This window comes from Salvia splendens, chromosome 10 (assembly GCF_004379255.2).
Source record: "Salvia splendens isolate huo1 chromosome 10, SspV2, whole genome shotgun sequence".
NCBI lineage: Eukaryota > Viridiplantae > Streptophyta > Magnoliopsida > Lamiales > Lamiaceae > Salvia > Salvia splendens.
The window spans coordinates 10,178,972-10,239,919 of NC_056041.1; the positions used below are offsets into that span (position 1 = coordinate 10,178,972).

The 60,948-nt window shown below is 40.4% G+C and overlaps 8 protein-coding genes and 1 long non-coding RNA gene across 10 annotated transcripts; 3 read left to right on the plus strand and 6 right to left on the minus strand.

Moving 5' to 3' along the window:
- The first annotated feature begins 8,742 nt into the window (after window positions 1-8,742).
- Window positions 8,743-12,008, plus strand: LOC121752490 (leucine aminopeptidase 2, chloroplastic-like). The gene is made up of 9 exons (XM_042147594.1): window positions 8,743-8,935; window positions 9,238-9,652; window positions 9,821-10,015; window positions 10,128-10,353; window positions 10,446-10,572; window positions 10,671-10,844; window positions 11,120-11,180; window positions 11,360-11,547; window positions 11,684-12,008. Exons 1-9 carry the CDS (start codon window positions 8,870-8,872, stop codon window positions 11,810-11,812), a joined length of 1,581 nt encoding a protein of 526 aa, XP_042003528.1. The 5' UTR covers window positions 8,743-8,869; the 3' UTR covers window positions 11,813-12,008.
- Window positions 12,009-12,522: 514 nt separating this feature from the next.
- Window positions 12,523-15,062, plus strand: LOC121750496. The gene is made up of 7 exons (XM_042145033.1): window positions 12,523-12,825; window positions 12,984-13,025; window positions 13,309-13,391; window positions 13,473-13,574; window positions 13,665-13,878; window positions 14,401-14,495; window positions 14,665-15,062. Exons 1-6 carry the CDS (start codon window positions 12,684-12,686, stop codon window positions 14,424-14,426), a joined length of 609 nt encoding a protein of 202 aa, XP_042000967.1. The 5' UTR covers window positions 12,523-12,683; the 3' UTR covers window positions 14,427-14,495; window positions 14,665-15,062.
- Window positions 15,063-17,405: 2,343 nt separating this feature from the next.
- LOC121751479 (transcriptional regulator STERILE APETALA-like) lies at window positions 17,406-20,587 on the minus strand. The gene is made up of 3 exons (XM_042146228.1): window positions 20,366-20,587; window positions 18,364-18,901; window positions 17,406-18,172 (listed from the first exon to the last, which is right to left on the minus strand). Exons 1-3 carry the CDS (start codon window positions 20,585-20,587, stop codon window positions 17,598-17,600), a joined length of 1,335 nt encoding a protein of 444 aa, XP_042002162.1. The 3' UTR covers window positions 17,406-17,597.
- A 6,434-nt stretch (window positions 20,588-27,021) lies between these two features.
- LOC121751288 lies at window positions 27,022-31,060 on the minus strand. The gene is made up of 6 exons (XR_006040050.1): window positions 30,135-31,060; window positions 29,959-30,040; window positions 29,299-29,385; window positions 29,137-29,223; window positions 28,722-28,788; window positions 27,022-27,812 (listed from the first exon to the last, which is right to left on the minus strand). It is a non-coding gene; the product is annotated as an uncharacterized LOC121751288 (long non-coding RNA).
- Window positions 31,061-33,201: 2,141 nt separating this feature from the next.
- LOC121752593 (pentatricopeptide repeat-containing protein At4g26680, mitochondrial-like) lies at window positions 33,202-36,335 on the minus strand. The gene is given in 3 exon segments (XM_042147713.1): window positions 33,202-33,456; window positions 33,458-34,278; window positions 35,729-36,335. Coding segments are annotated over 3 exon segments (1,512 nt in total). The 5' UTR covers window positions 36,165-36,335.
- Window positions 36,336-39,565: 3,230 nt separating this feature from the next.
- Window positions 39,566-43,895, plus strand: LOC121752988 (transmembrane 9 superfamily member 9-like). The gene is made up of 7 exons (XM_042148116.1): window positions 39,566-39,943; window positions 41,420-41,584; window positions 41,717-41,826; window positions 41,909-42,014; window positions 42,105-42,217; window positions 42,295-42,445; window positions 42,551-43,895. The coding sequence occupies exons 1-7, from the start codon at window positions 39,821-39,823 to the stop codon at window positions 43,706-43,708; spliced, it is 1,926 nt and encodes a 641-aa protein (XP_042004050.1). The 5' UTR covers window positions 39,566-39,820; the 3' UTR covers window positions 43,709-43,895.
- Window positions 43,896-43,988: 93 nt separating this feature from the next.
- On the minus strand, window positions 43,989-49,984 carry LOC121752176 (probable cyclic nucleotide-gated ion channel 5). The gene is made up of 7 exons (XM_042147108.1): window positions 49,860-49,984; window positions 48,584-48,666; window positions 47,742-48,327; window positions 47,052-47,264; window positions 46,091-46,398; window positions 45,557-45,668; window positions 43,989-45,167 (listed from the first exon to the last, which is right to left on the minus strand). The coding sequence occupies exons 2-7, from the start codon at window positions 48,640-48,642 to the stop codon at window positions 44,235-44,237; spliced, it is 2,211 nt and encodes a 736-aa protein (XP_042003042.1). The 5' UTR covers window positions 48,643-48,666; window positions 49,860-49,984; the 3' UTR covers window positions 43,989-44,234.
- Window positions 49,985-50,976: 992 nt separating this feature from the next.
- On the minus strand, window positions 50,977-54,989 carry LOC121753262 (1-acyl-sn-glycerol-3-phosphate acyltransferase BAT2, chloroplastic-like). 2 transcript variants are annotated; one of them, XM_042148492.1, is made up of 7 exons: window positions 54,789-54,989; window positions 54,588-54,631; window positions 53,837-53,909; window positions 53,221-53,418; window positions 52,732-53,138; window positions 52,485-52,586; window positions 50,977-51,484 (listed from the first exon to the last, which is right to left on the minus strand). In XM_042148492.1, exons 1-7 carry the CDS (start codon window positions 54,865-54,867, stop codon window positions 51,269-51,271), a joined length of 1,119 nt encoding a protein of 372 aa, XP_042004426.1. In that variant the 5' UTR covers window positions 54,868-54,989; the 3' UTR covers window positions 50,977-51,268. The 2 variants fall into 2 exon arrangements, with proteins under 2 accessions (XP_042004426.1, XP_042004424.1); XM_042148490.1 differs by having other exon boundaries at window positions 54,732-54,988.
- Window positions 54,990-56,773: 1,784 nt separating this feature from the next.
- On the minus strand, window positions 56,774-57,148 carry LOC121752594 (protein PELPK1-like). Its single transcript, XM_042147714.1, has one exon. It carries the CDS (start codon window positions 57,146-57,148, stop codon window positions 56,774-56,776), a length of 375 nt encoding a protein of 124 aa, XP_042003648.1.
- Between the last annotated feature and the right edge of the window lie 3,800 nt (window positions 57,149-60,948).

The window sequence follows — 60,948 nt, forward strand, 5'->3', positions numbered from 1 at the left end:
CCTAACCTGCCAATAGCCTGATCTGAGATCAATTTTTGTGAACCAACCAGCCGCTCCTAGCTCATCTAACAGCTCCTCAATCACCGGAATAGGGTATTTATCCTTCACAGTGGCTGCATTCAAAGCCCTGTAATCTACACACATTCTCCAGGTATTATCCTTTTTCTTCACCAATACTATAGGGCTAGCATAAGAGCTCTTGTTGTTCCTTATAACCCCGGCTTCTAGCATTTCCTTAATCATTATTTCAATAGCATCTTTCTGATGAGCTGCATACTTATAGGGCCTCACATTGATAGGCTCAGTTCCCTCCTTCAGAATGATCTTATGATCTAGCTCCCTTTGTGGTGATAGGCCTTTAGGTTCTTCAAAAATCTCAGCAAACTCCTCAAGTAGCTGCTCCAACTCAGGCCACATTTCTTCCTTGCTTATTCCATTACATTGCCAAGTAACTCCCTCCACCGCTGTCACCACTTGGCTCATTTTTACTGGTTGACCAGAGACCTCCTCTTGAGTTATTAGTTGGATGCAATTGAGCTGCTTCTCCTTAGAATTCCACTTCTCTCCCTGCAGCTGATACAACTGACCATCTAACTTGAACACCATACTGAGTGTGTTAAAATTCCAGCCAATGTTCCCCAATGTAGATAGCCAAGTCACTCCCAATATCAAATCATAGGTTTCCAAGTTAATAACATGAACCTCAGTAGTGAATTTAGAACCCTGCATTTCCCATTGGAACTCCTTGCATTTTTTTGTGCACTGCAGTAGCTGCCCGTTGGCTACCTCAACTGCTGCGGTTGCTACTTGTGTCCACTTGCATTTGATCTTATCAGCTATGTGGCTGCTCAAAAAGTTGTGTGTGCTTCCTGTATCCACCAAAACTCTAAGGTATTTTTTCTGACAAACTCCCCTCATCCTCATAATTCTTTCCCCATTAATTCCCCACATAGCATGCAAAGATAGCTGTAAGTCCTGGGCTACTTCACAATCTTCCTCCTCTTCCTGCTCCTCAGACTCTTCTTGCTTCAATTCCTCAAGCAATTGCATCACGTAGGATTTCCTTTTAGAGCAGCGGTGATTCGGTGTGAATTTCTCCGGGCACCAAAAGCAGAGGTTCTTAGCCTTTCTCTCCTCCATTTCCTTACTTAGAAGTCTAGGTGGTGGTCTCGTTGGATTCCCTCTATCATTCTCCTTACTGCTCCCATAGCCGCCTGCACTTCCACTTGGCTTGTAGTTGGTGGTAGTCACCGTCAATGATTTGTTATTCGCACTATAACTGCTCCCCTGCGAACCTCCCCCTTGGCTCACTTTAGGCTTGCCCTGCATCGCCTTGACAGTGAGATCCTGCAGCTTGGCTAAGGCATAAGCATCGTCTAAGCTCTGCGGCTTAAACATCCTCACGGGCATCTGTAACTCATCCACAAGCCCGGAAAGGAAGAAACTGAGCGCCTGCTCTCCCGACACCTTCGATCTCGGGTATAACTCATCAAATTCATCCATGTACTCCTGCAACGAATTGGTTTGCCTCAAATTTCTCAGATCAGCTAATGGATCTTCATAAGCGTGTGTTCCAAACCGCGCTGACATAGCTTTCACATATCCACCCCAATCTGCGTAGGCTCCTTCCCCTTGCAAACTCACAAACCCCCGGTGCCATTGCAATGCCTTCCCTTCTAGGTGCAGCGCTGCTGTTTTCACCTTTTCCCTATCCTCTGTCACCTTCGCGATTTCGAAGAAGAACTCCGATCTCATCACCCAACCTTCTAGTCCAGTTCCATCAAACTTAGGAAATTCGTACCGAGTAGATCGGCCGAGATCATTTCCGCCTTCGTTCGTACATCCACCATCGCCTACGACCTCCCGTTCCTTTCTCACTTCCGCCGTTTGATTCCGTACGTTTATCGCCACAATCGCTTTCATCATCTCCTCCATTCTCGCCTCCGCTCTCTCCTGTTTCTGACCCAATTCCGCAATCATTTCCATCACCCGCCTCTCCGACTCCATCACCTTCCTCTCCGCCTCCGTCGATCCCCTCGTGTTCACCGGCGTCATTTCACCGAGAATCGGTAGCTCTGGATACCACTTGTTGCGATTCGAGCTCGAAGCCAGCGAGACCGCAACGATCACTGCAAGTCACACAGCAAAAGCAAGCAACACCACCTCACGTAGCAGAGTAACCGAGCTAAGATAGATAGATCTGGGTAATCGAATGTAAATTGCAAAAGAGGAATTACAAATAGCAACGACAAGCAATAACGATAACAATGAGAATGAAACTCCTAATTGCTACGGATCACGGATCCTAGCCCAAATCAACAATCACATAACTAACATAACAAAATGAGAGTGTGGTCCCCCTTCTTATAGTTCACGCAATGCACACCGCATCCACCTATATTCCTCTGTGCCGAACTCACGTACTCCCCTTCCCATGTCAGCTCGGTGCCGAACTCACGTACTCCCCTTCCCATGCCAGCTCGGTGCCGAACTCACGTACTCCCCTTCCCATGCCAGCTCGGTGCCGAACTCACGTACTCCCCTTCCCATGCCAGCTCGGTGCCGAACTCACGTACTCCCCTTCCCATGCCAGCTCGGTGCCGAACTCACGTACTCCCCTTCCCATGCCAGCTCGGTGCCGAACTCACGTACTCCCCTTCCCATGCCAGCTCGGACGTCCAAGTGGGCCTATTATTATCCGCATACGACCCTTATTCCTTCATTCCATAACGCGGCTATTCCGCGAATTGTTGCATGCACGTACGTGGATTATGCATGCAACAGCCGCCGGAGGGTTACGCCACCGTTTATGAAGCCGGCTTGGAATGCGGGCTTCGTTTCCCTCTTCCCCCTGCCTTTGTAGAGCTGCTAGATTTTTTTCAACTCCCTTTAGGTCAGGTGACTCCGAACTCTTGGAGGCACTTATCGGCCTTTGCTGCCGAACTGCGTAGGCTAGACAAGGATCTGTCTCTGAGGGCAATCCTTAATTTTTTCCAGTTTAAGAGGAAGGGATCTTGGTTTTACTTGATCCCTTTACAGCCCTTTAGAGCCTTTTGTAAAACCAAATGGCCGAAATGGCAAAATCGCTTCTTTTTTTATAATAGGACTTCGGCTTCGGACTTTTCCTGGAGAGGGCCGAAGTCCGTTATTCCTCACCCTCGGGTAGAACCGTTGGACGAGCTCGAGGCCGAGCTCAATAAGATTCCCATGATTAGGAAGCAGTACTCGGAGTCTGAGCTCGTCAAGGGCGACTTCTTGTTCGACTCCTCGTCTTCGGACGAAGAGGCTGAGGGTGAGGATTTCTTTTTTATGCATTACTGCTTTGACGACGAAAACTAACCTTGTTTTCTTGCTTTTTGGCAGTGTACATGCTGAATAAGATTAGCCGCAAATCCTCCGAGCTTAAGGAGCCGGAGAAAGAGAAGGCTACCAGCTCGGCGCCTGATGCCGAGAAGAATCCGAAGAGGCAAAAGACCTCTTCGGATCCAAAGAAGCCGGAGTCGACTTCGGCAAGTAGGAAGGGGAAGACCCAGAAGCCCCCAAGAGCGCCAGAGAAAGACGTGGTCTTGGCGCCTCCTTCGGAGCATATCTGTGAGCCATTTTTATGGCCCACGGACTTCGCCGAGGTGAACTTTCTTCTTGATTTTCTGGCCTTGCTTTTTTTCTCTGTATTTTTTGTAGCCCCTCTGTTGACTTTTTGCTTTTTCCATTTTCAGAGGAACGATATGCTCTCCAAGCTCGTCGCCGTCGAACTCTCCATAGCGTCCAACGACTATGCTGAGATGCAGAGGAAGTTGGCGGCTGCTTGTCACCGGGCCGAGCAGGCTGAGGCAAACTTTGAGAAAGCCAGAGCTGCTAGGATTTCGGCCCAGGATGAAGCTCAGTTTGTCAAAAACCAGCTCGTCATCCAGCGAGAGCAGACGAAACGGAGGGATGCTGCCGCCGTGGTTGCCCAAGGGGAGGTTCTCCGTGCTTTCGCGGAGAAACTCTTTCTGAGCAATCAATTTTCGGCCTTTGTCGGTGATCTGCTGAAACTGATGACCGATAATGCCGAGCAGGGGCCCGAAGTCATCCTGCCGCTGTACGGCCGAGAGATAGCAGCTCGGCTTCAGAGTCTGCCGGTGCTTGAGGAGCTTGCTTCGTCCTCGGTCGTGCTTTCTGCAGACCAAGTTCGTAGTTGCCGAGCTGACCGCGATGAGAACATGGAGGCTATCTTTGCCTCCATAGGGTCAGTTTCACCCGCTCCAATTTTCCATGGAGAGGGTGAGACCGAGCAGCATGAGCGGCAGACCGGCGATGAGCAGGCCGAGCAGGAGGCGCAGCAGATCGGCTACGGTGGCGCCGAGCAGGCTGGGGAGAGCAGGGAGGCCGAGGCTGAAGCTGAAGCAGACAAGGAGAAGGAAGCTGAACCTCACCGAGAAGGCGGAGACGAAGCTGGCGGAGTATGATTTCGTCTCCCTTCTCCTAGTTTAGTTTCTTCCTTCTTGTAAGATGGCCTTGAAGCCCTCCTTGTGTAAAAAATTTTTTCCTTATGTATGAAAAAATTCTTCTGTCTACCCTTGTGTCTTCGTATAGCTTTTCGTACTCTCTTACTCCTGTTGTGGTTTACTACCTGCTCGGTAAGCTGAAATGCCGAACTGACGTAGCTGCTTTGTATTCTTAACTCTCAAGGAGCTGGAGGTACTTCACTGGAAGCGGCTGTACTCTTCGGCTTTAGACGAAGCTGAGAAAAGAGCTATAGCTGACCAGATGAAGAATGACGAACTCTTGGCTCGTTCAATGAAGCTGGAGGCCGATAATAAGGACTTAGAGTCCGAAAAGAAGGATCTGGAGGCCGAGCTGAACACTGCCGTCGCTGAGAGGACTGCGTATGAGGATTTCATCTGCAGGCGTGGGAGAATGACCATCTCTGAAGTTCAGGAACGAGTTGACGAACTGTGGGAGGAATATCATGTACTCCGGAGGAACAATGCGCTGGAGAGCTCGGCTTGCCAACAAGTCGTGAAATCATTGCGGCGCTGGGCTTCTCGGTACGACATAGTTCTTTCCCGGCGTCCCTCAATTGAGAGATTCCTCAGGCATTTCCCGCCAACAGATGCTAGTACTCCAGCTCAAACCTCTGATTCACTTGCTCAAAACCCTACTCCAAGTCAGCAACGAACTCAGGGACAACCAGAGACGTCAAGTCGAGGACGGACTGAAGTTCGCAGAGGAGCTGTGGTTATGAGTGAGCAAGATCGGCAAATGCTTCGTGAAGAGACTCTTCGCCGCCGAGGTGCTAGGGCTTCCCGGGCTCAGAGAAGAGGTGGCAGGTCGATTAGAGCATCTCGTCGACCTGCTTATTCTGCAGCTGCCCGGAACGCCCGAACTCAGCTTCACGAGGATTTTGTGAATAGATGGCTCAACTTTAGCAACCCTGGACAGTAGAATAGTCCTTTGTAATAGCGTAACGCCATCTCGTAGGGTAGCGGAGTTGTGTGCCGAACAAGATTTGAAAAATGAAATTTTGTTTTCGCTTCTAACACTGTGTATTTACAGCTTAGCGAAAAAATTTCATCGTACTTGTCCTCGGTCTTATGAAGTAAACTTCTTTGACCGGACTTGGTCCTTGGTCTTATGAAATAAACTTCTTTGACCGGACTCGTCTTTGGTCTGATGAAATAAACATCTTTGACCGGACTCGTCTTTGGTCTGATGAAATAAACATCTTTGACCGGACTAAGCTTGTGTCTTAATTTGGCGAGTTTTATCGCTTGGATCGGACTTTCCCTTGTCCTAATTCGGCGAGTTTTATCGCGTGGATCGGACTATCCATTTGTTGCAGTTCGTTTCAGACGAACTGCTTGTTTTTTAAGCCGAATTGTGGTCTTGTATCTTCTTCAGAAGCTTGGACTCACAATCGTTGGCTTATTGTTGCAGTTCGTTTCAGACGAACTGCTTGTTTCTTAAGCCGAATTGTGGTCTTGTATCCTCTTTAGAAGCTTGGACTCACAATCGTAGGCTTATATATGTTCTAAAAAGGGGATCAGCCTTCGAAGAACAAGATACCTCAGCAACATTTGTAAGAGACGACACGCACATAGACAAAACACACCTAGACAAATAAAAAGCACATAGAGACAAAAACGCACATAGCCTTAGGACCGAACTAGACACAAGACTGACTGACCGGACTGTCTCTTACAAATGGAACTTCTTGAGGTTGGAAACGTACCATGTTCGGGGTGCTTGTTCTCCTGACATGTGAGTCAATTTATAAGACCCTTTGCCGAGGACTTCTGACACCCGATATGGACCTTCCCATGTGGGTTCGAGTTTGCCCAGCTTTTCTGCTCGGCTTACTTCGTTGTTTCTCAAGACGAGATCTCCCACTTGAAATTGCAGCTTTTTCACCCTTTGGTTATAATACCGGGCTACTTGCTCATTGTACTTGGCTGCTTTTATGCAGGCCAATTCTCTTCTTTCTTCGGCAAGATCTAGTTCGGCTCTCAGTCCGTCACCATTCATTTCTGAGGAGAAATTTAGAGTTCGGGGACTGGGTACGCCGATCTCAACTGGAATCACGGCTTCAGTGCCGCACACCATCGAGTTCGGCTACGGTGTGACTTCGGTCATTTCGCCTGCCTCTGACTCCGGTTGCTGTGATTGCTATGCTTGATGGTGCCGATCTGATTGCTCGGCACTTTTAAGCGCAATCTGCAAACAGTCGCTCTTTTTTGATCACCTCGGATGACCGCTATCCCTCCTTTAGTGGGGAAGGAGTTCGGCGAGGAAGCCTCTGATCGCTATGATCGGGCTTCTTTTTGTCTTCTCTAGATGAGCTGTCTAAAGACCGTTTTCGACGGTCTGCCTCATCGGCACGAGAAAACTGGTCCGCAATGTCCCACATCTCTTGAGCTGTTTGCGGACTGCATTCCACGAGCTTTCTGTAGAGAGCTCCGGGCAGGATTCCATTTTGGAATGCCGAAATGACAAGTAGATCATTGAGATAATCTACTTGTAGGCATTCCTTGTGGAACCTCGTCATAAAGTCGCTGATCTTTTCGTCGCGACCTTGACGTGTAGAAAGCAGCTGAGCCGAAGTGATTCGGGCTTCCGCTTTCTGAAAGAACCTCCTGTGGAAAGCATCCATTAGATCTCGGTAAGATCTAATGCTGCCTTGGGGGAGGCTATCGAACCACCTTCTTGCGTTCCCGATAAGCAGCTCGGGAAACAGCTTGCACATATGGACCTCATTGAGACCCTGGTTCGCCATGTTATACTGATAGCGTCCCAAGAAATCATGAGGATCCATTAACCCGTCATAAGTCATCGACGGAGTTCGGTAGTTCTGTGGCAAGGGAGTTCGGGTGATATCGTCCGAGAACGGAGTCTTCAATGCTCCGTACATGGCGAACCCGACATCTCTTCGGTATGGAGGAGATGGAGATCTCCTGTGATTCCGGTACCGAGGAGGAACAGGAACATGTCGGGGTTGAGGATTCTTCTTCCTGGAAGACACGGCACTACTGCGGTAGTGACTTTCATGTCTGGATGAGGAAGGAGAATCCACCGTTTTCGTCTTCGGCTCTTGGCTCTTTTGCAGGAAGGCTAAGAACTCATCCTGCTTCTCCGCCAAGAACAGCTTGACAGCCTCATTCAAATCAGGCTGCTGGGAAGACTCGGTGTGTGGACCTTTTGAGCGGCTTGTTCCTTCATCGTGAAAACTGGAAGTAGATGTCTCCCGAGGCTGTTTTCCGGACCTGCGGGCTGGACTAGCTTCCTCATGGTTTTCACGAACGGTATTACGGGTAGTATGCGATCTGGTATGCATTTTTTTTTTTGGGTGGAAAAAGGGTCAAAAATTCGCTTTATCACAAATTTGGTTCTCTGTTTCCCACAGACGGCGCCAGTGATGGTTTGGCGAATTTTTGATGGTGATGAATGCAGGAAAATACAGATTTCGACACAGAGATTTACGTGGTTCGATTTACTGAGGTAAATCTACGTCCACGGGAAGAAAAGAGGGCAGAGTTGTATTGCTTGATCTGTTTTCTACAGCTTACAATACAGACTTGCTATTTGATATTTTATCTCTCGAGAACCCTCTCTCCTATCTGATCTAAGTTCTATTTATACATTGAACTAAGATCGTGGCTTGCATCACCACTAACTAGGTCGTGGCTTACATCATCTCTAATTAGGTCGTGGCTTACATCATCACTAATTAGATCGTGGATGTCGTGGAGGTCATGAGATCCTGCATGGGTCCACTACTAAATAGATCGTGTAGTGGAGGTCGTGGAGGTTCTGCATGAGTCCACTATCTCCCAGTTCGGTCGAATACTGAGACCGAACTGCTGAACTATTGCCGAGCAGCTTTTGCCGATCTGAGAGTAGAGCTTGATTGGTCGGCTTTTACCGAGCTGTAGGCTGGGCCGAACTCTTTGGTAATGCCGAACTGATTGGTCGGCTTTTACCGAGCTGTAGGCTAGGGCCGAACTCTTTGGTAATGCCGAACTGATACTCTTCCTTGGTCTTTGGGCTGATGGGCCGTCACTGCTATTGGGCTTGTTTAGTACGTACCCCATCAATTTCATATAGGAATAAACGTTGTTGGAGGTAACCGAAGATTATAACACGAGCATCATCCATAGCCGTGCGTGAAAGAAGGAAAAGACGGTTCTTATTATTGTCATCTCCTCAAGAAGACGTGCCACATTCATTATATGTATCCGAATATATCTCTATACCGCTATACGTATTCAAATATATCTCTATATGTATCTATATATATCGCCACTATCAGACTCATACATTTGCTTCCTTCACTCTTCTCTCTACTGCCCTTCCTTCTTCTTTTCTTTTCGCCAATTTGATAGCAAAGCGCATGGCTCACTCAATTGCTCGCGCCACTCTTGGCCTCACCCACCCTAGCAACATCGACCCACCAAAGGTCTCTTTCTCTCTCCATTCCTATCTCTTCACTGCTTGTTGATGAGAAAAGTTTTGATTTTTTTGCTTCATGATGTTTTTGGATTAAGTGCCTGTGAAAAAGATTGAATTTTTCATTTGGATCACATGATTTCTTGGTAGTCGATTGTTGAATTATTTGCAAAGTGGTGATTGTGCAAAGTATGCATTTTTTTCTGCTTGTTTTCTTACTATTTGTTTGTGTATATATGTAAGAGTGTGATTCATCGATTGATTGATTGTTGGGATAATAAGTAGACTAATTTGTTTATAGAATGATGTTAGATCTCATTTGCTGCAAAAGATGTTGATTTGGTAGAATGGAAAGGAGATATATTAGCTGTAGGTGTCACAGAAAAGGACTTGGTTCGAGACGACAACTCCAAGTTCAAGAACTCACTTCTTAAAGCACTAGATTCCAAATTGCAAGGATTGTTGTCTGAAGCTTTGGCCGAGGAAGAGTTCACCGGAAAGTCTGGACAGTCAACTGTTCTTCGACTTCCCAGTCTAGGTGCCAAGAGAGTTGGCTTGATTGGACTCGGCTCAGGTGCATCAGTAACATCCACATATCACAGTCTTGGCGAGGCCGTTGCTGCAGTTGCCAAGCCTGCTCGCGCGAGCAATGTTGCCATTACTCTTGCTTCCCCTGAAGGGATCCCTGCAGAACTGAAGCTCACCATTGTTTCAGCTATTGCATCTGGTAAACTTAATTTGTTGGCTGCTATATTATTAGCATTTGTCTTGTTTTGCTTATAGAAATGCTATTTTGGTTTGATTTTTACTGGAATAGGATTAGAGTTGCAAAATTGCAACATTTGTCTTGTTGCTTATTGGAAAGTGATTTAGGTTTGATTTTGGAATAATGCAGGAACTGTGTTGGGAACTTTTGATGATATTAGGTTCAAGTCAGAGTCGAAGCAACCGGCTCTCAAATCTGTGGATATCATTGGCCTTGGTACCGGGCCTGAGATGGAAAAGAAACTCAAATATGCTGGAGATGTTTGTTCCGGGATCATCTTAGGGAAGCAACTTGTAAATGCTCCTGCTAATGTTCTTACTCCAGGTTGGTTTGTACTATCTGACTGTCTAGTACCTTTATGTTCCATTTAAAGGATTGATTGTGCTTTTATAGTAGCTTTTCATCTTATGATTTCTTAATTTAAAAAACATTGCAGGAGTGCTCGCTGGGGAAGCCGAAAAGATTGCTTCCGAGTACAGTGATGTGTTGTCTGCAAAGATATTGAACGTGGAGCAATGCATAGAGCTAAAAATGGGTTCCTACTTAGGTGTGGCGGCAGCATCGAATAATCCTCCTCACTTCATCCATTTGTGCTACAAGCCACCAAGCGGAGAAGTGAAAAACAAGCTGGCCTTAGTTGGTAAAGGCTTGACTTTTGACAGGTGATAAGAGAACCTTTTGGATGTTCCATTTAATCAATAATTTCAGTGAAGATTTTCTTTTTCAAACTCTTGGATTGCTTGCTACATTTCAGTGGGGGCTACAATATCAAGACGGGACCTGGGTGTTCCATTGAACTCATGAAAGTTGACATGGGAGGTGCAGCAGCAGTACTCGGTGCAGCAAAAGCTCTCGGACAAATCAAGCCTGCTGGAGTAGAGGTAGATAGTTTACTTTGTGTGCGGATGCGTTTGCCTCACCATTTCATACAATCTTATGTCATTCTTACTACATGATTTCGACATGGATGTGTATGCAGGTTCATTTCATAGTTGCTGCTTGTGAGAATATGATAAGTGGAACAGGTATGCGGCCGGGAGACATCATCACAGCTTCAAATGGAAAGACAATTGAGGTAAACAACACAGACGCAGAAGGCAGACTTACGCTTGCAGATGCTTTGGTATATGCTTGTAACCAAGGCGTTGAGAAGGTAGGCTTAGGTGTCTATCATGCATATTACTACATTCTTTCAGGTTTAATGCTCTTTGGAATCCTCATTTTTCATGAAGAAGGCTAAACGTATCGGTTTCTCTAAACTTAATAAATTGAATTCCGCACCTTCAGTTGACAAGATTCTTGATTGGTATGAAAATGAAATAGGGATAGAAGGAATAAATAATCCCTTACACATAGGAAGTAAACTACAATACTGCTTCTTGACACATTTTGCAGTAAATATTAATAAAACTTGTTTCTGATGTGCAGATAGTTGACCTTGCTACACTGACCGGGGCCTGTGTCGTTGCTCTTGGACCTTCTATTGCTGGTAAGTGCAGTTGCTAAAAATGGGGGCAAAATTCCATTTGAGATCCGGAAGCAAGCAAATTTACACTAGGATGTCTTAACTCTTTAGATATGAACGTTTTCAATATCATTTTATACACACGCTCGATATGACGAACTTAGTTTCACAATGATATCCAATCTTGTACACATGGAAAACAGGTGTTTTCACTCCTAGTGATGACTTGGCAAAAGAGGTCGAAGGTGCCTCAGAGGCCGGTGGGGAAAAACTTTGGAGAATGCCATTGGAAGAAAGCTATTGGGAGTCTATGAAATCAGGCGTGGCTGATATGGTAAACACCGGTGGCCGCCAAGGTGGCTCCATTACAGCTGCTCTCTTCTTGAAGCAGGTAAAAGCTTCGTCACTTTTGACCATTTTTATCACTTGAACCAGGACAACATTTTTTCTAGTGATAAGGTGAATTATTGGCCGCCATTGTAGCTACGAATTGTGATGAACAATGATATACTAGTATATGTTTGCAGTTTGTCGACGAGAAGGTGCAGTGGATGCATATAGACATGGCTGGCCGTGTCTATAGCGACAAAAAGAAGGGGGCGACAGGGTTTGGCATCTCCACATTGGTCGAGTGGGTGCTGAAGAACTCGTCTTAGGAGACGAGTTTCGTCTTAGGAGACGAATTAGTCTAGGCTCTACAAGGTGGGTGAGATGGATGGTTAGATTGATGCTCCATAGGTCGGGTCGGGTCGGGTCGGGTGTATATCTATTGTCTATTTTGCACAACTTCCCATCATATCATGTGTGTGATATTGTGTAAATGGAATATAGATATGAGAAAGGATATGATTCAGTAATAAAACTTTGGCTTTTAAACTCTGATAACTGATAACTTAATTGGTCTTTATTATGAGACAATCTAGAATTTTTTATTATTGAATTGAAACTCAATCAAGTTTTAATACAAATTACAGATGTTTTGCTGAATATAAATTTGGCTTCAACAAAATATTTGTTACACTTTGCTCAGTTTTTTTTACCTTGAAATGAAATATTTTTGTGATATTATTGTATAAGAAGTTAATTGAAACAATCATAATTTCATAATGACATTGGAGAACAAATAACTCTAGAAAATTAAACAACATCACACCAAAATCCCTACATTTTTTTTGTAAAACATAAAACTAAAAATAAAATTTGAAAGGCAATGTACATAAGAAATCCCCGTTTTTTATGATCATCAAAATAAATCGAAAAAAATGCATAAACGGTTTATTAGTCTATGCAAAATAAATATGAGGAATTACTGCCTCACGTGCCCGTCGTCAAGACTCACGTGCCAGTTAGACACAAGCCCGCTTGATGTCCTGTTTTACATTGTTCAATTCCAACTGATTTCAAAGTTGACTTCAATTTCAATTCCCGAGAAGCAAGCAGCAATCTCTGCAACTTTTCCTTATCTCACCGTGTGTTGAGTATTTGATTGAGTCAAGAATGAAGTAAAAGGTGCAGCAAACAAGAAAGATGAGCGTTTCATTGACTGTAATGACCTTTAATCTCCTGGAAGATCAGGCAGAGGACTCCCCCAATTCATGGGATAGGAGGAAGGATTTGTGTGTTACAGTCATCAGTAGCTATTCTCCCATGATCCTCTGCACACAGCAAGGTCTCTCACTATGTGTGTGTGTGTGTGTGTGTGATTATGGTTTAGACTCTTTTCTGTTGTCGATTGTGTGTTTGTTGAAATGCTGATCTAGATTTCATTAGGGCGTTGTTTGCTTTGAATAAAGTTGTGACCTTTTTTATGGTTTCTCGTTTTTTTAGGGGTGAAGTCACAGTTGGACTACCTACAACAATGCTTGCCAGGTAAATTTCTTGATGATTTTCTCCTATATAATGCGCTTGATTGTGATTGCCAGATTTGGTTGAATCTGTTTTAAGTAAAGTTGAGACTTTATCACATATTTGTTCTTTTGTATGCATTTGTCATTGCCATTGTTACCATACACCATATGCTTATGATGGGAAAGAGATATCTCTCCCTTTCACTTTGCTCTGTATATTTATTTTGCTTTAAACAAAGTTGATTTTCAGCATCTCCACATTCTTGTTCTGTAACTGAAAGCTTAGTTACTTAATTCTTTAAAAGGTTATGAACGATTTGGAATATCAAGAAAAGGACCTGAAGATACTTCTGATCAGCATTGCACAATCTTTTATGAAAAGGAAAAGGTGAACCACTTTGTTCTTATTTGAATCATCATTCGAGTGCTCTCCTATTTGTCTACTCAGCTGCCAAATGAATTGATGCAGATAGAGCTTATAGAAGGCGGAACCTTTTGGTTGTCGGAGTCACCTTCAGTCCCCGGAAGCATGTCGTGGGGTTCTACAGAGCCGTGTATATCAACATGGGCTATATCCTTCAGCTCTTTCGTATAGGCTTCTTAGATTTTAGAAATGTCTGACTAATTATTGATGCATTGTTTACCTTGACTAATTGTGTACACATTCCAGCTTAAAGGTGTTGAGCCACCAGGCTTCTCATTTCAGATTGTGAATACGAACATGGATGAGTTAAGTCCGCGTGCTCGCAGGCGCGGTGCTTTGCTTACTTGGCAGCACATTGCTTCGTTGCCTCCTAATTTGCCTGTTTTGTACTGTGGGGGGTTTAACACACAAAAGGAATCGACTACTGGCCGTTTTCTTCTCGAAGATCCAGGTACTACTTTTCTCTTCCATTTCTACTTGGGACGAAGTATGACTTCTTCCACAAACAATCCTATCGATTAAAATAATAACATGACACATTTATCTCTCAAACAAGCATATAGTTAAACAAACTTTCACTCTCTCTATAACTCTGTCTAATTTGTCATGTTATTTGTGCAATTAATATGGAGTATAATTTAGTGTTAGGTGTCTTTTTTGACAATTTGAGTATCTTGTTCTAATACTACTACTTTTCTTGCCTTGTCAACAATATGATTGATACTGTATATTGATAGTTCAAGACATATTTGTGAAACCGCTAATTGATGACTTAAATAGAAAATTACCCTCAACCAAACCTACTCTTGCTCGTTGCTTATTTATTATTCAATGATGCATTGTCTCTGTGAACTGAGATTGCTAATCGTCTGCACCTTGTAGTTTGAGTCGAGTTTTAATAGTATGGGTTGCACTTCCACGGCTATTGCAGTCACCTATCACATTTTCAATATGTAAACTACTTGTGTTCCAGGGAACACGGTGTTGTTGGTGATATGAGGGACGCTTGGCCAAATGCTCGCGTGAGGAAAAATGTCTCCCTAATTCGCACTTACCATGGATTCAAAGGTACATATTATTACCACAATCTAATAGTACCTCCCTCCGTTCACACAAAAAGTATACCGCACTTGACAAGAAAATAGTCGGTTGATATTAATGGAGTAATACTTTATGTGGATTGAGGGAGTGTCATTTACTAAAATCTGATTTATATAAAATCTATTATCGGTATTAGGTGATAAACAGGGAGCTCTCGAATTCTTGAAGCTGATATTTCGAGCTCTGTGTCTCTGCTGGGATCGCCAAACTCAGGACCTGCAAGTCGACTGGATTCTCTTCAGAGGCAGATCTTTGATCCCCGTCTCGTGTGAGGTGGTGAGCGACAACGTCGATGGCTATTACCCTTCGTCCCACTATCCTATTTTCGCTGAGTTCATGCTTCCGCGTACAGTGATATTGACCGAGACTTCAACTCAAGATCATCAAAGTTAAACTCAATCATTTACATCATTATTTTTGTGAAATAGTATATTTTTTGTGCAGAAGATTAATTGGAATTAAATAGTGTGGATTCTTCCGATGTTCTTGTTTTCCATTGTGTCTGAATATTATCTGTGAAAATGGTTATTATCAGTTCGAAACCAGTGAAGGTTGTCAAAATATTCTTCTAATTTGTTTTCATTTACTTATACTTTTTCCAGTTTAAAGAGAGGAATAATGAATAAATGATGAAATGTTCTACTTTCAGATTATGTCTGAGAACCTACTTTCTCTAATATTTTTAGTTGACAATATAAATACGTATAAGCATCGACTACATATGCCACTAGCCAACGACTGCCGAAAACTTAAAAAGAAAATTTAGGGTGGGGATGTGTATAGTATGAAATATATTCGCAAATTCATATTGAAATTTTAAATAACATTAAATGTTAAACTATTTCTTAAATTAATTACAGTTTTTAAAACATTGGAAATTTAATGCGGTAACATATCATTAAAATGAAATGAACTTGAGTGTTTCAAACGTTATTTTTGAATTGTTCAATTAATTACATTTAAGTTTATAGTAGTAGTATTATTTTTGAATCGTTCAATTACGTTAACTTTTTAGTAGCAGTACTCCCTCCGTCCTAGATAATTCGGGTTAGTTTGACCTGACATGGATTTTAAGAAATGTTATTTGACTTTGATTTAAATGAAGGTAGGTAGTGAAAAGGGATCCCACCTTGTTTTTTTCTTCTATTTTTATGGAAATCTTGAATTAGTGATGATTTGAGTATAATTAAAATTTTTTGTTCAATTTTTAATTGTAATTAGTGTTATAATCTGCACAAAATTCTACTGCTAAAAAATTCTCAAAATACAAATCTGCACATATTAGAAAACAAACGGTCTCTTTCATACAACTCTACAAAATACAAATTCTCAAGGAGAGTTTAACCAAATTACATTTGGGGATTTTTGGGAGGGAAATCCCAAATCCCACAATACTTAAAGCAAATTTTTGGAGGGAACTTAGGAGGGAAATCCCAACCACCACTAGTTATAAAAGGACAACCTACACTACAAAGGAGAGTTTTAGAAGTATTGCCCTCAGAAAATTTTCATCATAGGGCTATGGAGTCTGCTGCTGTAGACACTGCCGGAGACACATTCTCGTGCATCATAGGAGTGGACACCAAAAATCTGATAGCTCAAAGTCTGCTACAATCGAGTCATTTAGGTAAAGTACCATATGGAGGTATTGTCAAGGCAGCAAAGGAATTTGGAGTGAGCATGAAGACAGTGCATAGAATCTGGGCAGAGGCCACAAAACAAATCCAGAGTGGAGTACCTGTGAGCATAAAAGATCGTGTTAAAGGCTTCAAGCGCAAGGATGAAATTCAGCTTGATGTAAACAGGGTAAGAGCTCTTTCAGTCCTTGAAAGATCTACCATCCGCAAGATGGCTGCCAAGCTTGATTTAAGTAAGAGTACAGTAGGCAGGTTGGTGAAAGAAAATCATCTGGAGGGAGTGGGTGCTCTCGAGGCGGTAGAACTAGTGGAGGTGGATGTGGAGTGGAGGCGGCGTGTGTATAAATTGAGGGTTTTCGGAGGGAGTATTAGGAGTATTTGGAGTGGAAGGGGAGTCGATTTGTGTGGAGGCGGTGGAAATTGTGGAGGCGTCGGTGTAGATCTAGGGTTTTCAGAGGGAGTATTTGGAGTGGAAGGGGAGTCGATTTGTGTGGGTAGCGATTGAATGGGAAGAGACAGTTGGGTGGAGTAATTTGGAGGGGGTGAAAGAATTAAATGTGTGAAATGGGGTGGGAGAAAACATAATTAAGGGGAGTAATTTTTTTGCCATAAATGGGTAATTTGAAGTGGGACAAATTATGCGGGACAGATCGAAATGGAAAACTGGGACGAATTATCCGGGACGGAGGGAATACTATTTTTTAATTGTTCAATACGATATTGATTCGTATTAAGAGAAGTAGTAGTACAGTAATTAATTAAATTTATAAGTTCAATTATAAGTTCCAACTTAGTAAAGAAAGATTAATAATTCAACCTAATATATTTTAACTAAAATTTTAAAATAATTACTACTACATTTTTCAACGCTAAAAGAAAATTAGCACAACCTCTAATTAATCATAAGCATAATCCACGCAGCATTACAATCTACAAATTCAAATAAACTCGGTAATCAATCATACTACTCCATATAATCAAATAAAAAATAGGAGTAATTAACAACCATTGTTATTTATTACTCCATAATACAAAAAATAATTAGATTCTTACTAGTTAGCATGCCCGTGGAATTAAATAATATCTTCCCGTAGTATATATACTCTTAGTACAAAGCAAGTAGAAATTTTTCATCACATTTGGTAGAGAAGAATTTTACAACCAAATTTAATCTGATGTCTCTACATTCATTAAATAATGAGAAGGATAAAAAGCACATGCACTTTTTTTTCCGGTCAAATGGTCAATGGTATATTCCCCCGACCTCACTAATAACAATAAATATGCAGGTACAAATACTTCTATCTCCCTAAAACCCTAAACCATGAAAATGACTAATGTCAAAAACCCTAATTCCCAAGATTCAATTTCATCCACACCAATCAAGCTAAAACCCTAACACATTTTGAAAACCCTACTTTTTATATGATTATTATTGAGCCCCAAAATCCCACAAATGAATGGTAGCATCATCACAGCACGCAGCCACAAACCTCTCATCTGCAATTAGGGCATTGCACTCTCCAATTCTCTCTCTAAACCTATACAAATATTGACCACGCTCAATATCCCAAACCCGAATCACCCCACCACCCCATGTCACTCCATACCCACCATTCATGCACCCAAACGAAACCCCCTCTCTCATTGTGAACCTACATACCTCCTCCATGCCACCCACCCGGCGCACAATCGCTGCTCCCTGTGCGTCGGGCACCATGGCAAAATCATTGTAGGCGTCAAAGGCGCCTACAACGATCCCTTCCTGAAACTCCTCTTCCCTCTCCTCCAGTGCCCCTAGGCTTAGCAAGTGGAGCACCACAACCCTATCCTCGGTGCATGCCACCGCCATGTCGCCGCTTACCACCCTGATCCGGCCAATGATTCCGGTCAGCTCCGTCAGCATATGCCACCCCATCACCGCCTCCGGATCGGTCAGCCTTCCACCGACAGAAACCAGCTCTTCCGTTTCTCCATTCCATATGCGGAACGCCCGCCCCGGAACACCTTTTATAATAAAAGGCGATTAAATCAATTGAAATTACAAAATTTGGTCAAATTCAGATTAGTTTCATTATCTTTGAAATCAGAATATTAAATCAAATTTAATAACGATATACAGTATTTTATTAAAATAAGTATTTGTTTAATTCTTTTATTTTATTGAAATATTGTCGTTTGATGAAGAAAAAAACTACCTGCGTAGAGACCGACCCACCAGCGATGGCAGCCGCCGAAGTCGACGAGGACACCGTCATTGACGACGTCGCCGAGGTGGGCCCTCCTGAGGGGCGAGAAGCCGTTGAAGGCGGCCATGTGGATGTCTCCGTCGAGGGTGGCGAAGACGAGGCGGGCGTGGAAGAGGATGATCCCGGAGACGGCGCTGGAGAAGGGGCCGAGGCGATCGCGGTGCTGCGGGTAGAAGGTGGAGAGGTGGAGGCGGGTGGGGATGTGGAAGAGGCGGACGGCCCCGTCGGAGAAACCCGCCGCGAGGTGGTGGTCGGAGAGGGCGAGGCGGCGGCAGCTGAGGCCGTCGTCGTTGTTGTCCGTGGGGACGAACTGGAGGGTGGCGTGCTCGTACCTGCGCGACCGGAAAGCGGCGGCGGTGCGGTGGCGGTAGACGTACTCCTCCCGCCACGACTCGCGGAGGACGAGATCGCCAACGTTCCAGATGCTTCGCGCCAGGTTTTGCCACAGAAGATCGGACCTTGATATGGCTCGCCACGTGGAACACACCTGTCCTTATCATAAACACATGTCATTGTAATTTGAAGATTTTTTCGTATTAATTCAGCCTCTTTTGTATATTTGAGGGACATTAATTGTTATATACTCCATTGCTATAAAATAATCACATTGCATAACTAAATATGTGAAATAATAGTCCCAAAATATTGTTTGCACATATATATTCGAAAAATTCAAGTTTATTCCCATGACTCAGAAAAACTAAAAGGAAGTGCATTTATCAAAGCACATGCCCTGCAAATGGATGCCGGCATTGGAAAGGAAACCTCTCTTAACCCATGCTTGTGTCGATTAATAAAATGAAAAGAGAAAAAAAAATAATATTAATAGTAGTAATAAAAAGGGAGCAGAAGAAGACAAGAATTTATATGCAGGCACGCCCTCCTCTCTGCATTGAAAAAGCTGAATTTATATATTAAATGAAACTGTGCATGGAAACTGCAATGAGATACAAATACAAGTACCACTTTATCAATAACTATTACAGCCAGACAACCTAGCCGACTTCTACTGCGCGCGCGCGAGAGAGAGAGAGAGAGAGAGAGAAATAAAAAACAAACAAACAAAGCATTCTCTCTCTATTTGAGAGAGAGAGACATAGATTATGCGAATCTAACTGCATAATGAAACAATATTGAAGCATTCTTCAAAGAAATACTCCATTTTAGAATTTTAAAGGGATGCAATTCGAAAGGGGCTACAGACACACTCAACAGTGTAAAGCAAGTCTAAACATACATGTAGTAAGAGGAAGAGAGATAAGAAGAGTTGTCATGGGAGCAGGCTAAATAAAGTAGAATACTAGGGAAATGTATGTCTTGTATTACTCGAGCTGTCCCATATAGCTATAGACATGTCTCATGTAATTTCACAAAAAAATAAGAAAAGAGAAAGAAATCCGACAGCTTCCATTGTCTTAAATGTGATCATTCAGGTCAAGAAGATAAGCTAGGCAAGTACAGAGATGTATAGATACAGACAGCATCAAAAACAGTGGAGCTTTAGTTCAATTTCTCAGCTATCTGAGATCTGACACACACCATGCATTTTTTGTTACTTTTAATAAAACCCTTGTTTTTTCATCCAACTACAAATTCAAAGGTTCAAATCTTTATGTGTGTTGGAATTGCAAGTGTGGGATTTGGTCAAAAAAGTAGGGGGTTTTTTTAGCTCACAAACTCAAAAGGAGAGGAGGGGGGCTGCTTCTGCAAAGTAAGCTCCAAACATTATATAAGCGACTACTAAAATGGGAAAATTGTCTGCATTTTCTTCTTACCCGTCTAGAGATAACAATATATATAGGGTATGTTAACCATGTTCTTGTCTATTAAATTTGCACCCAAACATACTTTTCAACATTCTATCTCGTGACTCTCTCTCACTCTCCCTCAAGCTTCACAATGTGATTTACTAATAGTTAATTCATTCATAATTACGAAAATTGAAGGGCACCTGAAAAATGTTGAATAGAGCTTGAGCAGCGGCGAGGCGGCCGATGGTGCGAGAGGCATCAACGGCGACATGGACAGCGAGAGCTTCGAGGAAGGGCTCCGGCCAAACGCCATTGCTTGACCTCATTCTACTGCGAGAGGATGAAGGGCCAGCTTCGAGCTCGGCGCCGCCGCCGCCGCTGTCTCCTCCTTGGGTGGAGGAAGATGAAGAGGAAGTTGACATGTTTGGTGGAGTACTTCAAAAGTGCAAACAATGAAAAATCGCAAAGATTTCGAGACAAATAAACTATGCAAAACAGAAAGGGAGATAGAGACACACACACACAAATGAGGGGCCCAAAAATGTTGCGTGTGTTTTTGTTTTCGAGTTTCAAGGCTTTGTGGATTATGTTATGTGAATTGTTTTGAAATAGTAACATAACTAACAAAAAGATGAAATAGTAATATAACTAACAAAAACGAACAACTTCGGCATGCAGATAAGGGCACCCGCAACGCGTGCCGCCGGCGTTCCGCGTGCCGTTCTGCCGGAACGGTTTCGCCGCGGAACCCGTTGCGGCGCACCATTCCGTTCCGCGTGCCGACGGCACGGAACGCGGCACGGCTTGTGCCGCCACGCGCTGGGGCGACGTGGCGCTCCCCGCTTCGTGCGTGCTTCCCACTCGCGGGCCAGCCGGCCCGCGAGTGGGACACGTCAGCGATGACGCAATAATTAATTTTTTTAAAAAATATATTTTTTAAAATTTTTTTTAACGGTCATATTACCGTTTTTTTAACTTTTTTTTTAAATTTTTTTATTTTTATTTTTATTTTCTTATTCTATAAATACACCTAATTTATTACATTTCACACACAACTACACATCTACTCTTCCTAAACCAACATCAATTTCTCTCCAATTTTCTATTTCAATCTCCTTCACAAAATGTCCGGCGACGGGAATTACGGCGGTGGCGGCTCCGGTGGGTGGGATCTCAACGCGTTCGGCGATTGGGAGACCATGTACAACACACTTGGTGGTTCCGGGTCGTCGACGCCGGGCACCAGGGGTCGGCGACGCCGGGTGGGTACCAACCACCCACTTTCGATGTGGATGCCTACGCTCGACCACCCGGCTCGCGGCTTTCTCAGGGTTTGTCCCAGATTCGGGAGGATATCCCCGTTGAACCCACCCAGGGAGGAAGCCGAGGCGGTGGAAGCTCTAGGGCTGCGTCTGAGGCACCCGAGGAGGAGGAGGAGGAACTAGAGGATCTGGGCCGGCATCCGTACAACAACGAAGAAACTAAGGCGGTGTACACCGCCTGGCTCACCGTCTCGTACGATCCCATCGTCGGGAACCAACAAGCCGCCAAGTGCTTCTGGGAAAAGGTCCGTGATATCTACCACCAGACTAAGCCGAAAGGGCCCGGAAGCGCAAATATACAATGCTCCGTGCTCACTTTGGCCGAGTCGACGCACAGGTCAAAAAATTTTGCGGCATCTACTCGGCCGAAGCGGCGAACTACCAAAGCGGAGCTTCGGGCGCCGACATTCTGAGGGCGGCTTTGCGCGTCTTCTACCAAGACACCGGTCTACAGTTCAAATATGTTGATATTTGGCAGCTCGTCAAGGACGAGGAAAGGTGGGCCGGCGGTGTCCGCTCGAGCTCGGGCTCAACCTCATAGCGCACGAAGCACACGGCGAGCGGCAACTACTCGTCTGGTGACACCGGTGAGGCAAGCGAGGGTGAACCGCAGGTGTTTGGGGGTACGGGGGATCCAACGCCCGACGAATACGGGGGATCCAGCCGTGGGCGTCGTCGGCCGCAAGGGACGAAGGCGGCGAAGGCGGCTAGAGCGAGGAAGGGCCGAGGCGAATCAAGCCAGTCGGCCTCGGGATTGGGCTCGCGGGGAGGCTCGGACACACTTATGGTGGCGTACATGACCGCCACAATGGCGGACACTTCCCGCTTCTCGTACGCCAAATTCACGGCCTGGTGGAACGGAATTGTGTATATGGCAGCACAACTTGGCCTTCCGACTCCCCCTCAACCTCGACCGCCTCCGGAGGATGATTCGCCGGCGGAGTAGTTTTTTTATTTTCCCACGTTTAATTGTGTGTTTTTTATTTTGTGTTTTTTATTTTTTTAGGATTTTAATTGTGTGCTTTTTTTTTTAAGTTTAAGTTGAATTTTTTTTAATGTTGTGTGTTTTTTAATAAAGTGTGTTTGTTTTTTATTAAAGTGTGTTTATTTAAATTGAATTGGGTTGGAAATAAAAAAAATAAAATTGAATGAATAGTAATTTAAGGAACGGTTAAGGAACGAAGGGTTGCAGGTTCCGTTCCTTAGTTAAGGAATGGAGTAAAAAAGTACAGTGGGGCCCTCAAATAGTGGTTTAAGGAACGGTATAGGAACAACGTTGTGGATGGCCTAAGGATGTTGGAGGACTCATCTATTTTTTTTATTTCTTTTAATATTTTTTATATGCGTAATAACATAAATAATTTGGGGAATTTCAAACAAGTTGCGACCCATAATTTTGTGTGCCTTACTAAAATTTTGACTTTAATAATTAAAATTGTAAATTGATGCAAGAGATTATATTAATCCTAATTAGGTTAATTATAGTTTATAGCTCGAGAAAGAGTGAGTATATAGTGGTCACTCTTGATGCAAAATTCATTTTAATGTCCAACCAAAATTGTTGAGTAAGTACTTCAAAAATATTGGTCTTACATGATCAACAAAATCTAAGGCATCGATCAAATAGTACTAGATTTTATTATAAAATCTGTGAATTTGACATTTGTTGTTGCCGATATAATATATAGTTAAATAAATTTTCAAAGTTTAGGTTATACAAAAAAAAAATTAAATTTGAAGCTATGAACTGAAACTCGCTGTGAAAGTTCAAACTATAAACTAACTTTAAAATTGAACTAAAACACGGTATAATTGGTTGTGAGCATTCTAAATCTTGGAATAACTATAATTATGGTTTGGACTAGTTATTAGACCATCCACAACGGGACTCGCCGGCGTCTCGCGTCTCGTCTCAGCGAGACGAGACCCCGGCGAGACGCGTTGCAGCCTCCATCTCGTCCCGTCTCGTCGCGCGTCTCGTCGCGCGACTCGTCTCGCCGAGCCAGGAGACGAGCTGGCTCGCCACGCGCCTCGGCGACGTGGCGCAGCCCGGCGTCGTGCGTGACGCCCACTCGCCGGCCCGCGAGTGGGCGTCGTCACGTGCTGACGCAATAAATATTTTTTTTTAAAAAAAATCGAATTTAAATAAAAAAAAAAAATTTGTAACGGTATTATTACCGTTTTTTTGTTTTTTTTTTTATATTTTTTTTGTTTTTTATTAAATTTTTTACTCTATAAATACTCCTAAACCCATCCTCATTTACACACAACTACACATCTATTCTTCATATCATCTAAATTTTCTCTCAAATTTTCGCTGAAATTTTCATAACCCAACTCAAGATGTCCGGCGACGGCGAGGGCAACTATGGCGGCTCCGGCTCCGGCGGGTGGGATCTCAACTCATTCGGCGATTGGGAGAACATGATCAACACATTGGGCGGTGGAGGTTCGTCAACGCCGGGGACCCAGGGTTCGGCGACGCCGGGGGGGTACCAACCACCCAATTTTGACCTTGATGCATATGTTCGTCCCAACGTCCCGCGGTTTTCGCAGGGATTATCCCAGATCCGGGAGGATTTTCCAGTTGATCCCACGCCGGGAGTAGGCCGAGGCGGTGGAGGTGGCCGAGGCGGTGGAGGTGGCCGAGGCAGTGTACAACCCCAGACGGGCGAGGACGAGGAGGAAGAAGAGGAAGAGGATCTTGGCCGACATCCGTACAACAACCTCGAAACGATGGCGGTGTACAACGCCTGGATCACGGTCTCGTACGATCCCATCGTCGGGAATCAACAAACCCGGAAGTGTTTCTGGGAAAAGGTTGTCGAGGTCTACCACCAAATAAAGCCGAACCGCTCCCGCAAGCGCACAGTTAAAATGATCCGCTGTCACTTTGACCGAGTCGACCGACAGGTCAAAAAATTCTGCGGCATCTACTCGGCGGAAGAGGCGCGCTACCAAAGCGGCGCCACGGCCACCGACATTTTGACGTCCGCTTTGCGCGCCTACTACCAGGACGAGGGACATCAATTCAGATTTGTTGATGTTTGGCGCGCCGTCAAGGACGAGGAACGATGGACCGGCGGTTTCCGCTCCAGCTCGGGCTCAAACTCGAAGCGCACGAAGCATACGGCGAGTGGCCAATACTCGTCTAGTGCTGGTGCGTCTGGTGGTGACACTGCTGAAGGCATCAGCCAACATGATGCTGAATCCCAGGAGTTTGCGGGTACGGTCGGCGATGCAGGAGGATCCGCGAGTACGCGCCGTCGGCCGCAAGGGACGAAGGCGGCGAAAGCGGCTAGAGCAAGGAAGGGCCGAGGCGAATCAAGCCAGCCGGCCTCAGGATCGGGCTCGCGAGGAGGCTCGGACACACTTATGGTGGCGTACATGACCGCCACAATGGCGGACACTTCCCGCTTCTCGCACTCCCAATACGCGGCCTGGTGGAACGGAATTGTGCATATGGCAGCACAACTTGGCCTTCCGACTCCCCCTCAACCTCGACCGCCTCCGGAGGATGATTAGCCCTTCCGATTAATTTTTTTTTATTTTGTGTGTTTTTTTATTTTGTGTGTTTTTTTATTTTGTGTGTTTTTTTTATTTTGTGTGTTTTTTTATTTTGTGTGTTTTTTAATTTTGTTTTAATTTTAATAAAGTGTGTTTGTTTAAATTGAATTGAGTTTTAAAAAAAATTATAAATTAAATTGAATGAATAGTAATTAAGAGACGGTATAGAGACGGTTAAGAGACGGAGCGTTGCAGCCTCCGTCTCTTAGTTAAGAGATGGAGGAAAAAAGGACAGTGGGGCCCTCAAATAGTGCTCAAATAGTAGTTAAGAGACGGTTTAAGAGACGGTATAGAGACAGCGTTGTGGATGGCCTTATGTTACTATAATAAATGGGGTTTGTAAAAAGCTGCTTAAAACTTTAGCTTACTACTTTTAAATATAGAATTTTCTTTTAGGACAGAGGGAATGCATAACCTAATTTACAAATTAATTAAGTTATAGATCAACTGAAAGCTGCGATCAAGTGGTGGAAAGATCAATTTTGCTTTTTGACTGAAAAGGCCAAGAAATATAGCATGCTTATGTCTAATCAAGCATTATAGTCTATCTCTCTCTCGGTATATGTATCTATAATTTGATGTTGATATAAGTGGAATTGAATTGGGAATATTGAATGTGGACTGAATTTTGTCTTGTTATCGGAGATTACAGAACCGCAGCAATAGCAATGAAGGTGTAAACATAAAGTACAAAATACTACCGACGAAAAGTTATTTAAAATAATCTCAAACAGCTTGACTAGGAGACACAGAATTTAGTCCTTTTCCATCTCCATATTTATTTCTAACACTCCTTTCATCAGAATATATATCTTATTTCGACTCGCGTGGCACGAATTTTAAAAATTATAAAAGCATGTAAATATAAAAAAATATAGATCACATTTTATATATTAATTTTATAATGAAATATTAATAAAATGTGATATCAACTTACACAATAGTATAATACTAAAGCTTGTCAGTACTTATATAAGAGCATCTCCAATGGCGGACGTCCGGTCGGACATCCGGTCGGATGTCGCGACGGGCAACCGGGACGTCCGCCATTGTGGCGTTTAGGTCGGATACGGACGTCCCGTGAGGACGTCGGGTGTCCTCGGACGTCCCGGCGACGGGCGGGCGGACGTCCGCCACTGTGGCAAGGGTCGGACGTCCGGAAATTATTATTTAAAAAAAAACTCTATATATACGGCTCGTTGAACTTCATTTCAACGCGGAGTGAGCCAGGGATGTTGGATTATGTAGAGGTTTAGGATGAAACGTTGCATCCCTTCATTTCACAACCGAAAATAACTGATTGTTGGCGGATTATAAAATTGCAATTTGGTCCTTCAATTATCGAAAATTTCATTTCCGGATGAAGATTTCTGCACAGTAACTTTAATGGAAATAAAAAAATTCCAAACTGACCTGGGCTCTGCCCCTTGGACCCCGCTCTCGGGGGCGCTGCCCCCGAACCCCCGTCTAATCATAACGAATTCAAATAAGTGTGCACTCCGCACTTCCAACTTATTTGATGTCTCGTTATAATTATATTGATCAATCAAGTTAATCCAATTACACTAAAATATCCAACAGATTATGTATTTTTCTTTTTTCGAATGACTATGTATTTTGCTTTTTTATAACTATGTTTTTTTTATGTTTTATGAATATGTATTTTTGCCCGTATTTTGCTTTCCCGTATTCCGTGTCAAAATTATATTTCCGTTTTACGTAATTAAATTATTGTGATTTTTTTTATTGCAGGATGTCCTAGTGGGAAGGGCGGACATAGGAGGGGATGTCCTAGTGACGTGGCAGGAGGTGTTTTTGGGATGTCCTAGTGGATGTCCTAGTGGGATGTCCGCCCACTGGAGATGTTCTAAGAACATTTATGGAGTAATTTTTAATAGATAAAAGTATTACTAAAGGTCTCACAAAGTAGAAAATGCATATGTTGTTCATAAATAATAGTACTACAACTATTGAAAGGTTTTATCAGACACAAGATTAAATAAAAATGCATCCTAGCATTGTTTGGAGTCCCTCAAACTGAAACGGATATCAACAACTTGGAGGACACAATTATACTCCCAAGACAATATTCCATAGTCTGGACAGGAGTTTAGGAGTCTGGCAACACACTACTGTAAAACAGGTTCTCACGGCTGCATAGAGAATGAATGCTACCTGGTGGCTTTCATAAATCTACTCAACCTCACCATCAGGCTTATCATACTCTTCTTGCTCCGAGCATGTCCTGAAACCTACCATCCAAGGCAATTTGCTAGCACCTTTATGCTCGCTATATACATATTCGAAAACTGCTAGCACCTATCATTTGCTTGCAAATTTGGACTCTTTTGCTCGCAAAACTACTTTCACCATAAATTACTATTTTTCCTTTTTTTATTATTAATTTTTTTTACACTTCCTTTTAGTTTATAAGACTTAATCTATTTTTGACTTCTCATATTGTAAACTTGTTGACTAAGATTCTTCAACTATTCTTGCAATTCCGCATTTTTCTTCTCTAGCTCCGCGGGCAACTCCGTATTTTGCTTCTCTAACACTGCGCGCGACGCCGCATTTTGCTTCTCCAACTCCTCGTGCAACTTTCGATTTCGTTTGCAGTTTTCTCCTGCACCTCAATTGTCACTTGCTCTCACATTTCTCTTCTGTCTTCCCAAAAAACTCAACATAAAAGACATCATAATTTGGGTCTTCTGCCCCGTTAGCCCGTAAATCATAACGCCTTCGTCATAACTTACTCCTTTAAACAAAACAAAGACATAGTAAGTATTCTAAATTACAATACAAATCAATTTAGAAAGTAAATGTAATTCTATCCATCAAGTTCTATCAAATCATCTATCAAATTATGGAGAAATATCATTGTTTCTACAATAGCATGTCCAAACAAGCAAAACAGTGACTGCAAATCTATTCAAAGGGCAAAGAAACAATAGCATGTCCAAACAAGCAAAACAGCAACTACAAATCTATTCTAAGGGCAATTCTATTCAAGTAGAGAAACACAATGAAGACCTTGGTTTTTCATGACCAACCACTGCCTTGGTTTACAACAAATGATCTACTTCAGGTGGTAGTGCTCAGGCATTTTTAAAATGGTTGTGGTTTAGGTAACTAAGGAAACTATGTTTCTGAGATTTGCCACACTAGATCAATAAAGCCCCTAAAAAAAGGAATATGACATATTTATATAATCACTTGCGCTTTCCTCTGCCAACTCTAATAAGAGCATAAAGTGTTTAGTTTCTAGCATGCATTATATGTTCAGTAGGAGCACACAAGGTCTGTTAGACTGATATATTTGTGCCTTTTATCATGCCATATATCTTCATATTCCTGTGAAAGTAAATGATAAGTTGATAACCAGGTGCACAATCGCCTCAACCCCACAACCCTTTTTTCAGATCATCACTGAATTTTTATGAGCTGTCAATAGGTCAGTGAGCTTCATGAACAGCTCATATAGAATCAATAACTGATCCTGATAATGATCAGTATCAGCTACTGATCATAGTGTAGACTAATGAAGGCATAATGATCAGCTAATTACAAACCAAAGGAATATATGCATTGTTATTAATAGCTTAGACAAACTGCAACATCAAAATGTTTGGACAAAACACTCAAGAGGTATACGGAGATAGCAAACCTATTGCGTCTTGGCACTGCACTAGATATAAGGTAACTGCGGTAATTTGCTTTCTGAGCTCTTCTCCCTAAAAACAAGAATGTAGAACAACATCACACTCAAAATAATCTTATGTGTCATACTATTTGAGGAAAATATATTTTTATTAGATTATCATCCTAATGATAAAAGAAAAGTGATATACTGATTCTGATATAACACTTTTTCAGAATTTGATTCTCAACAAACTCATGTATATATATGTAGGTAGACATACACATGATATGCAAAGAATACAAGCAGTCATTGCAATAGATTAGTGCCTTTGCAGATGAAAAGCAAACCCTTAAAAAATACATATATTGTAGCATTAGTAGCAGTTGCTAATGTAGAAAATGCTTTGGAAGCACTAATCTTGTTCTGAAATAAGACTTACCTTAACTTGCCAACGTAGTTGCTGCTGCCCTCTAAAATATCATCACTCTAGGGTTATATAGTCTGTATACGTTGGACGTCTACATCTCTGAGCAACAAGTAGGAATTTCCCCTCATCATTAGAAGCTGTTGAAAGAGGAAGCTATAATATTTTTAGAATTACCTTAGCTCAGATTGAGGTAAAGGTGATTGGTTTGCAAGCCACAACTCCGCTTTATGAAACATTGAATCAAGAGCTTCTTGGAGCAGGCTGCATCAATCACAACAAAGGTCACCCAGCAACACTAACAGTTTGATAGAAACAGCAGGTCAGATCCCAACATCATTTCATACGAGTTAAAGAGTTGAGCAAAATCATTCAGAAGGTTTAGATCATTGCATAAACACCTTTGAGTCTATAGACGAACCATATGCTTGATCTACATGTCTCGTGCTTATAGTTCGTTAGAGGTTCTCTTTTCTACCTTATTAAACACCTAAGGACTGCTAAAATCCTCATGGTTTGCTACAACTTACAATCACTAATTTAGTAGTCATGGAGTTCATCCTTGGATGCATAAAACTGTTATGTGATACTCCATATCACTATTAAGCCACCAATAGAGATTCATATTACTTTCTCTGCATTCCCTTAAAATTTTAAAATCAACATTCAAGTTATAGAGGAACTATCACATTTTTAAGCATCAAAACAATGGTAGCCTGCTCCCATATAATATCAAATTCAAGAGTATAAAGCATAACAATTATCCTACTGATATTGGATAATCCATCTGATTTTGGCATGCTAAATCAACATATAAATAAAGAAAATATATGAAACCTGCTTGAGAGAAATGGGAATAGTGAGCTTCCCAGAGAGTTGCAAAGTCCCCACAATCTCTCTTATTATCTCTCTCCAGCTCCTACAAACACCAGCACAAGCAACCATATTGTAGCATCAGTGGATCTGCCTAAAAGGATCACCAGCACTCAGTGGATCTGTTTTCTATAAGATACCTGTATTGTAGCATCAGTAGCAGATGCTAAAGCAGTTGAATGCTCTCCCTTGCTCCAGGCTTATAAAATATAATCAAATGATAGAGATAATAACAGTAAACCTTACCACATTGAGCCAAGTAGCAGTCAGAAATTTGACAGATGCAATTCACTACGTTCTATCCTGCTTTTGTAGAAAGAAAAAACAGGATCTCAAACAGGTTCGTGAGAAGTTCTTAAGATGCCTAAATTTCCCTATAAGATGCATTTTCAATCTGAGCCACAGTGAAACAATATGGTGGTTGCAGCAACGAAAAATCAATCAACGAAAAATCAACTGAATTTCTAAGAAATCGACAGAAGCAGTTTCATTTTAGCACACGCACAACAATCAACACTACACACAACGGATTTTATCTGCTACTAAACTAGTTTCCTAATGTTATTAATAGCAGGAGAAGCATACACGATCGAATAAATGAGAATCACACACACATACATATACACAAGTTTCCCAATCGAAACAAATTAAACATAATGCAGTGTATGATTAAAAATCAACGCCGATTAGGAAAATAATCATTCATTGTTTTAGCAAATTTATAATCCCTACATGCAATTGTAAGTAAATACTCATGTAGCTTGACGATGAAGCAGTGTTATTAAAAAGCGGAGATGGCGGCGCCGTGGCGGATGGCGGTGGCAGTTTCTAGGCTCAACGCCACCGCCACCATGTGATATGGCAGTTTACTCCCTTTTTTGAATGGCGGCCGCCATTCGCGAAGCGCCGTGGCAGGATATGGCTTTCATGGCGGTCGAGATGCCTTTTTGCCTTGTAAGACGACCCCACTTACCCCACTACCCGGCCCACGTGACATGTAACCTAGCCCATTGGCCATTATAAACAGTCTATTTATAGGGTTTATGGGAGTTTCTGGCTTCAAAACCATAACCTCTGTTGTCAATCCAAGTTATCGTCCCTCCAGTCTCCACACGCACACAAGGCTCCAGATTTTTGATTTTCATTCACGATTCAAGACAACTGAAAATTTTTATGTACTACTACTTGGACCATCCACAATAGCATCAGACTAGCATAGTCTAGCCAAAAACTCTTCCTACCACATCATCATGCCCTTCCTACAGCCTAGCCACTGTCCTAGCCAAGTAACAACCTAGAAATAGACTAACAATAGCCTAGCCAATGCCCTAGCCCAACAAATAAATTGACAAATACGATTTAATTCATTTTAATTATTAGTGTTTATCAAATATTAAAAAAAATGAAGTGGAATGAGTTGTAAATATAGAGTATAAATAAAAAAATAAAAATAAATAAATAAATCGGGTAGCCTATTGCTCGCCGCAAAATAGGCTGCCAGCGATCGGCTAGCCGGTTAGTCCATGCCCAACTTCTCGTCCGCTCTGCGCTCGTCCTTACCGTTAGCCGATTGCAATAGTGGACTAGACGCCCGCCCTAGCCGCTAGCCTGTGGCTAGGGCGGGCATTAATCCACTATTGTGGATGCTCAGTTTGTATTAATTCCACTATTTAATTCTCTCTCTTTTCTTATAATTGTTCTACTCGATGCATGGATTAATTCCACTGTATAATTCTCTCTCTTTTCCTATAACTATTCTACTCGATGAAAGCGTCTCCATAATTATTGTCTTCCACCATTTAATTTTCTAATTTTCCTATAACTATTCTAATTTTTTTGCATCTTATGTTATGTATTATATTTTATTTATTTGTTAATTTATCGACCGCCATTTACGCCATAATACCGCCATGCCGACCGCCATATCCGTATGGCGGTTTTTTGATCGACCGCCATAAGCCGCCATACGCTATTAATAACACTGCGATGAAGGCACTTTCTAGCGATTGTTCCTCAATTTGAGAGACAGACTGGCTGGTGGCGGAGGATTAGTGGCGGAGCAGGTAGAATTGAACGGTGGCAGAGCAGGTAGAATTGAACGGTGGCGGTTGGCTGAGCAAGGGAGAATCGAGCTGAGAAAATTGAGAATTAAGGGTTTTGTGTTAACAACGGCAGGAACCGATTCAAAATAAGCGGGAACTAAGTTTTTTCCGCGAGCTCGCAAATCGGAGGCAACAGACGAATAAAAAAGTTAAAGAATTTTGTGAGCACCTGGGAATCACAATATGGAAGAAAATTCGACCGGTAGTATTTTCTAGCACCATTTGCTCGAAATTTTGCGACGACGGTTGGGTGCTCGCCAAACTACTCAGAAAATATTCCTCTCTTCGAAAACTGGTCACTGTTTTCATTTGTGCTCGAATTTGTGCTAGGAAATATTTCATAATTTGCGAGCATACACCTGTGCTAGCAAAACTTTGGTAGCAAACAGGCGCTTTTTTTGTAGTGCAATCCGAGATTAAACAATGCATCATATCAACTACTTGGCTTTCATATTAGAAAACATGATGTAATACCGCAAGAGTACCTTTTCTTCTTTGGTGCTGTTGTTTAAAAAGAGAGCTCTATCAAAAATTTCACCACATGAGGCTCTTCATGAATGATTGGTCGTATAACAACGTCAATTTATGTTTCACCAATCCAGCACAAACAATAATCACGAGTACATCCCTTCCAAGCTTAATCACTTAACTGAAACTGGATGCAATATTAGAGAAACTAAATCTGTAATTTAGAAGCCATACAAAATTCGATGCACTAACAATTTGCTTGATATCATCATGTTACTTCTTTTTGGTGCAAGGTAGAGATGTTGAACGAACCAACAAACTAATTTACATACAAGTCGCTCTATTTGACACATAAAACAAGTCTAAACAATACCACTTTGACTAGTATAGCTTGAATGAATAATGTGAATCTTTAACATACCTCATATAATATCCCAATGCTCTTCCAATAATCCCATTCTAGTGCTACGAAGAACTGCCATTTCCTATCAAAATCATGAAAATATATGATGCGTGATAGACAGAAAAAGATTCATTGTATGATGATAACTACCTGACAAGCCATAAAGCTTTGTTACAAGGTGCTCGAGACCTCATTAGAGATTCCTCGGGGCATAAGGTCCCGAGATTTCATCTCCTAGACCAAGTCCATTACAACTCCCTCTTTCCCAAGTCCATTCAAAACACAAGACAAGGCATCTGAATCTGGAGCTATGGCTCTTTCCATCATCTCCTTCAAAACCCTAACTGCTCCTTCATAATCCTCACTCTTTATAAAAGCAGACATTAACATTTGAAAAGTTGCTCGATTGGGCTGACAGCCACTCCTGATCATACTTCTGTAGATCTCAAAAGCACGATCAGGATTGTTTCTCACACATTGCCCGGTAATGACTAATGAGGGCTGCAAAGGTTGACGAATTAGGCACCAACTTCTTCCTATCAAGTTCTTTCACCATATACGCAGCTTTCTTTGTCTTCCCCTGCTTACACAACCCCAAAATGACAGCATTATAAGTCAAGATATCAGCATCAACGCCAGCCACCGACATTTCCTCAAACAGACGCATTCCCATCTCACTATTTCCAGCTTCACTGTATCCATTGATCAGAGTGTTGTAAGTTACAGTCGTGGGAGCAACATCCGTGCTTCTCATTTCACTCAACAGCTTGTTCGCCTCATGCATTTTCGCCTCCTTGCACAAAGCATACATGAGCGTGTTATACGTAGCATCATTTGGCCGAACACCATCCTTCTCCATCGCGCTCTTGAGCTTCACAGCACTACTCCAGAGACCCGTACCGCAGCATCCATTAATCAATGTATTATACGAAACAACACTAGGAGCTAACCCCATCCCTTCCATATCCTTGAACAACTCAACTCCCAAATCCAATCTATCAGCTTTACAATAAGCCCCTGTAACCATATTAACAGTATACACATTGGGAGAAATACGGCACCTACGCATTTCCCTATAAAAAGACAAGAAGATATCACTACGACCTAAACTGCACAATGCACTCAGATATGCATTACAAGACTCAACAGTGGGATAGAATCCATACTCCTTCATCCAATTAAAACAATCAGATGCATTCCTAAACTTCTTCATATGCGCATGAGTCTTAAACAGAGCATCAAATACACGTAATGAAGATTCACACATCCTATAAGAGTAAACCAAAGCCTCAAATACCTTTCTCGGAAAATTCAAATCCAAAGAGCCGGGTTTTTTCTTCTTTTATACTAGACTACATATATCATTCCTCGTTTGTACTGCAGTTTTTTTTTGTTCCGGATTTGGGAGAGACGCATGACCCTCATGCGTCACCCGTTAATGAAACGCATGACCGTGATGCGTCTATGGGTAAGACGCATGAGGGTCATGCGTTTTTTAACTTTTTTTATTTTAATTGAAAGACGCATGAGGGTCATGCGTCTTAGGGTAAAACGCATGACACTCATGCGTCTCTCCTACAAATATAAATTCACTCCGTAGTTTAGTGGTAAGAATCATGTGTTGTCATTGTGGAGACCCGGGTTCGAATCCCAGCGGCCACATTGCTATTTTTTTGATTACTAGTACAAAATACTATTTAAAAATTGTAATTAGTAACAATTCAAAACGGTTACTAAATAAACTATTGAACTTTTAATTAACATAAATATCTTAAATAATTATGTGCTAGAAATTGACATAAAATACGCCTTTTAATTAACTTTTAAATAATTATGTACTTGCAATTAATCAAAAAAATTGTAATTACTAGTACAAAATACTATTTAAAAATTGTAATTAGTAACAATTCAAAACGGTTACTAAATAAATTATTGGAACTTTTAATTAATATAAATATCTTAAATAATTATGTGCTAGAAATTGACATAAAATACTCCTTTTAATTAACTTTTAAATAATTATGTACTAGCAATTAATCAAAAAAATTGTAATTACTAGTACAAAATACTATTTAAAAATTGTAATTAGTAACAATTCAAAACGGTTACTAAATAAATTATTGGAACTTTTAATTAATATAAATATCTTAAATAATTATGTGCTAGAAATTGACATAAAATACTCCTTTTAATTAACTTTTAAATAATTATGTACTAGCAATTAATCAAAAAAATTGTAAATACTAGTACAAAATACTATTTAAAAATTATAATTAGTAACAATTCAAAACGATTATCAAATAAATTATTGGAACTTTTAATTAACATAAATATCTTAAATAATCATGTACTAGAAATTGACATAAAATACTCCTTTTAATTAACTTTTAAATAAATATGTACTAGAAATTTCCCAAAAAAATTGCAATGTGGCCGCTAGGATTCGAACCCGAGTCTCCACAATGACAACACATAATTCTTACCACTAAGCTACAGAGCGAATTTATGTTCGTAGGAGAGACGCATGAGTGTCATGCGTTTTACCCTAAGACGCATGACTCTCATGCGTCTTTCAATTAAAATAAAAAAAAATAAAAAACGCATGACCTTCATGCGTCTTACCCATAGACGCATCACGGTCATGCGTTTCATTAACGGGTGACGCATGAGGGTCATGCGTCTCTCCCAAATTCGGAACAAAAAAACTGCAGTACAAACGAGGAATGATATATGTAGTCTAGTATAAAAGAAGAAAAAAACCCCAAATAGCCCATTTCAATAGTTCTTCTCATGATTGACTCCGCGGATTTGAACTTGCGATTCTTGGTTAAGATATGGAGAAGGATTGAAATCACATCGAGGGTGTTGAGTTTGGAATTCTTGAGCTCAACCCAATTGAAGAATTCGAGAGAAATGACATAGTCTTTATGGGCTTTCAGCAGTATGTGCTTAATCCGAAATGGGGATAAACCGGAGGATATTTTGTTCAGTTTATCCCATTCAGAGCGAATCAGATGACTATGGGCTACGTTTATAAAGTCCGAATCTTGACCTTTTGCAGGAGGCATCGTTCGGTGAGGTAACAAGATGGGATTTGTTATGCGGTTACTGCGAATTGGGGTTTCGATCGGATTTTTTAGGTCGGTTTTGTTGAGGAATGTGGAGAAGCTGCGCCATTGCGAAAGGTTTTTCATCATTCTGGGATAGATAGATTGAGATCGAACTTTAGATGGAGAGGGAAAAGAGAGGCGAATTCAGTAAGCACCAAATAATAGTTAGTGCGACAGTCGCCGGCTTTGCCGATTAGCTGAGGGGTAGTGGTTGGAGGTGGCGGCGGCGGCGGCGGCGGTCGAAAGGCGGGGTCTGGATTTGAGAACGAAAGAAAATATTTAGTCTTTGAAAATTTGAATTTTCTCTGTAATCTCTGTAATTTAAGTTAAAATTTAGTATAGTAAAATTTGATTTTTAATTAAGAAAAAATCAATTTAGTTTATTTTATAATTATGAAATTTTTTTATGTATTATATCACTTAAAATTTGAATAATATTTTTCTGCATTAATTCGATATTATATTTTTGAGTTATTTTTAAAACAATAAATAAAATCTGAATTATATTTTTTTAATTAATTTGAAACTTATATAATTATAAAGAAATAAATTAAGATGCACTAAATTCCTTGTTTGAAATTTGAGTGTGAATGTTAATTAATATTTATTGAAACATAAAGAGAATTACATATTTTCAAAAATAATAAATCATTAATTTTAAAAGTCGTGAGTATAATTTAAATATGAGAAATTATATAACCTAAATAAAATTTTTCCACAAATTCTTAGTCAGTAAAAGAATGAAATCTGATGTAAATTTCATTAAGTTTGCTTTAAGGAGTAGAAATAACTCAAAGTAAAATGAATAAAGAATGGTAGTTAAAATATGATCAATCTATTAAGATGATTTTTTGTATATGACTATCAATATATTTATTTTTGAAATAGCTTTTCGTAAGTACCTTTTTCGCCTTAATTGGAGCCTAATACGTAGATAAAGCTATATCTGTTTTATGAAAATTGCGCATTGCAGTCTAAAGTGCCACAAAATTTTGACGATAATTCAGGATTTAGGGATGATCGATCATAAGAAAATATAATTAATTTTCTACTACAATTGTTTCCAACAATAGTAGTAGTGTAGTACTATATAATTATAAAAAAAACGTTAAGAATTGAAAATGATCTTCTTTTTTAGATGAATAAGTGCATTCTAAATTTTATACCCACTCATAAATGGACTTCCCTTTAGAGCATCCCTTTAGAGCATCCGCAGCTGTGAGCAGGAAGATGTCCGTCCGTCCGTGCCAGCGGCACGACACCGCTGTCCGCCGCTGCGCTCTTGCCACTGACGCGGCGCTGCTCGATGCATCGAGCACGTCCGTGCCAGCGAGCAGCTGACGTGACACGTTCTGATTGACCAACGGCATTTCCGTTGGAAATTTAAAAAAAAATTAAATCGAAAATAATACCAAAAATTTAAAAAAATTCAGAATCCCAAAAATCTGGCCGTTTTTTTACCGTTTGTTTGGATTTTTTTATTTTATTTTTATTATTCCCAAAATCATCTATAAATACACACATTCATCATCCATATTTCACATCAAATCATCTCTCATTCATCTCTTATTCATATTTTTTCATACAACTTATATCTACAACTTCCTCTCTCACTCAAACCCTCAAATGGATTTCACTCATCTCATTGCAGAAGCGGAGCGCAAAGAACAAGAATACTATGAACAACATCGTGCCGCCTATGAAGCCTATGTCGCAGCGAATACCCCCACCCCTCCTCCTCAACCAACTAGATCAACTCGCCGATACATCCATCGTGACAGGGAGGGAGCCAACGAAAGGCTCGTTGCCGACTATTTTTCCGACCAGCCGCAGTTTCCGGAAGATTACTTTCGGCGTCGTTTTCGCATGTCAAAACACTTGTTTATGCGTATTGCCAACACATTATCCGCCCGTGTTGAATACTTTCAAACAAGTACAAAAGCAGCCGGTCGGCAAAGTCTCTCGGCGTTGCAGAAGTGTACGTGTTCCATCCGACAACTTGCTACTGGGCAAATGCCTGACCTCTTCGACGAGTATTTGCATGTCGGTGAGTCCACTGGAATCCTTTGCCTTAAAATTTTTTGCAAGGGTGTTCGTTCAGCTTTCGGGGATGAATTCCTTCGGGCACCCACCACCGATGATTGACAACGGTTGCTTCGTCTTCACGAAACAGTCTATGGTTTTCCCGGTATGCTTGACAGCATTGACTGCATGCATTGGAGGTGGAAGAATTACCCGACTACTTGGAGGGGGCAACACTTAAGCGGCCACAAAGGCGGCGGCCCAACACTTATCCTTGAAGCGGTTGCCGACTACCGCCTATGGATTTGACATGCATATTTCGATATTGCCGGATCCAACAACGACTTGAACGTGCTCTATTCTTCACCACTCTTCAATGATGTGTTGAATGGTGTAGCACCGGCGATCGACTACACCATCAAATGAAATACATACCACATGAGTTACTATCTAGCCGATGTTATCTACCCAAGGTGGTCGACTTTCGTGAAGACGCTCAGCAACCCGCAAGACCCGAGACAGGTTCTTTTTGCGCAGCGTCAAGAGTCGGCTCGTAAAGACGTCGAAAGAGCTTTTGGGGTCCTTCAAGCCCGATTCAACATTGTGAAGGCCCCGTCTCGACCGTGGTACGTGAAAAATATCGCCGACATCATGTACACGTATATTATTTTGCACAACATGATTATAGCCGACGACGGACCGAGGGCGGCTAGCTTTTACGATGAGGATGAAGCCGGAAGCTCAACCGCGAGGTCTCTCCCGAAACAAGGCACACAATGCGCGATACCCGAACCCACGTTGAGCTACAAGAAGACCTAATCAAACACAATTGGGCAAAATTCGACCACGAGTAGTTGATTTTTTTAATTTTATGAATTTATTTATGTAATTTTTAATTTTTAGGATTTAAATTATGTAATTTTTGATTTTTAAGACTTTAATTATAAAAATTTTACTTTTTAGGATTTTAATTATGTAATTTTTATTTTTTTTTTAATTTGTAATATTACTCTGGTTATTTTTAATGTATTTTAATATTGTGGAAATGTTTTTATTTAAATTGGATAATAGAATGTTGGAAGCCTTGAGCTTGTCCTTGTGGAAGAGCACAGATGTGAGTGTTGTGCTCTTGCTTAAGAGCATGAAGTAAAAGTGGTTCCGAACCCACATTCGTGCTCGTTGGCAAGAACACGGATGTGAATACTCTTATAAATATCTGAGCTCAGTTGCTAGATTCTTCTCGGGAGTAATCAAAAACTAATTATATCTAAGTAATTTCGTCTACCTTAAATACAAATATGTAAATTTCCCACTGATAAGCATTAGATATGTTGATTGTGAGAGCTGCAGACTATATTTTCCGAGTCAACAATTAACACAAAATGATTAATTAATAAACTATCTGCTTAATTAAGATAAATCTCAGTCAAATCTTCACACTAATTAATTTGTCTGAACTAATCTGACCCCTCAGATCTCAATCCAACAGCTCTGATTACAACTGCAACCCACGGTCACGGTGTAACTCTTCCCACCGCCCCTCTCTTCCCTCTCTCACTTTGCTTCCAGTCTCCTCCTCGTGCTGCCGTGCCATTCAATCCTTCCACAACGCACGTATATGTCTCGGTAGAGAGAGAGATATAGATTTTCTCTGCCGCGGTGGATCTCGATTTTCTTCAACTCTGCGTGATTTTGTGAGTGGCGACTGATTCGAGAGAAAGATGGGGGTGGAGAGGAGAATGCCTCACGCGATTTCGATGTGGATGTGCTTCGCGCTCCTCCTCCTCGTCAACGCTGCCAACTCCTTCTACCTTCCCGGCGTCGCTCCCCAGGATTTTGAGAAGGTGATTTGATTCCGCTGATTGCTCGTTTTTGTTTGTTTTGAATGTTTCCCTCGCAATTGACTGTGATACTTCAATTAATCAATATCTATGTATAGTTATGAGAGAGAGAGAGAGAGTTGTATCGGGTAATTTGTATGTAGACGGTGGGAGATGATCGTGTGTCGAGAGGTGTGAGTTTTTTGATTGAGTTCTGCTAGGTTACTACTGAGTTAGGTTTTTTGGTTGGTTAAGCTAGTTTTACTGTTAGATCTTTTATTTTTGAGGAAGAAACTCAGTGTATGTGATTGTGTTATTTTATGATTATGTGCTGATGGATGAATCTGATGGGTTCTGATTCAGAAGTTGGGGTTATTGTTTGATTTGGAGACTCGATGAAGAGTTTCTGTAAACTAAGAAGATACTTAGCTCGCATACTGTACACTTTTAGTGCTTCAAGCCTTTAAGCAGCCTACTTGATGTAAACCATAAGAAATATGAAAATTGGAATATCTTTGTTGTCTTCTCTTTGTGATTGGTTTTGAGCTGTTATGGTTCAGCATGAGCTTTGTCCTTAGGATCTGGTTTCTAGAATAGTAGACGGAATCTTTAATTTTAGTCAACTCATTGGCATTTTCTATTTTGTTAATTTCTTCCTCAGGCTACATTTTGCTCCTTTTAATATACAAATCGGATCTATTTTTATGTTGCATTTCTAATTACAATTGTGGAGACTGGAGATTCTGAGGAAGTTGGTGACTAGGTGTATATAATTAAGAATATAAATGTAGTCTTAGGGGGATTTTGCTTGGCTTTGTTATGCACTTGGGTAAGTCAGCTCTGAAATATTCAGATATTCTGATTTCTGTGACCATAAATGCCCAAAAATACTAAGAATCTTGTCCTGAATTTATGCAGGTCCATACCCACATTTACCTGCGTTACCTTCATCTTTTACTATCCCAGTCACCCTCTATTAGACCCCCTTCACTACCCTATCCAAATATTCTACTGCTTATCTCTGCTCAACCTCCATCAAACGTCCATTAGTACTATAAACATTTCATGTTGTTGGACCTTAAGAGACTCGGTCATATTAACTGGAATAATGTTGTCAGATATGTTTTAGTGCAAGAATTTCCAACAATTTGTTGCAGTTGGACATATTGAAAAACTCTCTCTCCTTTGCCTTCCCTTCTACCGACAGCAAAACATAGGAAATGCTCCAGCCCTCTCCCAGTCCTTTTTTAATCACACTTATTCCAGATAGCTTAGAATTTTGAAACTAGATGCATTAACTTATAGTGTGCTTTGATAATTTAAACAACTTATGTAAACATATCAACTATGCTAACTGTATGCCAACAGCTTATATATTCCCGCGGCATGTTTCTGAACCTTTCCGTCTTAAATGCTACATTATCTAACTAATACTTTTGCCATTTGATATAGTTTAGTTTTGTATGGTGTGAAGCTTGATTTGATTTCCCTTATATGCAGGGCGATCTTCTGAAAGTTAAGGTGAATAAATTGGCCTCTGTAAAAACTCAACTTCCTTATGCCTATTATTCCCTTCCTTATTGTAAACCAAAGAAAATTGAGGACAGTGCTGAGAATCTTGGGGAAGTCCTTCGTGGTGATCGCATCGAGAACTCCCCTTATGAGGTTTGTGTTTCGTTTGGACTTCTTTTGTTGCTCTCTTTTCTATTCAAATTCGTATTTTATTTGTACCTCATGCCATCCTTTCATTCAATTATTTTTTCTTGGTTCAACTACTTATTGAGTTCATACGTGTAGTTTAAGATGCGAGAACCACAGATGTGCAATGTTGTTTGTCGTGTTACACTTAGCGACAAAGAGGTAAAAGAGTTCAAAGAAAAGATTGATGATGAATATCGAGTGAACATGTAAGCCAGGCTTCAAATATATTTTTGTTATTCCATGCCGAGTCATTTACATATTGACCGGTTTCTGTGTTTTCTTTTGTAGGATTTTGGATAATCTCCCCCTGGTTGTGCCTTTTAGAAGACCCGATACAGTTACCCTGGTTTATCAGCACGGTTTTCCAGTTGGTTTTAAAGCTCAATATGCTGGTGTAAGTATAGATTGATTTTTTTTAAGTAAGTCCCTCTCCGAAAGGCAAGTTAGATTTTGATTTCTTGTCTTTTTTTTCCTGTCTTACTAGAGTAAAGAGGAGCGATATTTTATCAACAATCACTTGGCATTTACTGTGAAGTATCACAAGGATGAAGAAACTGATGCTGCAAGGATTGTGGGTTTTGAAGCCAAACATTTCAGGTAATATGTTACTGATCTTCAAGATTACATCGTCCTTTTGCTTTATCTTCTGAACTTTGTTAATCTTGGATATTCAGTATTAAGCATGGATATGATGGTAAATGGGATGATAGTAAAACAAGACTGACAACATGTGATCCTCATGCGAAACGCACAGTAACTAACTCCAACACTCCACATGTGGTTGACGACAAGGAAATTATATTTACTTATGATGTGGAGTTTCAGGTAAAGCTTTCTTTCTTGCTGTTGAAGGAGATATGTAATACTCTTTTTCCGGTAAAGGAATTTATTGTCATGTCGGATTGCCTTGTTGTGTGCTCTGTTTTGTAGGAAAGTGAAGTCAAGTGGGCATCTAGATGGGATACTTATCTTTACATGGCTGATGATCAAATCCATTGGTTCTCAATCGTCAATTCTTTGATGATTGTTCTTTTCCTCTCGGGAATGGTTGCTATGATAATGCTGCGGACTCTTTATCGTGACATCTCTAGGTACAACCAGTTGGAGACTCAGGAAGAAGCTCAAGAAGAGACTGGGTGGAAATTAGTACATGGGGATGTTTTCAGGCCTCCAACTAACTCAGATTTGCTCTGTGTTTATGTTGGAACAGGAGTTCAGTTTCTTGGGATGATACTGGTGACAATGATTTTTGCAGCACTCGGTTTCCTGTCCCCTTCTAATCGGGGAGGGCTGATGACAGCGGTGCTTCTTCTTTGGGTGTTCATGGGTATTTTTGCTGGCTATGCCTCAGCCCGTCTCTACAAGATGTTTAAAGGATCAGAGTGGAAGAAAATTACTCTTCAAACAGCTTTTATGTTCCCTGGAATCGTCTTTGCTATTTTCTTCATTCTGAATGCGCTGATTTGGGGTGAGAAATCCTCAGGGGCTGTGCCATTCGGGACTATGTTCGTATTGGTGCTCATGTGGTTTGGGATTTCAGTTCCGCTTGTGTTTGTTGGCAGCTACGTAGGCTTTAGGAAGCCAGCCATTGAGGCTCCAGTCAAAACCAATAAAATTCCAAGGCAGATACCAGAGCAGGCCTGGTATATGAACCCAGTCTTCTCAATCTTAATCGGAGGCATACTCCCGTTTGGTGCAGTATTCATCGAGTTGTTCTTCATCCTGACATCTATATGGCTGCAGCAGTTCTACTACATTTTCGGTTTCCTTTTCCTCGTGTTCCTCATCTTGATCGTGACCTGTGCTGAGATCACTGTTGTGCTATGCTATTTCCAACTGTGCAGCGAGGACTACTTGTGGTGGTGGAGGTCTTACCTTACCTCAGGTTCCTCAGCTTTATACCTTTTTCTGTACGCGGCATTCTACTTCTTCACAAAGCTCAATATAACAAAACCAGTCTCGGGCATCCTGTACTTTGGCTACATGTTGATTGGTTCGTATGCATTCTTCATGCTGACTGGCACGATTGGTTTCTTTGCCTGCTTCTGGTTCACGAAACTCATCTACTCATCGGTCAAGATCGACTAGATGACAATGCAAGCTGAAAACGACCCTATTCTAGATCTGGCAATTTCACTCTTCTGATATTTCAGTGATTATAGTTTTGCGACAATGTTTTTCTAACTGTATTGAATCTGTAATATTATTCTTGGTTTGTGTACTCATTTTTGGAAGATTTTGGAGTAATTGTTGTAGTTATATTACTTTTTTGCAAGATTGATTTAGCAATGTTAGATCCACTTAATATGCTCTCGGAACTGAAATAAAAACCAGCTTCAAACGCAGTATATAAAACGCTACACAAAAATGCAGTTTCATCGTAGTTGTATTACATAAATAATTCATACACCAGTTTAATATACATATCTGATCAAATTTGTACACGTTCCTTAAAAAGAAGATTTGAAACCAGAGATGATGGTTGATGTAGCATAATTGTCATCTCACTAGCAGTAAAATACTGAAGTATATTATAAATACACACTTAGGAGCTCTTAATATTGCTGGAGTCCGATTAACAAAAAGGCAAAACACCTGAGTTAGAAAATTACACCTAATCTGCATCAGCGGTAAAATCAGGCTCTGGTGGCTTTTGTAGCTTGACCAGCTCCCGGGCGCTCTTGAGGTTCCGATTTCTGTGGACCCCACGCATCGCGTTTGCAGCGAACTTGGACGCCAAGAAAGTGGCACCAATGCTGTACGAGCTACTGCCAGAGTTGCTGCTTGCCCCAGCTGCTTCCGCCTCCTCTTCTTCCTTCTTCCGTAGCTGCTCGAGGAGTTTCCTCTTGGAGTAGCGCCGCCATGCTGCTTGAATGAAGCAGGCGGCCCAAGTGCGCCACTGCTGCGAGTAGAAACGGAAGGTGTGCTGTACCTGTCGGCTGTGGAGCCGTCGGAACTGACTGGCGACGAACTTCAGCTCATCAGCTGTCAGCGCGAAAGCCTCCACTTCAGTCAGCGCCCTCACGGTCCGAGTGGAGGACGGCAGGTTGGAACCGGACTTAGGATCCAGCGCCCACGTCAGAAGCTCCTCGCCACAGAAATCTCCTTCTTTGAGTAAACTACGGTTGAAAAAACCACTTCTTCCACCATCAGTGGTAACACTCTCGAGGCGGCCCCGTATGAGAAATATCATCTCATCGACTGGATCGCCCTCACGTACAATGTAAGTGCTTTCAGTGTATAGACAAGGTTTCAGCCTCTCACAGATGGCATCAAGCAATCTCTCATCCATGTTCTCAAAGAGTGGGACCCTCTTGACTAATGCCAGACAAAGATGGCGTTTTATGTCTCTTCTGAGATCTTTTGGTAAACTCTCGACCAAACTTTGCTCATCCACACCACGCGTCTCTAACCATTTGTACTGATCATAGCGTCTAACCCGCTCCCTGAGGTCTGGTGGGAGCAAGCGATGATGCATCCATTGCTCTGAGTCACGCCTTTTAACTCTCATCTCTTCAAGGCGGATAGTGAGCGACTGAAGGTATGTCTGTGGAAAGAGCAAAGCAGCTAAAAAGTTGAGGCGCTTAAATATCAAAGATTTGCATTATAAAGATGCCAAAATTAAAACATGATACTCCAAAAAAAAGGTAATTTAGATAAATATCTATCCAATAATGACAGATAAGTACCCTCACAAGCAGGGGAGGATCGTATTATTTTCACTTGGACTAAGAAACACTCATGGATGCATATCAGATCTGTTTTCATAATTCAGCATAGAACTTCATGTGCCCCATTTTAGAAACCAGAAATGTTTTAAATTAATACGTGTTATTTCACTCAACACCGAGAAGAAGATGAAGATTGTTACATCAAATAACAAGATGGACAAAGGAGGGTGAGGAAGATGCTCATTTGTAACATATCACTGTTTACCTGCATATTCCCAATCAAGAGTGCAAAAAGAATGAGTCCAAAGATGGCTAGTGCAATGCTGAATATAGACTCTCCAGGGTAAGTGCTGGTTTGTAATCCTTGTCCAAGAGTACTGCAGATAAAACGAAGATTCATGTCTTTAACCTTGACAAATCTGACCATATTATGTTGATTACAAATATCCATGAATACAATCATCAGCGACATGTGCAGGGTGTGTGAAGAAAAACTTAAACCAACTTATTGAAAAAAAGAGCAGCCAGTAAGTGTAAGAAAACTCTTCACTGGAAAAGCCCAATTTTTATTACCAAAGCCTCTCTAGATGCTCCAAATCTAATCAGCATCGGTATAGCAATAGTGGTAACCAAAGACACAACAATATCCGAAATGGTAGTAGTGAAAAAGAAAGTAAAATGACAATGATACCAAGCGTATAAAATGCAAATTCATGTGGCAACATAAATTTAATTTACTGAAATTATGGATTATACCATTCACATAAAATCAGGTGACCTGATGAAGAAGTCAGTTTACCTCAGATTCTGCAGCCCCCACCATAAACAGTAACAATACTTTGACAAGAACTTCTTCGACGAAACTATTTCAGAAGCCAAAGCCTGCCTGAAAATTCCAAAATCAAACGGGGGATTGTCTTCACCCACAGGGCACGCTGAGCTTAAAACTCTCTCACTAATATTGCTCCAGATATTATAATTAGCCATATCTTGGTTTCCACAATATAAGAAAGCAGTGGTACAGTTATTTTCTCTGTGTTTGCAAGCTTTTTGCCAGCATGTATCATTACGCTCCACAGACAACAAGTACCAGAAAGCCCCAACTATCTGCATGTAAAACAGACAGAATATATTCTCTTATTATTATTTCCCATGAAAAATTAGCATCTATCATATTGTATAGACCAGCATAGCATGATTGGGCTGCGCACAGTTAATTCTATAGAGAGAAGCGGACTTGTTTGTATCACTATGTCACTATATAGATGACAACAAAGGGTATCCAGCAGCTGGGCACATAGCATATGTTGAGCAGAAATTCATGACAAATCTTCTCCTAATGTGCTAGATTTGCACAGTAAACGGATGATATTGAGATTAAACAGATTCCATGTAAAAAAACATCATAGAATTTGATCACGAAACAATAAATGTATCCTGCTGCAACAGTATAGGAGTTCTTGAAAAACAATCATGCAGACTAACACTTTGGAGTATTACTATTCTGATACGCAAGAAGGAGGAGACAGATATATGCCCTGGCAGCTCATGTCGAATGGGGAGAAAATGTTGTGGACAATAGGCCATGTAACAAGTAGGAGTCACTAAATCCTAATGCAAAGTTCAAAAATCTGGAAGTCCACGACGGATTTTTTGGAAATCATAGTATTACTGCAAGCTCATCCCAATTACCAACTATAAAACCCATCACGCCGGACGGTGGTATGAGATGCCATGCAACAGTTCAAAAGGATGCTTACATGACTGGCAAGCATGTACAGCAGCAAGTAGGACACTGCACCAGCCCATGCAGTTTCAGCAAAGACACCAGAAGTTCTTTTTAATTCTGAGGTGAGAGGCATAATTCGGGCGAATCTAGGAATATATTGCAGCAAAATAATGAAAAATAATGCTTGCTTTGTAGCCAGTACATCTGATCCATTTGACCTCTGTAGAAATCTCCAGACAACAATCTGCATGTATCCAAGAAAATGATGTTTAGCAATAAAAAACCAAAATGCTAAGGAATAACTACAATGTTGAACCATTGAAATAGATATAGTTATTTCAAATAAGAGATTGATAAGCTCAGACACTAAAATGTGCAAATAAATACTGATCTTAAATATCCCCTGATTCCATGGCTGCGAAAGCTATAGCCAACCTATAAAGTTCATGCATCTAACTAAGATGTCTTACTGAAAACATCTAGGAAAATTGTAAGGAGAAATAAACCCAAGAAAGCAGCAAACATTCTATATTAATCACCTACGTTCTGGTATTGATTATAGCTATTCTGAAATCTAACTAGAAAGTAGATATCAATCTAATTTTTCAAAATTCCAGCAATTGATCCGTAAATAAAAAGCCATTTTATGTTTCAGGGAAGGATAAAGACTAAGGATAGTAGTACAATTCAAAAGACAGTAAAGAATGCAATTTTTTAGAACCTGTGGAAGGGGAAGCACTGCAAGGAAATCAATGATGAAATAGCACTTCAAGTACCGCTTAGCAATTTTTCCATGATCAATTACAAGTTCACCTCGCCCAAACACACGGGATGATGGGGCAATATAAGCAGTCCGGAATTGGAGAACCATGTGAATAAGATAGAAAGCATCAACAACTGTGCGCAATGTTGTAGCTGTGATAGCCAATTTTCTATCTATGTCCAGGCACTTTTCTGATTTATTAAAAACTGGAAGAAAGAAAAACAGAGGATCAACAGATACTGCCAGAATACATGACATCACAAAAAGCTTGTTCCAAAGGGTAAGGAGTTTGTCTTGGGGGTCAAAAATCCTCTTTTCTGACACCTTGAGGTCCTCTGGGAAAACTGCTTGTGAAACACCAAAACCAAGAGACCGGCCAATAGATTTTAAACCTTGAGATCCTTTCTCCATTCTTCTCTTAAAGGACTTCGATGGAGCAGGATTTCTATGATTACCACGGCCCAAACCGTCGATACTAAAGCCACATTTGTTTGTAGCAACTGAAGTAGATGGGGATGAAAGTCTGGAATCCAACTCATCCAATCTATTAACAAAAAGAAGAAAGAAAAAACCTTCATAAATACTTGTCGAATAAAAGACACTGAAACAGCATCTGCTACTTTATCCCAAGTGCATTGATGAGAACACATAGTTATTGTACAGACATGATTGAAGAAGCGTCCAACATTGCAGGAAATTTACAAATGATATTTACTCAAACCTCACTTTCTAAGCTCCGTGAAACCAGCGAATTAGATAATTCTACAATTCAAGAATTATATAGACAACGAAAAGGATACCTTACAAACTTGTCCCGCTGCCCAGTGGTGTATTGAGTCTTTGGCCCACAATCAAACATATTGTATGATGAAATTAAATTTGACTGCAAGCAGAATAGAAAGATGTAAGTAGTGTGAAGAAGGTATTACATGCTAAAAAACTCTGATGTGCTATACGACTGAATTGCATTTTTTTGCCCATGTTATAGGCAATCACTCTAAACATGTTAAGCAGTATGAAAATATTATCACAAGCACATGTTTTAACTCATATACATGCACAATTATCATACAAGATGTGCACACCCTTGCGAACCACTTCCTGAAATACTCCCAAGTCCAAAATAGGCAAATCATGCATTACTAAAACACAGAGCTAAGCACATCAAAAGTTTATCTTAAAAAATAATAAGGCATGGTAAATCAACAAGAGGAAGACATACTCTAGATGAAATTAATATTTCCACATGAATCTGATAAGAAATATATATATAGCAACATGGCTAGGAAAAAGTTAAAAACAGAACTCAGAGCACGCAACATAGCACTATTATGCTCTCATCAATTCCATTTCTACCTGAGTCCTACATCAAATTAATGAGACACACATACTAGAGGCTTGAGAAGATCTTTTAAATCAGTTACCACAACCACCTCTAAGCTATAAAAGTCACTCGATGTTCCACCACCGGCAATCTTCCTAAAAGAAGCCCCCACCAAAAAATAGAAATCCATCTCAAAATTCATTTCACAAATTTAATTTCCCAAAACACTCCACCCCCAAATATATGGAAGGAGTCTCTCGCAATTTTCAATGAAGAACACTCCAAAAACCTATACAATTGAACCAGGAAAACAGTTTCTCTAGGTCAAGAGAATCTATCCCTCTAAGGACATCAATTTCACCTAGCCCAGTTCACCTATCCTGTTCAGTGTTTTTGTCCCCGGCATATTAAGTGCCTTAACCTTCACTATACCAAAAAATCTCGCGACTAACGAAACAAGCATTCAAATTAAAACTTTATCATAAACTCAATTGTTTCTTCATTATACCCAAAAAAACGAAAAATCGACTACAGCTGTAAATCTATCTACTGCATAAAGCCAGCTCTGCGTTAATATAAATTTGCTCAAACCTTATTAAGGCTTGACGATATTGCAAAGCACAACTGTAAACTAACAACAAAATCAATCACCGCCCCACCGGAGTGGGAGGGAGAGAAGCAAAATAAATCAGAGATAAGGAAATAAAATAGATAGCGAAGTACAGAAAACCAAATCAAACGGAGAGTCTTACAGCAAAACTGCAAAGAGATTAATTCATTATCCGCGTTTTTTCAGCAACATGAGAGGGAGATTGCAGAGGTGAAGTCAATTTTAGTAATGCAGGAAGACAAGTCGAATAGCATCTTTGTATTTTTTGACAAATTAAATTAAATTAAATTAGTAAAATACGAATTATTTCTGGCAATCGTTTTAATTGGTTAGATAAGTCCATCCATCATCTACAGCCTTATGACAGATTGATTATAACGGTTTATAAAATTTACAACTCGATAGTTTAAATATAGACATCAGCGAATTCCTAATGTTTTAATATCGAATATGATGTCATTAATGTAACTTTCAGTATTTAATTATATAAATTTCTTCATTTTAATTAACTAATTTAAAAAATTCAGTCATTTATATCGATGGTGCAAATATCAAAATTTAAACAAATATAAATATAATGATATTGAAATATTGCAGTGCTGTGCCCATATAGAGAGAATTTTGACTGGTTGATCGTGAGCTGTACCAGAAATGACGCCTAAAGCATATTGCATTACCGTCTGAGACTGCCAATTACATCATTTAATTATTTAAGTTTTTACTTAGCATTTTTGCAAGACACCCCCATTTATAGAAATCGTCAAGACAGAGTAGCTAAATTATTTCCAAACAGTATAATTTGAACAGATTCATTCATTTTAGTACTCCCTCCGTTCCATTTTGGTACGTTCCATAGTAATATAATCATTTCCCTTTTTAGTAAAAGTCATCACATTTCTCCACACCTACTTTATTTTCTCTTACCTTATTCTCTCTTTATCTCTGTATCTTTTTCATTTTTCACTTTATTCTCCCTTTACTTAATTCACCTAAAACAATTTTCTTAATCTCTGTGTAAAAAAGAAACGCTTCTGTTACTATGGAACAACGGAGAGAGTAGTAGATAATTTCACTTGATGAAAATGGACCCTGTAGGGTTGGTAACTGTCCAAATCTCAAAATTCAGCCTCAAATATTGGTATTTAGGTATAATGATATCATCTACTCCACCATAACCATCTTTCTCAATATCTTTTCCTTGTATCAGTAACAGAACATAGTTCAAGAATCCTAAATTTGTACCAGTATGAGAGTAAAGATGTAATACAAAATTTTGTGAAATTGAAAAATCCAAATAATACCAACAAAAGTATTACTACTATTTAGATCATTCCATTCCACAACTCTTAGTCTGTGGGACGGTTTCACAAAAGACCTACTAAAAAGATTTTACCAAACTATAATCTATTGCTTTATTCCTGCTCAGGCTAAAACCAGGAGTTAACACCGGAGTAGAAAAACACAGAGGATGAGCAAAAACTCTCATCTCATACTATCCCAATGCTCCTCAAAATCTTAATTTTGGAGAGAAACAAAATGCGATATGGTCACCTAGCCTTGACGAATAAGTTCCTGAGCAATAATATTTCTAGCCTCCTTACAGAGTTCATCTGGATTATTTCCTACTATGTATGGATGAATGATTACTTTCACCAATCCTGGATTCACTTCTTGTTCCATTCCAGGAGGCATGATTTTGCCTGTTCCAATCAGAGTAATGGGAACAACAGGTACCCCAGTCTTCGCAGCAATTGTAAATGCTCCTTTCTACAAATTAATCAACCATCGATCAAGAGTGAGTAATTTACTGAATACTTGTAGTAAACCAATATCATGCAAAAGAGCATTACAACTGCGGACTATAGTATAACAATGTGGCGATCTCACATAGGCAAAAGTCACAGAATATTTAACATATATTCATGAGGTACACCCTTCCTACATGCTGAATAAATCAGTCAAATATTCTCAGCACAATGGACAAAGTTCCCCTTGTGTGTGTTCAATATCTTATCTTACTATACATAAAAGTAGAAGGTGTGTAAACAAAATCAATTTAAGTGTAAATTTGGAATTGAAGAAAAATATGTAACTATAATTAAATTAACAAAATACCAAAAAAATTCACAATCAAATTACTAAAAATTTTAAAACGGCATAAAAATACAAATCAAACTGTTAACTGCTATTTTTACGAATCTGTATAATTTCTTAATTTTTTCATTTTGATACCAAGCATATTTTTTATATTTATGAAATTTGATATTGGACAAAATATGTATTATGGATCTGAAATGAATTATCATGAAAAGATCTTTAATTTGATATGTATAACATAGATTTAAAATAAGTGAATTGTGATTAAAGTTTTCACATAATAAATAATTTACATTTTTTTAATCAATTTTCTCCTCATTGAAACTAGAATATTAATACTAAATTATTAACTTTTCAAATATACAGAATGTTTGTGAGTTTGTAAGTTCAAGAGAGATAAATAATTCAAATTTAATAAATGTATGATTATAATGTGTGCAAGTGTTTATAAACTTCAAAGGCTAATGATTAATGATTATCAGTGTTTATAAATTTCAAACCAACCCCTGTCAGCATCACTCAAAAGGAAAAGGACTTTAAAGAATACACTCAAACCAATCTCCAACTCCTACCAACATCGGTATACAATTATGACTACTGATCAAAGAAAAATTGCAACTTAATTTAAGCAGCCAGAAATGCTAGTATTTAAAATTAAAAAAAGCCATACCTTAAAAGTACCCAACTTTCCATCTCTACTCCGAGTGCCCTCCGGAAAGAAAAAGACTGATGCACCCTTCTTGATCAGGGACATGCACTGCTTGAGGCATTCCTACATTTTTAAGTTGTACCAATTTAATTCCTGACAGATGGAAGAACCTATTGCCTGTTCCTAAGTTTATCTAGTTGGGACTACAATTGAACGACATAGTTGCTTTAGTATGCCATATACTACTATATTAAAAGAAGTCACATACCAATTGGCTTCTGCTGTCTGTGCGCTTTAAAGGAATGACACCCATCAGAAACATGGCCCATCCAATAATTGGATAAAGAAAAATTGATGTCTTGCTAATGAATTTAAAGCTTATCCCAAGGGTCAGAAGAGTATGTATATCTAAAAAGCTTTGGTGGTTGGACACATACATGGCGGGGGTATCAGTTTGAGGGAGATTTTCCAATCCCTCGTACTCGATCTTGAAGAAAGGAGCAACTGTTAAAAAGGCCCAGGCTTTAGCGATACGATACTGGGCTTTTCTACGGTATCGATCAAACATGAGGACGAGTGGATGCTGCAGAACCATTGGCACGAATAAAGTGATGGCAGCGATAGATGTTACGATATAGAAGCAAATCCCTCTAAACTTTGAATTGAACCAAAGTTCTGCAATGAGGATCAGAAAATTGAGTGGTGGGACTAATGAGAGTACCAACTTAAATAGAAATAGACCAGAGTAAAAGCATGCCTGATGACGGATATGAGGCTCCAGCAGTTCCGGTATCTGCAAGTTCAGACCTAACAACTAAGTCTCTTAAAACTTTTCTCCTTCTATAACTTCCCCAACCCTTATATGTTCTGTGCAGGTTCTCTTCATGGTTCAAAGAGCTCTGGGAAGGATAATGGTCTTCCTTCAAACCACATATTGTTACGTGTGGACGGCCATCTACAAAAGCAAAAAGAAAACAAATTTAAGAGCAATTGACAGCACTAAGATTTGAAATCACTTGTAGCCTATACTTCACAATAGCGATATAGCAAAAATAAATTATGTCTCCATCTCCAAAAATGACCCTTATAAGAACAATAGATGGGTCATGGATTTTCTTTATTCACTGGATCAACCTAATAAAGCAAATGAAAAAATCTCGAACAAATCTCCAACAGCAATATATTAGAAGAACTAACCGAGAGAGAAGAGAATGTACAAGGTTCTCCTAAGCGATATTTTTTGAGAAGGATTTTCATGTTGTATAGTTTTAATTCAGAATATGAAGCCTGCTTTTTACAGTTAAACATACAGACCAAGCTGACTAAAACCTTTCAAGAGTTGACTCTAGATACATAAAAAAAAGTTCACTCACATGTCTCTAAATATCTTTGAGTTTTCCGTTTAAGTGCAATACAGCCAAACCGGAATCCATGAGAAGAAGCCAACTGCTTAAAAAAATAATCAACATTCAGCAACAGAGTGGTCATTGGATGTCGGATTGGCATAAAAAACATTCAAAGATGCAACACTAATCACTCTAGAACATCCTTTAGGCCTGATAGCCAGGGTAAATCTCATTTATATGAACAGATTGACACTATACGCATTCCTTCAATCAGAAACACTTATATTTGCTGAATTCTAGTATACTTTAATGTTGATAAATCTAACGAATCCTATTTAAATTATTCTCTAAACAATGGGAACGTGTGAGAAGGCTTAAGCTGCTATGTATGATAAACACTGCATATCATGTATAAGTTCTCCCTCGCATAGAGCAAGGTTGTCAAATGGTGTTTGTGAATATCAATTCAAAATACCAACAATTACTTCAATACTGTTCATGTCTTATCTCTACTTAGCTTGTCGTTTCACAAGGCAAAAACGAGGAGTGAGAATGCTGAGCTGAGAGCAAGCAAAGTGAGTTATTATAGCTTAAAAAATATTTTTGCATCCATAAATAGTTATGTTCCATCAATTTCATCATATCAAAGTTCCTGTTTCTCAGCAAGCATACTTTAGACTAATAACACAAACAAACTCATTGTAAACAATTACTAAAAAATAGGAGCAATCAGAATGCAAATACACAAACATCTAGAGCGCGTTAGCGATTTAATTACCACTCCACTGCAAGCCCCAGCGGGAACCGATCGACCTTTCGTACCTGCAAAATCAGTAATCACCCAATACAAAATTAGGAAGCCTAGAACACAAATACGTAAAATTGAAGCATAAGTTCGAATTCACTTATACAATATTCATACCATCGCACATATATACACTACAAGTATAAGAAAGAAAGAGAGGAGAGGAGAACTCACACGGGTGATTGTGATTATGTGAATAAGAAAGCGAAGAAAAATGAAAACTCGAGCGTCTAAAACCTATCGATAATTCCATCTGTTATTAATTTGTGGAGTAAGGTATGCAACCTTATTAAGTCTATAATGAATTTCTCATTTCAATTTTGCGATTAGCTTCGGAAATTGTGATTTGCAGCAGTGCAAAATCCATACTCCACTGCTTAATGGGAGTATTCATTTTTTTTATAGATGTAGAATTGCACTTTAAATATTATGAAATTAAATTCATATAGTAGTATGTAATTTATTTTTAGCATTTGTAGTGTGAAAATACGGAATTTTAGGTGTAGTGTCGATTTCATTAAATAAAATCCGAGTATCAATTTTAATGGCCAAAAATGAAATATTTTTTCCTTTCAACTTAATTTTTACCAAATTAACGAATTAAATTGATCTTCAAAATTATTAAACTGATCAATATTATCATTTTATTTTAACATCACTTTTCTATTGAATTTTTGGAACATGTTTCATTCATTTTAATAAACGAGTTGTATTACAAATGTCACACATTTCAAACGTGTAAGAAAATCTCCAACTCCATGCTCAATATCTAAATCTACATATTAGAAACGCTTTGTAAAATAATTAAGTTAGCTTATGTATTTTTAAATCCGATAAAGATTGGACAAAATATCATACTAATTCATAAACTACCAACCCCAAATATTTGAGTCTAGCTAGGTCCATGATTATTCGGGACCAACACGCACATCGCTGGCCCGGCCTAAACAATTGTTTTATTGATAAAATAAAAACACATTACTACAAAATACAAAAATATGACAATAATAAAACAACTGAACATAAACATAAATTAACAACATGCAACGAACACAATTGCCGTCGATTGGTCTACTTCCGGGGGCGAGTGTTCTGAGGGGTGGCGGTGCCGGAGCTGACCCTAGCGACATCGAGGGCAGTGGCCTCCGGCTTCTTCTTCGAATAGAGGGTAAAATAGCCGATCACCGACACGAACGCGAAGCCCACGATCGCTGCCCTGGCCGGGCAGACGGGCAGCTTCTTCGTCTGGTGGAGCACCTCCGTTGAATGCTGCGTGGCCGACCCGGGCCGCGGCGTCCCCTGGTAGCCCCCCTCCGGCGGAGGCCCTTGCACTTTCTTAGCACTCTCTTGTCCCGGTGCAACCATTTTCGCTTCTATTTTTATTTAAATTATTTGTGATTGTTTTTTTTTTGTTCTTCCTGTTTATTATTTTCAGTGTATTTCTATGTATAGGTGTGGGAGATGAAATGGATTTGTGGTGCGACAAGTGGGAAATAGGGATTGAAAGTAGTGTACTAGTTTTGAGGATTGGTGTGATGCTAAATGGGTTTTTGTTGATGGTATTGAATTAGTTAGACGTTTGTTTTCAACAATATTGTAACTTATTTCATCAACATAAAATAAAGGTAGTACTATTTGATTTGTTCGATAAATTGGAATGGATGAATGAATGATTTTCATTTGCAATATGATCCTCTTTCATTCACCTGAGATGGGCATGCTATTTAGTTTGAGGTGGACATTAAGCAGATTGTAGGGGAATTATTGTTCAGTTTACCTAACAAAGTATACAAGTTTTCCTAACAATAGTATTGGCTTGCGCAGGATTGTGAGTTAGGGGAGGGAAATAGAGTCTACTGGAAGTTGATATGGTATTTGATAATACCAAGAAATTATATATATAAATAGTTTAATTTAGACATACAAACTTCAAAAACGAAATCAAGGACATAAACGAAGGAAACATATCCGACATAGAGAAATCAAGTTAAGTGTATGGTACAATAAATATTTATATGATATGATAATCACGTTAATAACAACAGCAACAATAGTAGTAAAAATTAGTAGCAGCAGTAATAATAATAATAATAATAATAATAATTGATTTATTACTATAATAATATCACATTCCCATCAACTTGTTTATACCATCCGGATCAAGGCGATTCTGGTACTTCGGGTTGCACCAATGTCGGCATTGGCAATATTTCTCCAACATTCGGAATCTCGACTTTCGGCAATTCCGGAATCTCCAGAGCCGGAATTTCCAATTTTGGCAATTCTGGAAACTCAAATTTTGGCAGCTCTGGAATCTCCAGTTTCGGCAATTCCGGCACCTCCGGCTTCGGCAGGACCGGGATTTCCACTTTTGGAAGCTCCGGAATTTTGAGTTCTGGCAGAGTTGGAATTAGCGGCAGAGGAATCACCATCGGTGATTCAAGTAGGCTGCGGGCCTCGATCATGGATGAAAACGAGGCGATTAAGAGCAACATTAACAATGAGTAAAAGCTACGACCATGGTTTGCCGCCATCTTTTCAGTTGATCTGAGGAAGAGAAATGTTTAAATTGATCGTGATTTTTGTGAGTTTGAAGTGATGAAAGATGGATGCAGTTTATATAGAGGAAGAGGGTGAGACGTGAAGAAGAGTAAAAATATTTATCTCTGCTTGGTGGGAATATTGAGAAAGTTAGTTCAACTTCTAACTGCTATACTAATTGCATATGCTTAATTAATTACTTTATTGCTTATGGTCTTGTAATTGTCTTTCCTTTACTAAATATAAACTTCGTAGTATAATTTTGCAATCATAAAGAATTTCGATTAATATTCATATTTAGATAGCTGAAAATGACGCGAAATAAATAATTAAGCGGTTGGCTAGTAAAGGATGGCGTCGTTTTATCAACAAAGTTAAAATCTTTTCCTTTTTTCATCAAGGCTAAAATCTTGTCCCTTCTTCCTTCAAATTGAAGGAGATGATACAATGTTGTTCTCATAGCTAAATATGACGTCATTTTACTCATATTCCGATTCTGCTCCCTAATTTTTCAGTTGTGCAAGTTGTCACTGACATTGACCATAATCTTTGAAAATTGTAAAATCAAATGCAAATTGTTGACATATTTTAAAATTGAGTTAAATCAGAAAGTGGCGAAATTTCGATAATTTATATGCAACTAGCGCAATTATTTTTGTATTTTGGTCTAAACTTTACTAAGTTGATTCATGGGTTTTATGATCTAAAAAGTGATTAAATGAAAAATGGAACCAGAACATGATTTGTATGATCGTATTGATATATATTTGTTGCTGACATCATATTTTAATTTATAAAGATGTAGGAGTATGTCAATTTTTCATTCAAAACCTGTCATGAAAACTTACCTGCGTAATAACCATAATTAAGATGTTCTATATACCTTAATTTTTGTAATAGAATGCTTATATAGTGATGATTTAGCGAATTTTTGATGGGAATAAATGCAAGTAATAAATGAAGATCACAACACTGAAAATTACGTGGTTCGATTTACTGAGGTAAATCTACGTCCACGGGAAGAATAGAGGGCAAATTTGTATTGCTTGATCTAGCTTACAGATTACAATACTGATTTGCTATATGAGATTCAGGATCTAGAGAACTTAACCCTGGTCTATCTGATCTAAGTTCTATTTATACATTCGAACTAAGATCGTGGTTTGCAGCCCTGGTAGGGGGGTTGATAACTGCTTAATACCACTAAATAGATCGTGGGTGTAATGGAGGTCGTGGAGATCCTGCATGGGTCCACTATCTCCTTGTTCGGTCGAATACTGAGACCGAACTGCTGAACTTTGCCGATCAGCTTTTGCCGATCTGAGAGTTGAGCTCGATTGGTCGGCTTTTACCGAGCTATAGGCTGTGACCGAACTCTTTGGTTGTGCCGAACTGATACTCTTTCTTGGGTTTTGGGCTGATGGGCCGTCACTGCTATTGGGCTCGCAATTATTGTTTAGTTGTTTAGTTCGTATCCCATCACCACCCCCCCGAAAAGCGAAGTGAATCACTTCGGCATTTTGGATAAGTGTAAGGGGGAGGCTGACGTCAGGGGACGTGCTCTGCACGTGTCTGCATTAAATGTGACAGCAAATCCGGCCAGAGAATCCAGAAAAAGTGGGATTTGAAACGGTGCGACGAATTTGAAACGCCTCTGCGAATCTGATAAATATTTCCTTTCTTCATCATTGGAACACTTTTGCGATTATTTCTTCTGCATTCTCTCTCTTTTTCGTAAAATTTTCTTCCGCTTCTTCAAGAATTTCTTCAGAGACTTTCGACCATCAAAGAGTAAGAATCATGTCTTCTTCTTCTGAAACTGTTTCTGAATCAGGTAGTGGTAGGAAGGGGGGGTAAGGGATCTTCTGGCCGGAAAAAGTCCGGGGAGAAGACGGTAGAATATTTTCACAGCATTTTGAGTAAGGATACTGTGATATCCTTACACAGAAAATATTTTCTTCCTGGGGGGTTAGTGGTGATTCCCGACGACACTCATAGGGCTAACTCGCCGCCGGAGGGTTATGCCACCGTTTACGAAGCCTGCTTAGAATGCGGGCTTCGTTTCCCTCTTCCCCCCGCCTTTGTAGAGCTTCTTGATTTTTTCCAACTTCCTTTAGGTCAGGTGACTCCAAATTCTTGGAGGCACTTATCGGCCTTTGCTGCCGAGCTGCGTAGACTAGAAAAGGATCTGTCTCTGAGGGCAATCCTTAATTTCTTTCAGTTTAAGAGAAAGGGATCCTGGTTTTACTTGATCCCTTTACAGCCCTTTAGAGCCTTCTGTAAAACCAAATGGCCGATGTGGAAAAATCGCTTCTTTTTTTACAATAGGACAGCGGCTCCGGACTTTTCCTGGAGAGGGCCGAAGTCCGTAATTCCTCATCCTCGGGTAGAACCGTTGGACGAGCTCGAGGGCGGGCTCAATAAGATTCCCATGATTAGGAAACAGTATTTGGAATCTGAGCTCGTCAAGGGTGACTTCGTGTTCGACTCCTCGTCTTCGGACGAAGAGACTGAGGGTGAGGATTTCTTTTTTATGCTTTACTGCTTTAGCGGCGAAAACTAACTTTGTTTTCTTGCTTTTTGGCAGTGAACATGCTAAGCAAGCTTGGTCGCAAATCCTCCGAATCAAAGGAGCCGGAGAAACAGAAAACCACCAGCTCGGCGTCTGATGCCGAGAAGTATCCGAAGAGGCAGAAGACCTCTTCGAGTCAGTCTTCGGATCCAAAAAAGCCGGGATCGACCCCCATCCAGGGGGGTTATGGATCAGGAGTGGTTACGGCCACTTCGGAACATATCTCTGAGCCCTTTTTATGGCCAAAGGACTTTGTAGAGGTGAATTTTCTTCTTGATTTTCTGGCTTTGCTTCTTTCCTATATTTTTTTTTGTGGCCCCTCTGTTGACTTTTTCCTTTTTCCATTTTCAGAGGAACAATATGCTCTGCAAACTCGTCACAGTTGAACTCTCTAAAGCGTCCAGCGATTATGATGAGATGCAGAGGAATTTGAATGCTGCTCGTCACCAGGCCGAACAGGCTCGGGCAGACTTTGAGAGGGCAAGGGCCGCTATGATCTCGGCTCAGGATGAAGCCCAGCGTGCCAAAGACCAGCTCATCATCCAGAGAGCGGTCGAAACAGAGGGAGGCGGCTGCCGTGGTTGCTCAGGGGGAGGCTCTCCGTGTTTACACGGAGAAACTCTTTTTGAGCAATCAATTTTCGGCCCTTATCGGTGATCTGCTGAAATTGATGACCGATAATGTTGAGCAGGAACCCGAAGTCGTCTTGCCGCTGTATGGCCGAGAGATTGCAGCGCGTCTCCAGAGTCTGCCGCTCCTTGAGGAGCTTGCGTCTTCATCGGTCCTGCTTTCTGCTGAACGAGTCCGTAATTGCCGTGCTGACCGTGACGAGAACATGGAGGCCATCTTTGCCTCCTTGGGGCCTGTTTCACCCGCTTCAATTTTCAAAGAAGAGGGTGAGCAGGAAAATGAGGCCGGCAAGGAGACCGAGCAGAAGGATCAGCAGACCGGCGACGGGCACGCCGAGCAAGAGGTGCAGCAGATCGGCGATGGGGGCGCCGAGCAGGAGGGAGGGAGGAGGGAGGCCGAGGCTGAGACCGAGGTCGACAAGGAGAAAGAAGCTGAAACCCACAGGGAAGCCGGAGACGAAACTGGCGGAGTATGATTTCGTCTCCCTTCTCTTAGTTTAGTTTCTTTCTTTCTATTTGTAAAATGGCCTTGAAGCCCTCCTTGTGTAAATTTTTTCTTGTGAATGAAAAAAATTCTTCTTTCTACACTCGT

Coding starts and splice junctions, on each gene's coding strand:
- LOC121752490 (XM_042147594.1), top strand. CDS start 8,870: ATGGCTCACTCAATTGCTCGCGCCACTCTTGGCCTCACCCACCCTAGC. Junction 10,016..10,127: donor TGCTAATGTTCTTACTCCAG/GTTGGTTTGTAC, acceptor AAAACATTGCAG/GAGTGCTCGCTGGGGAAGCC. Junction 10,573..10,670: donor TCAAGCCTGCTGGAGTAGAG/GTAGATAGTTTA, acceptor ATGTGTATGCAG/GTTCATTTCATAGTTGCTGC.
- LOC121750496 (XM_042145033.1), top strand. CDS start 12,684: ATGAGCGTTTCATTGACTGTAATGACCTTTAATCTCCTGGAAGATCAG. Junction 13,026..13,308: donor CCTACAACAATGCTTGCCAG/GTAAATTTCTTG, acceptor ATTCTTTAAAAG/GTTATGAACGATTTGGAATA. Junction 13,879..14,400: donor TTTTCTTCTCGAAGATCCAG/GTACTACTTTTC, acceptor CTTGTGTTCCAG/GGAACACGGTGTTGTTGGTG.
- LOC121751479 (XM_042146228.1), bottom strand. CDS start 20,587: ATGTCAACTTCCTCTTCATCTTCCTCCACCCAAGGAGGAGACAGCGGC. Junction 18,902..20,365: donor CTCTATTCAACATTTTTCAG/GTGCCCTTCAAT, acceptor TGATAAGGACAG/GTGTGTTCCACGTGGCGAGC. Junction 18,173..18,363: donor GTGGGTCGGTCTCTACGCAG/GTAGTTTTTTTC, acceptor TTATTATAAAAG/GTGTTCCGGGGCGGGCGTTC.
- LOC121752988 (XM_042148116.1), top strand. CDS start 39,821: ATGGGGGTGGAGAGGAGAATGCCTCACGCGATTTCGATGTGGATGTGC. Junction 41,585..41,716: donor TCGAGAACTCCCCTTATGAG/GTTTGTGTTTCG, acceptor TCATACGTGTAG/TTTAAGATGCGAGAACCACA. Junction 42,446..42,550: donor CTTATGATGTGGAGTTTCAG/GTAAAGCTTTCT, acceptor TCTGTTTTGTAG/GAAAGTGAAGTCAAGTGGGC.
- LOC121752176 (XM_042147108.1), bottom strand. CDS start 48,642: ATGTTTGATTGTGGGCCAAAGACTCAATACACCACTGGGCAGCGGGAC. Junction 48,328..48,583: donor CAGCGGGACAAGTTTGTAAG/GTATCCTTTTCG, acceptor TTTTGTTAATAG/ATTGGATGAGTTGGATTCCA. Junction 45,168..45,556: donor TCTTGATTGGGAATATGCAG/GTAAACAGTGAT, acceptor CTCTTTCCACAG/ACATACCTTCAGTCGCTCAC.
- LOC121753262 (XM_042148490.1), bottom strand. CDS start 54,867: ATGGAATTATCGATAGGTTTTAGACGCTCGAGTTTTCATTTTTCTTCG. Junction 54,632..54,731: donor TAGTGTATATATGTGCGATG/GTATGAATATTG, acceptor CTGATTTTGCAG/GTACGAAAGGTCGATCGGTT. Junction 51,485..52,484: donor GAAAGTTGGGTACTTTTAAG/GTATGGCTTTTT, acceptor ATTAATTTGTAG/AAAGGAGCATTTACAATTGC.
- LOC121752594 (XM_042147714.1), bottom strand. CDS start 57,148: ATGGCGGCAAACCATGGTCGTAGCTTTTACTCATTGTTAATGTTGCTC.